The following is a 72,089-nucleotide window of genomic DNA, read 5'->3' as shown; positions in this document are numbered from 1 at the left end:
AAAAAAAACTAAGTAAAAATCTGAACTATCTTTTCTCAAAGTGACACTTTAGCAATTTATTTTCAAAAATTAAAGGAAGACTAAGATGACACTTTCACTTTTGAATGTAAAACTATTTTCGACACTTCAACTAATCGATAATTCAAATCAAATACAATGGCAAAAGTGTAATCGACTATCTAAAAGAAGAAGACTTTACGACACTCCTTTCTTGACTAAAACCGATAGTTGCGACACTTTCAAATCAAAAGACGACAATTTGATCAAGCTACTATTTGCAAAGGAGGACTGTAAATGATGAAAAATACATTAAAAACATTCAGAATTCCTTATCAATGGAGGCTGAATAATGCAAAGGAAGAAAATTTCAACAGTGATATACTGATCATAGACAACAAAACCACTGAATAGAGCTGAAAACAATGAAGAAAAAACCAAAATCTGGAGGTAGAAACAGTCTCACTCAATCATCACACCTGTAACACAGGGAAACAGGGATGCATCTCACCTGCAACACACGGGAGGTGCGATGCATCCATACTGCCAATGAGAGATAGTGCAATGGTACAGGGACAAGACTAAGCTTGGTTTTCACTTACAGTTTGTAGCTAAGTTCAGGGGTTTAGGCTGAGTTTATGATAGATAGTAAACACAAAGTATAGGGGTTGATCTAATGAGGTTGTTTGAGCTACCAGCAGAGCACTTAAGATGTTTGCAAGTCAGATGTTCAGTTCATAAACTAACCCGGAGATTGACTGAAGTAGCGTTGATCTACTTTGCAGTTACATAGCAAAAGCCAATTCGAAGGATAGCTGGCTTAACTTCAGGCTCCGTTTATAGTTTATAAAGAGAACAACAGTAACTAACAATCAAACTATTCGCTCCCCAGCGGAGTCGCCATTTTGTTATCGGGAAAGCCAGTTTCCATTCAAAGCTGCTAGTCCCACTAAGACAGGTAGCTATCTTAAAAACAAACAGACCAAAGTTACTTGTGTTTTCCTTTATGAGAGATAGATGAGAGAGGAGCAGAGAGTACCAACCTCAGTCTTTCGCTTGGCTCCTTGCTTGTTTCCTCTCTCCTTTGATAGAGCTTCGCCACTCCTTTCTCACTTATCCCACTTCAAAGAACACCTCTAGAGTCAAAGCAGCATAATACCATCAAAGCATAGAGATCTATAACCATAAACAATATAGGATCATATGTACATTAACCATATAAATGCATACACAAACACAAGATTCAGAAATATACAAGTATATGGAGGAAAACTCAAATAGCTTTATTGATAGAAGTAGTAGAAGAAAGGATTACAACCCAGCTATCTGATCTAGCGCCATCCTCCCAGCATGAAAGCCCTCTTCACTTCATGAAAAGCTAGATCACCCAACAATACAATGTTTCACAGAGAAACCAATAGCACTTCCTTACAAAATACAAAATTCTAGCCTCTAGATCTCTAGGATGAGGGCTCCATATATAGATATTTGCAGGTGGGTGAGTCAGCTTCTAGGATTTTGATTAATGTCATCTCACTGATAGTTCTTGGTTCCACTTGGAGATTTCATAATCTCTTACTCATCCTTGGGCGAATTCAGAGAGGGGACTGTCAAATGAGCAGTTTCTAGAAGATTCTCTGGGTTTCCACTTAGCAAACTACCTCTGCCATTTGTATGCTCTCGCTCATCTCACCCTACAGAAGGGCTTTTCAGTATGCATCGCACCTTTAGCATGGAGCAGCCTGTATAGTCGAGTTTTGACCAGTTCTGAGTAGTTTTTTAGGGAGAACTTTTGGGACATGATGTAATCAGTTGACCTTGTTCCTTTAGGGTATGAAACAACAATTTTAGGGGTTTAGAAGCCCTTGGTTTATGGACATATGTGATCGGGGTTGTAGTGCCCAAATATGTCTATAACACCAAGCCTCCAAATTATATATATCTATGAAGGAATTATATACCACGCGTGGTAAAACTAAAATATCATTTGAGATATTCTCACCCAACTGTTGTATATACCGTGACCATTGTCATATAATTCATTGTAAGGAAAAGCATCTTCCTTCATCTTGGTGCTCCGACTGCACCAAAATATTGATGTAATTTTTGAAGTCATCCAAGAAACTTCAGCCAGAAATATCCAGTATTTTGATATTTTTTTAATTGTCCAATGTATTAGTGTAAGAATGCTTGACATATAACTTCAAACTAAGTTTCGACTCCATGTCACCATATTTATGTTACGATTCTTTTGTGGTATTCTTATTTTTATTTCTTTAAACTTTTCTACAATTTTTAATTCATTGAAAATACATACATAACTACCCAAAAATCAGAATGTGATCGATAATTTTATAGCCAAATTCTGAACCTTTTGCCTTATTCTTAGATTTTAGGTTTTTGCTTAAACTTTCTACAGTTCTGAATTCATTGATGTATTTAAATTAAATATAAAACTACCAACAACCATAATCTGATTGAAAATTGTATAACCAAATTCTGAAAAAAAAAAAATATTTGACCTTTATAGAATAGCTTTTAAAGCATTTAAAATAACAAAAGCAATCATGAAAAAAAATTGGCACCTTTTTTCCAAGTCCGGCAAATGAACCTCTCTCGAACGAAGCAGATTTTTTACTTTTTTCTAGAGGATATGCTATGGGTTAAAAAATTGGTTTACATGTTGGAGCTCTCACAACTTCAATGCTATCCGAGTAGCTCACAACTTATATAAAATATTTGAAGCGTCTTAAAATAAAAATAATCTATTTATATTTTCTAATAGAATTATTTATATTTTTATAAAAGTTCATCGTAAAGGTGTTGGTAGGAAAAATGATGTAGCTGCCTATGTTAGAATATACCTGCTGCAAGACAATTGGCCTAACTCACAACTTAAATAACTTATTTTAAACATTTTATAATTGAAAACACTATATATGTTTTTTAATGGAAATATTTATAAAATTTCAATCATAAAATTTTTGGCGGAAAAAATGATATAGCTGCTTACAGTTTTATTAGTCCTTGCCATCTGGCAATGGCCAGGGACTATAGTAATCGAAATGGTAGTTATAAACATTACTTTCAACGATTCATTATAACAAATAAGATTAATAAGCAATGTTTTGGCAAGGAATAAGCAATGTTTTTAGGTTTAAATGTATTTTCAACATTGCAAATTTTAGCCATCTTATCTGGCCTCTTCTGGAAGCCAAAGGCTATAACCATATAATATGATCAGCCTTTTCCTTCACATTTCCTTAGCATTCTGAAATTAGGAAACTAATGCTAGAATTACCTAAAAACATTAAATGTTATGATTTAATGACTTGCAAGGGACTATATATTATTTCTAGCAAGGGTTTTTTTAACACGACCTCTATGCGACCATGTTAATAGTGCAACCACGTACTCCATATTTGCAAGGGATTGTATATTATTTCTAGCAAGGGTTTTTTTAACACAACCTCTATGCGACCATGTTAACAGTGCAACCACATACTCCATATTTGCATGTAATCTGACATCTGCCAATAGTCAAATTTGCATGTAATCTGACATACATTTGCATGTAATCTGACATCTGCGCAGTACTGCCCTCGTGTCTAGTCCTTGTCCTTCATTGGCACCTCCTACTTCTTTTGTTGGCTTCCTGGCTTTTGCTGTTGTTGGCAGGCTTTTATACTTCTTTTGTTGGCTGGCTGGATTTTAATGTTGTTGGTAGACTTTTATACTTCTTTTGTTCGCTAGCTAGCTTTTGCTGTTGCTGGCTTTTGCTACGCTTTACTGTTGTTGGCTTTTGTTGTGCTTTTGTTGGTTCGCTAGCTTTTGCTGTTGCTGGCTTTTGCTTTGCTTTGTTGTTGATGGCTTTTACTGTGGGATATTCATAGAGACAGGCAGGGGAATATGGGAGAGAAATTGAGATAAATTGAAATGTGGTTTTTGCTGTGGGATATTTGTAGAGACCAGCAGCAGAAGATGATGGGTGAGAAATTAAGATAAATTAAAAGGTTTACTTCTTTTGTTGGCTTTTATTGACACTGGGGAATAAAAAAACCAAAGATGGGCGCGAAATTGGGAGAAATTGAAAGGTTTACTTCTTTTGTTGGCTGGCTGGCTTTTGCTGTTGCTGGCTTTTAGTGTGGGATATTCATCAGCAGCCAAAGTTGGGCGAGAAATTGAGAGAAATTGAAAGGTTTGCTTCTTTTTCTGGCTTTTATTGTTGCTGGGGAACAACATAACTAATTTCATTTGGATATTTCAAGTCTCTGCTTGTGCGGTACATGATACGAGGTAGGGAAACGTGCAAGACAGGAAAACATATATGGGAAAGCAGGTATGCGAGAATGATAACTAACCAAAACCAGAGCTCATTAAGGTGCAACAAGGATTTTTTGTGTACCTTCACATTCATGTAAGGTTCTGAGGGCTTCGCCACGAGCCCTGCTCTTTACTTCCGAGGCTCTGCATCGTGCTCTACCCTTGTTCCGGTAAGCCCTTGTTCTGGTAAGTATAAATGTACGTGTGCTCCCCTTATTTCTGGAATGTGCCTCCCATTTGTTTGATAATGGAGGCTGCATCAATACATTCATAATGAGAATGTCAGAATTGCGTTTAACTCATGGGAATTATAAAATAGTGCCAAAGACTGCATAAATGTAAGTAATCTAATCATTTATTCTTAGAACAATAGCTTCAAAAATTATTTTGGTGACATTATCCTAAGCTCTACAATGCAATGCAACATCCTTACGATGGATTAGCAACACTACAGTCAGGTTTTCGAGTCTACCTGAGCATCCTTACAATGGATTTGCACTACTACAGTCCAGTTTTGGAGTTTACATGAGCGGTTGAAGCCTTTACAATGGAATTGTGACTCACAGTCAGGTTTTGGAGTTTACCAATTTTCTCAATAGCCAGCGCACAAAGTTTTTGCACTTCGTTGCCAGAGGAAAGGTCCCACCTCATCTTAAAGTTTTCTTGCTGCCCTGAGCACAATGTCTGCCTTGAGCACACTGAGCACAGTGTCTACCCTGAGCACAATGTCAGTAAAGACAGGTCCCAGAGACTTATGCCCAAGCCTCATTACCCTCTCTTAAAACCATCGGCCGACACCTTGCTTTCACCCTTTACTTACTGCCTCTTCACCCAACGGAGTCTAGCATAACATAGGCACTATCGCTGTGAACCTTTCACCCCTGCCTTCCATTTCTAAAAGCAAGCAAGCGAGCAAGCAGTCACTCAGCGTAAAAGCCATTGATCCCATCAATCTGTAGTAGCAAGCGCAGACCATCAATCCAAGCCACCGACCTAGAATATCTTTAAGGCTTGAAGGCCATGAAATTGAAATTGGTGCACCTGCAGTGGGTTGTTTGATTATCCTGATGTCTCCTGTATTGACATATTAGCAGACATATTATCATGATACGATGTTAAGTGGCATGGTTTAAGCCCTGCATGCTATGTTATGGAGGAGGTGAGGCATGTGGCGCTCATGGCAGGGCCCACATGGTCCATGGACGTCTTTTTATTTTTATTTTTTTAAGCACTTTACAGACCACCACTCACTTGTGAAACTATATATAGGTATTTTCTTTTAATTTTATGTAATGGAGGTACCTAGAGAAATTCTAGTGACAAAAATGAGGGAAAAACATTGTCTATTTGATTGCTACAGGGGCCATACTAGGCTCATGTGTAATGGTTGCACTAATCAAGTTATTTTCAAGGTCAGATTTGCATTTTGCCCAGATGGTTTAAAGGGAAATAATTTACTTTGTATTTATGTTCATATATAGTTTTCTTTAGAGTTTAACAACCCATTAATGTTCCCATAAATGTATTTTGATTTGAATTAAATTCATTCACCTTCATATAATTGACCCAGGAAAAGGGTTTACTCAAAGGCTTGCATGTCATACTTGTATTTTGAATGTTCATGGTGTATGCTTGTCTCAGTGCCATCTTACAACACACCTATGTTATAAGCTTAAAAAACCCAAAATAGAAGACATGAATGCTTTTGTTATTTATTATAGTTTTGTGTCAACTGGACATGTGAAAATTGCAACTTAAATAAAATGTTGAAATGTTGAAATTGTTTTCATGTAATCCTAAAAGATTAGAAAATAATCAAAGATTTGATTAATTTGGCACTTGAATACCATCAGATCTCACTTTATAGCTGCAGAAGTTCTCACATGAAATTCGTCTTCCATATCCTTAGTCTCACTCTAAGAAACTCAAAACAAAGTAGCAAATGCTAGAAAAGGAAGGATAAAATCATTGAATTCCACAGGCAAGATTCTAAACTATATGTCAATTTTACATTTGATTTAATATTGCATTAAAATTTTGTACATAGAATCATAAGTTGGACAATTCTGTTATGTTACGGATAGAACGCCGATACTTTCATCTACAGATCATTTTTGTAGGTGAGATTTTGGATTTATAAGCTTGAGCTTGCATCATCTCTGACAATCTGTAACTTGCTAACCCCCTTTTATTTTTTGAACCCTTTTGGAGTCTGCGGTCTGCACTATCAGAAAAAGGTCGTAGTGGTACCCAACAGTATCCTCAAGCAAGTGTGATGTTGTTAGGCAATCCAACTACACCATTAGTCAAGGTAAGAGTTGTAGCTTCTATGAAGGCAGGTGGGTTCTATAGATAATAGTTAATAAGCAACGCGTAGCGGCACGTGAGCATTAGTGGTCAGGTTCGAGATAGCTATTACGCTCCATGACAATAGTAGCACCATCTCTCGTATCTTCCACGTAAGATTCATCTCAAATCCTGAAATAAACGTGTGGACAAGTGGGCTTTCCATTTACAAGTGGAGATATTTGAGCTTTGTTGAGCATTCCATTTACAAGTGGAGTTATTCGAGCATACATGGTCAGACCCAGGAAGCTTATCATTGGCAACTGTAATTGTACTGAATAGTTGGTATCTATACTGGTATGGCTCTCGTATCTCTTTGTGAACATCGGCTCTCATATGAAGGTAGGCCAAGCTTTTCACCAGCTTTCCTAATAACAACCATACCGGGATAAAGAAATGCCTCGTGAACTGCCTTTCATTAAAGGAGCACATGCACACCCGCCTTTTGCCTATTCTCTATGATGAGATCTTCAAATCATATGGTTTATCGACATCTCGTCAAGCGTGTCATCTCCCTTTTGCTATTGCTTTTTGTCGGGAGATGATCTAGAAAAGTCCTTGTACAAAAAGAAAACTGTGTGTGGCTCTGCAGCTATACAAGTTGGTCTTTCTTTTAGCTGCCACTTAATGTTCCTCGCACTCCTCCCCCTTAAGGTAGGGACTATCTACCATGCATCCCTCCTTGTTATATATATAAAAATGTTCATTCGGTTGGATGTGTCATCACATTGTTTTTCCTTTTTGCTTTTAAATATGGGTTCAAGTTTTGTATAACATATTTACCATCTTTTTTTAATTTAAATTATAAGAGTAATTTATATATGAGTTAGTTATGTCCCCGATAAGGTGAGATTCTTGACATGAGTGAAGATTTGGATGTGTGCCATCGTCTAGAGGTGCCACCTCTAGTTAAATGTTGCGGCAAAAGTTTAGTGTAGAGGGGTTGTTCTTTTATAGTTGAGTGTGCAATTTTAAATAGGTTATGATGTTTAAAGAATGTTTAAGGTGTGGGGCTAATATAACTGGAAGTGAGCTTGTTTCTTGTTTTCCTTTAAATGTTTTAAATGGGTGAGCTTTATATTTATGTTTGGTTTTCTAGTGTAAGTGTGTATGTAATTTTATTGAGAAGTGGTTGTGGGAAGATATCAAGTGATTGAGGGATCAGTAAAGTGTTCAATGGTGGTTGAAACTAGTGGAAAAATGTAGATCTCCTCTCTCTGAATCTAAATAACTAAATTTTTTGCAGGTTGGATGGAGGATTGCTGACTCGGCAGTACATACGCTAACTAGGCAGGTTGACAGGACAAGCTGACTATGTTTTTCAAGCCAATGGCAGGCTGGCAAGTGGCCTCACCAGATTGGCTCGAATTGGCATGTTTTAATTGGTTGTGGATGGTTTTTGTTGGCCCAATAATTGGGTGCCACGTGGCCCAATCATAAGTTGCCACGTGACACCCTAGGGTTGTGTAAACTTTTGTTATGAACAGACTGGCTTCTAGGGGAATCAAACTCATGACCTTTGAGCAAACGTTGCAATGCCCTACCATTGTGTCATGGGTGTTTCTTAACCCCTAAAGCGACAAAATGTTATTTAAAGTTTTATTGGTGTTCATTTGTGGTACCGGCCCGTGCTCACCCCACTCCCACGAGGTTGCAGGGAGAAGGGAGCCAAGGGCTCGGGCCTAGCCCCTGTCAAATTTTCCAGAACCCTCATGTAACCACAACACGATAGAGGTTTGGAGCTTTCATACAGGGGGCTAGAGATTAAGCCAAGTTCCAATTCATATGGCGCAAAACAGAACTATGGACGTGATGTTAGATAGAGGGGTGCGTAAATCAGGGTCAACCCTAGCTTATGTGGCACCATAAAACCAACAATGCAAGGAACATGGGGCTTATGCTAATGGGGGCAGGTAGTTAGCCGAGCCCCCGATCTTATGACCCATGTCGCCCTATTTTTCCACGAGAAGGGGGTCATTGGGCATTTAAAGGAAGCAACAAATTGCACCCGAAACAATGCGAATCTCACCATCACTAAGCGAAAATGTCTCTTGGAAGTTATAGAAAAGGCAGAATTCATAGAACAATTAACAAGGATGTCGAGTTTGTAGAGAAATTAGCAACAAAACTTCTCTAGATCCTAACTTTCTCCATTTTTGGCCAAATTAAGCCTAGCAAGAGTGCAACTTAGGGTTTTTTATTGTTCTAGAGCCATTGGATACATTATTTTTACACTTTGATCAATGTAAATCCATGAAATCATAGATTTTAGTTCTTAGTGAAAGAGGCCCAACATTGAATGTTGGATCAAGAGATGTAGCCCAAGACGCGTGAACTCCTTTATCATTTTGTTGTCTTTCCTTGTTGTGTATGGTATATTCGTTTCTTTTTTTATGCTGCAAACTGAGTTAAAAAAAACATTAATTTATGTACTTTTTCAAATTGATCCATTGTCAAAAAGACATAAAAATTTACATGCAAATTTTCCATAAATCTTCAAGTTTGTAATAAAAATCAATTTCTTAACAAAGCTCAAGGTTATTTTGAAGTTTTGAATTTGTTTTCAAGTCTTTTCTGATGCTTACAAGGTTGAAGCTGAAAAGGGAGGAGTGCTTCTAGAACTAAAATCTCAAGTGGGTTCAAAGGAATCCACACATACCTCAAGCTTCATCGGTCATGGCACATGAAGAAGGTCATGAAGGGATGTCTGAAGATGAGAAAACTTTTAGAAAAGCTTTCTTCGAAATGTTTGAAGTCATGAAAGTTCTTTATGAGGAGAAGAACTCAAGGTTGCACGGAGAGAGCTCAAAACCTACAAAAGGAAATGGAGAAAATAGAGACAAACCTCCAAAAGGGAATGGACGGGATGGTGACAAGCCACCACCTTCACATCCATCCCCACCCTTTACAAACACATCCACATTCTCCAAAGGGACATGGTAAAACTTATTTGTTAAAGCTTGACGTAAAGTTTGAATTGCCTATGTACAATGGAGAGGTTAATGTTGAGAAATTAGATAATTGGGTTCGTTAGATTGAAGTGTATTGCATGATACAAAGAATCAAGGATGATGCAACCAAAATTCAGCATGCTTCTCTTAGGTTGGAAAGTGCAGCACTCATTTGGTGGGAGGCCAAAACTTAAGAGGACATTAAGAAAAGTGGTAAGGTACTTTCCTCTTGGAATGATTTTTTTATTGCACTAAGAAGAAAATTTTATCCATTAGCATACCTGAAAAAAATTATAATGGATTGGAAAAACTTTAGGCAAGCTAAGGGTCAAAGTGTGCAAAGTTATACACATGGATTTAGGAAAAGATCTTTGATTTTGGGTATAGATTTATCGTCACAAGACACTCTACTAAAATACATTGGAGGTTTACATAGTTATTTGAGACACACAATTCTCATGTTTAACCCTACAAATCTAGATGAAGTATGTGTATAGGAAACTCATTTAGAAGCAAGAGGGAACAGTGTTCCCCGAGAGGGAAGAAAAGAACCATTTAAGAGTGGAGACAAAGGAAAGGGGAAATTCAAAGGCAAAGCGAAGAAGAATGCTTTAGTCGAGGAGGAGGGAGAAAAACTCACATGTCAAAATTGTTCAAAAGAAGCTCATGATGAAGACCACTGTTGGAAACTTCATCCTGAGATGAGACCCAAAAAGTTTAACAACAAAGGGAAACAAAAGATTGTTTCAACTACACAACATGATTTAGGATCTGATTCCAAGGATGGAACAAAGATCCCAACCATGGGATTAAAAGGTAAGGACTGTATTGCAAGTACTAGTTCTTCTAGCAAGCCCATTTAAACTCAAAATGAAAAAGAAAGAATTGAGCTTTTCCATATTAGGGTCATAACAAAACATAACAATGTAGATACTCTGTTTGAGAGTGGATCCAAGGCTAATCTTATTTCATAGGCCATTGTCAAGAAACTAAATTTGGAAACCATTCATCATCCTAAACCTTATCCTTTGGGTTGGGTGTGTAACAATGCACAATTGCAAGTGACAAGAAAATGCATACTTCAATTTTCCATCACTGCAAATTTTATTGATGAGGTAGAACTTGTTGTAGTACAACTTGAAATATGTGGGATTTTTTTGGTAAGCCCATATATATATGATAGGAAAGTCATCTATCATCGCCATAAGAAGAAGTATTATTTGTTTAAAGATGATATTGAGTATATTTTTATAGCACAACACAAAAAGTTAAATTTGTCTATTGTGAATGCTAGACAAATGAAGAGGCTTGTTAACACTAGTAATAATTTTGTACTCTTGATGATCAAACCCAAAGATGATACTAAAACATGAAGCCTTCCAAGGATGTGATGAAAAACTTAAATCTAATTTGGTTGAGATTGTTAACACATATGACAAGATGTTTCAAGAACCTGAAGGATTGCCTCCTAAAAGAGGAATCCAACATGATATCCAATTGCAGCAGGATTTTCCTCTTCCAAACATTGGCATGTATAGGATGTCAATCATAGAGAATCAAAAAATCAAGAAACAAATCCAATAGTTGTTCGATAAAGAGGTCATCAAACCAAGCACATCGCAATGTAGATCTCTTATTGTTTTGGTACCAAACAAGGATGGTACATGGCGCATGTGTGTGGACTTTAGAGCCTTAAACAAAATTATGGTAAAGACCCACTATCCTCTTCCTTGAATTGATGATTTACTTGATCAATTAAAAGATATTGTTTATTTTACTAAGTTGGACATGAGAAGTGGCCATCATCAGATTACGATTGCTAAAGGAGACGTATGGAAGAAAACCTTCCAAACAAATCAAGGTTTGTTTGAATGGTTTTTTATTCCATTCAGGCTTTGTAATGGTCTTGCAACATTCATGAGAGTTATGAATGATGTTTTAAGAACGTTCCTTGCTGATTTTGTGATAGTTTATTTAGATGACATACTAATTTTCAGCAACACTCATGAAGCGAATGTCAAGCATGTTAGGAAAGTTCTATATGTCTTAAAGAAAGTTTTTTTTTTAAATATGTATAAATGTGAATCTGGAAAAACCTCCTTACTCTATTTTGGGCATATTTTTGGAGGGGGTGAATTGAAGATAGATCCCTCAAAGGTAGAAGTCATTTTGAATTGGCCTAAACCCAATAATGTAACAAAGGTTAGAAGCTTTTTGGGAGCAACCGAATATTGGAGAAATTTCAATTCTAACTTATCATCAATTACAACTCCATTATATACTTTGACAAGTGTGAAATAGGTTTTTCAGTGGGGAGGCAAGTAGCCAAAAGCCTTCAATGCACTGAAAGAGAGAATGAGTACAACACTAGTTCTTGCACTTCCTGATTTAAGGCATTCATTTGACATAAAAATCGATGCAAGTGCCTATGTTATGGATGCCATCTTGATGCAACATGGTAAGCCTATTTGTTACCATTCTGAAACTTTAACAGTGCAATACTTAACTATCCAACATATGAAAAAGAATTGTATGCTTTGGTCTAATGTGTGAAAAAATGGAGACATTATTTGATGGGAAAGGAAACTATCACTCACAGTGATTATCAAACATTGCAATACTTGCAATCACAAACCAGGTTATAATAAGCGAGACATTTTAGATAGATGTGTTTCTTGCAGAAATTCCACTTGGTGATAACTGGTATAAAAAAGGCATCTATAACAAAGTTGTTGATATGCTATTTAGAACAATTGTTAGTGCATCCATTATTCTTAAGAATAATTCTATCATGCATGAGTTCCATGTTGAACAATATGCTTTAGATGAATATTTTAAGGATTTATATGCAAATTTGCATCAAGGCAACCATGTAGAGGAATTAGATTACTATGTTCATGATAAATTGTTGTATCATCTTCACAAGTTATGCATTCCACAAGGTGAAAGAGTCGACATAATAAGGGAAGCACATACTTCTCTTATTGCTGGACATTTTGGTGTAGGCAAGATGGTGGCACAATTATAGAGGTATTGTTATTGGCCACATATGAATGAAAGTGTGTCACAATATGTAAGAGGATGATCTTTGTTTGGTACTAAGCCTAACAATAGAAAGTTAGGATTGTATACTCCACTTCCAGTTCCTTCCCTTCCTTGGGAAAGTGTTTCTATGGACTTTGTAGGAGGACTACCTATGTCTAGGAAAAATCATGATTATCTTTATGTTGTGGTCGATCATTGCAAAAAAATGTGTATGTTGATGCCTTGTAAGAAGGAGGTTACAACTGAACAGACTACACAAATGTTCTTTAAAAATGTATGGGTGCATTTTGGGTTTCCCACATCTTTTATTTTTGATCGAGATTCTCGATTTGTCAGGAAATTTCCATCAAGATTATGGGGACTCATTGACACCAAGTTGAAGAAGAGAATAACATTCTATCCACAAACCGATGGTCAGATAGAAGTGGTGAAAATGACTGTAGTACATCTTCTTCGTGGATATTGCAGTAGACATCCTAAGCTTTGGGATGAACATTTAAACTACATTCACCATTCTTACAATCGGGCCAACAATTCATCGACTCAAACATCTCCATTTGAGGCATGCTTGGGATTCTTACCCAAATCTCCTTTAGATTTTATCTTTGGGAAAGATGTTTCTATTGATGGACATTGTGACTTAGATAAGGCCAAGCGATTTATTGAAAAAAATTAATTGGTGCATCAGATGGTTCAAGAACTATTGGAAAAGAGTCAAGCCAAGTACAAGACAAGGCATGATAAGCATGGTATTGACCATATTTTTTAGGTTGGAGATGAATTTTGGATTTAAATTAGCAAGGAGAGGCTTCAATGAGAAGGTAAAAAACTTAAACCAATCATATATGGACCTTTTAAGATTTTAGAAAAGATTTGTAATAATGTCTTCTAGTTGGATTTGCCTCCATATATAGAATTTATGCAGTTGTTAATGTTGAGAACTTGAGATTATATGAGCATCCTTTGATTGAATATCAAGGAGAGAATGTCAAAATTCCTTTAATAGAAGATTTTCCTCATGAATATCTTGAAGAATTGTAGCAAGATACTATCCTTGATAGAAAAAACAAGAACTTCAAGAAGAGAGAACATGGGGTACCTTCATGTGGGGCTCAAAGGTACAAATCCAAGTAAATCCAAATGGATTGAGATTGGAAGGGTGAGGGAAATGTACCCTCATCTGTTTGTTGGCTAAAAATAGTCTTTTGGAGGTCCAAAAGCTTCCAGTGGGGAGGAATGATCCAGGATCAGTATATCTCATCTCCTTGAATCTAATGCAACTTGAATCACTCAAAACTGATATCGTGTTCAGATTATTTTCTTAAATAGATAAAAATTTTGCAGGTTAGATGCAGGACTGCTGACTGGGCAAGTTGACTAAACACGCTGACTATGTTTCTCAAGCTAATGGGAGGTTGCCAAGTGACCTCACTAGATTGCCTTGAATTTGCAGGTTCTCATTGGTTATGGATGGTTTTTGTTGGCCCAATGATTGGGTGCCACATGACCCAATCATAGACTACCACATGGCACCCTGGGGTTGTGTCAAATTTTCTTATGACTGAACTCGCCTCTAGGGGAATCGAACTCATGATTTATGCGCAAATTCTGTTGTACTATACCATTGTTCTGTGGGTGTTTCTTAACCACTATAGAGGAAAAATGTTATTTAAAGTTTGGTTGGTGTTCATTTGGGGGATGGGGTCGGCGCTAAGACCTAGCCCCCAATCAACCCATGCCCATGAGACCGTAAGAAGAAGGGATCTAAGGGCTCGGGCCTATCCCTGGCCCAAGGTTTTAGAACCCTCATGTAACCATAACACAATAGAGGTTTGGATATTTCGGACGTGGGGCTCGAGACTAAGCCATGTTCCAAGTCATATGGCAGAGACATAACTGTGGACGGGGTGTTAGACAGATGGGTGCATAAATCAAGGGCTAGCCCTAGGTTATGTGGCAGCATAAAACAAACAACGTGAGAAAAATAAGACTTATGGTGATGAGGGTGGGTAGTTAGTCCTAGGCCCCAGGCATATGGCCAATGTGGCCCTTTTTTTTCGCTCAAACAGGTCATTGGGTATTTAAAGGAAGTGACAAATTTCACCTGAAACATCGCGAATGTTGCCAGTGTTAGGTGACATTTTTTCTTAGCGGTTCGGGAAATGGTGGAGTGTTAGAATAGTTAGGAGGGAAGTACAGTTTGTAGAGAAATTAGCAACAAAACTTGTCTAGAGCATAACTTTCTCAGTTTTTAGCCAAATTGAGCCCAAAAAGAGCCCAACTTGGGGTTTTTACTATTTTCTTTCCATTGGAGACATTATTTTTACATTATGAGCATTTTAAATCTATTAAATCACATTTTTGAGCACTTAATAAAAAATGCCCAACATTGGAAGCTATACCAAAAGATGTAGCCCAAGAGGTGTGAACTAATTTATCATTTTGATGTCTTATGTTGTTGTGTATAGTATATTTGTCTCTTTTATTATGTTGCAAACTAAGTTAAAAGACCCATTAATTTATATACTTTTATAAATTGATCCATTGCCTAAAAGACATAAAATTTTACTTGCAAATTTTCCATAAATCTTCAGGTTTGTAATACAGGTCATCAAGGATGTCATTTATCATGGAATTGAATGGTGGTATGACGTCTATATTCTAATGTTGCTCCTTTTGTTTCCTATTTGATTGAGGTTTTCTACTCTATGCTCTGGTCTCTCCAGTATTGTGTAGTTGAGTGATTCCTTGATAATTTAAGTCTTGTTGCAAAGCCTTTAATGTTAGTTGAAGTTGTCGACACTATCTTGCAGTCTTGGTTCATTCTCTCAGTCTGTTATAGTTTGTTAGTGTTAGGATATTCCGACACATAGGATATAGTTAAGTTCAACTTGGTCTAGCATAGAGTTAGGTTAGAGTTAGGTAAAGTGTGTTTCTTTACCGTTGTACATTTTGTAACTTACAATCCGACGGTCACGATATGTAGTGATCCGACGGTTCACTCTCACCTCGGTATTACCGACACTTGATCCGTGGCTTGACACCCGATTGGTCCATGAGTTCTATTTAAAGCGCATGGAGGGTCATTGTTCGGGTAATCCGTGCATGAGAGAAGCTTATGTAAATTTTCATTCTTTGATTAATAAATTGTCTGTACCCACGTTGGGACAGGCCGTGGACTGTTTCCCTCCTTGCACTCTGAGGGTTTTAACCACGTCAAAAATACTGGTGTATTGATTTGAGATCTGGTTGTGAGCGGTGTCCTTTTGGTATTCTTTCTGAGGAACTTACCCTGTAAATTCCTACATGGTATCAGAGCTATTTGAGGGCCGCGTCCGTTGGTGATCCAAATCTGAAGCCGGTAGAACTGCATGCGGCTGTCGTTTCCTAGATCTGCTGTTTCTGACTGCTTTCGGGCCGAGAGGACTGCTCTGTTGCGTTCGGAGCATCTGTTTCAGTGAGGAACCCCTTTCGTTTCACGCGAAAAGGTTTCCGGTAGCCCTAGCTGCGTCATTTTTCAGATCGGGAGGTATACAGTGTTTTTTTTTGCAGTTTACTGTCATTTTCTCTCTGCTTATTTCGGTTTCGGTTTATTTAGCCTTTTTTTTCCCGGATCTATACCTTTCATTTCTGCGTATGCTCTTTGCCCTGCGACTCTGTGCGATCTGGGCAAATCAGAAACAGAAAGAAAGGATTTTTCTCATGCGTATGCTCTTTTCCCTGCACCTTAGTGTGATCTTGGAAAATCAGAAACATTGAGAAAAATATTTAGTTTTTCGGTTAAAAGCTAACTTTGAGATTTTTTTTAAAAAATTCTAGTTTTTTGGCTAAAGCTAACTTTGAGCCGTAAGGTTCGTTTTTCTTTGCATATTCGTGTTGGGTTTTGTGTTTTGTGTTTTGTAGGGGAAAAGAGCCTTCCCAAGGCAAGCACGCAAATCGAGGCCCCCCCCCCTCTCTCTCTCTCTCTCAAATATTTTGTATAGATCAATTGGTTCAAAGACTTTTTAAAAGAGTAGAGGTCTTGGGTTCAAGTCTCCATTTTGTGGGGGCGGATTTTTTCATTCCCGCACATTCGCGCACTTTGCCGGCAACGTCAACAATTTTTTTTCAAAAAGCCATAACTTCTTCATCCGGAAGCCTTTTTCAGAGCCGTTTTTTTTAAAACCGCCTATTTTTTTCGAGATCTATCCATTGGACCACTTACTTTCAGCATCTTCAGCTTCAGGTTTTTTTTCAAAAAATGGAAAGTCCATGCCAAGTCATTCTTGACAGCACTAACTACTTCCAATGGGTAGCCTACATGGGAGATTTACTTAGAAGTAAAGGTCTCTTCAGAATAGCCACAGACCAAGAGAAGAAACCCAAAGATGAAGACAAGGCCGAAAAATGGGAAAATAGACAAGATCAAGCACGTGGTTTGATAGGAATGTCTGTTTCTCCTGATCTTAGATTCCACATTGCAGAAATTGAAACTCCTCATGAAGCATTAGAAAAACTTGCTAAAGTTTTTGGGATTAAAAATGAAATTAGAGCCCATCAACTTGAGAATGAGTTGCTTACTTTGGATCCTAATAATTTTTCTTGCATTGAAGATTTCTTGTCCAAATTCAAGACCCTTAGATATCTCTTGGAAGGTGTTAAAGTTAAGAAAGAAGATGGTAACCTTATTTATTCCATCCTTACTAAGTTGGGACCAGCCTACTCTGTATTTGTTTCCACTTTCCATTCTACAAGGGAAGCTTTCATTTGTCAAGGCAAAGACTACAAACCCCCTTCCTTTGACTCCTTTTGTGATTCCTTAATAAGAGAACAAGAAAAACTCTTACACCTTGGTCTTCTTAATCTTGGAAACTCTTCCTCGAAAGCGTTAGCCGCCCAGCAGCAACCAAATTCAAAGAATCCTAAGAAGTCTTATCCTCAAAGGAATGGTCCTAAACCAACTCAGCCTCAAGATGAAAGATCATTTCAGCAAAATGACAAGACCAATAAAAACAAATGGAAGAAGACTGACAGACATTGTAACTTTTGTAATCGAGATGGCCACTTAGAATCTAAATGCTTTAAGAAGATGGAAGCCTTGGAAGCCGCAATGAAGAAACATAACATCCATCTGGAGCCTACTTCAACTTCAACTTCCGGAACGGCACTTTCTGCATGTCATCGTCAATCATCTCAGTCTGGTTATGCATTAAATGTATCTTCTTCTTCTTCTCATTCTCATGAGTGGCTCATTGATTCTGGAGCCTCTTGTCACATGGCCAAAAACCAAGCCATGTTTTCTTCTTTAAATGATTGTAACACCAAAAATATATATGTTGGTGATGATAGATCTCTTAATGTTGTAGGGACTGGAACTGTTCATCTAGACAATGGTCAGTTCAATGATGTATTATGTGTTCCAAACTTATCCTGCAACCTTCTATCTGTCTATCAGATAACTCATTCAGGTGAAGGTAAAATTGTTGAATTTTCACCTCATGATGTTGTAATCAAGGATCTAAAAGATCCTAAACAGATTCTAGCTACTGGTCTTGCTGATGATTCCAAAAGGTTGTATAAGTTTCACAACTTTGGGTCATCCCATCTTCCCTCAGTATTTGTTGCTCATAATGATGAAGTGAGCAAACTTTGGCATGAGCGGTTTGGTCACTTAAACTATCGCTCCCTTCAGCATCTATGTAAAGAAAATATGGTGACAGGTCTTCCTATGGTATCTTGCAAAGATGGTGTTTGTTCCGGATGTGTACTCGGAAAACATCATCGGGACAGTTTTGACAAACGTGCCTCTTGGCACGCCTCAGCCCCTTTACAGCTTGTGCACAGTGATTTATGTGGTCCTCTTCCTGTTGCTTCATTCTCTGGCTGCAAGTACTTCTTAACTTTCATTGATGATTTCTCTAGACGCACTTGGGTATACTTCTTAAAACTCAAGAGCGAAGTATTTAGCACTTTTTTGGCCTTCAAAGCATTTGTTGAAAAACAATCTGGACATCAAATTCTTAAGCTAAGAACTGATAATGGTGGAGAATATGTTAAAAACGCATTCATCAACTTTTGCACCGAAAATGGAATTCAAATGCAACATACTGTTCCATACACTCCACAACAAAATGGTGTAGCTGAAAGGAAAAATCGCACCTTAAAGGAAATGGCTAATTGTATGCTGCAATCTAAAGGACTCAGTCTTAGTTTTTGGGCCGAAGCAATTAATTGTGCAAATTATATAATCAATCGCACTCCTACTAAGGTTCTAGAGAATATCACTCCAGAAGAAGCTTGGAGTTCCATTAAACCAGATGTAAGTCACTTTCGTGTGTTTGGAAGTGAAGCATGGGCCCATATTCCAGATGAAAAGCATAAAGCTTTAGAACCTAAGAGTGAGAAATGTACTTTTGTTGGATATTCTGAAGATGTAAAAGGTTATAGACTTATTCCATTTAAGTCCAAAAATGTTATCATTAGAAGAGATGTAAAATTTGATGAAAATAAATCGGCCTGCGAGCCTAGTCCGGCGGATGTGCCACCTCTTCCTATCTCTTCTATCTTTGAAAACATTTCTTCTTCTGATGATGAAAGTGAGGATGATAATCCTCCCCCACCTTCTCAGGATCCTCAACTTCCAAGATGGGTCCGTGCTACTCGGGATGCAGCAGGTGATCTTGCCGGTGATCCTACAGATCAGCGACGTACACGTTCTCAGTTTGAAAGAGCCTCTTCTTTACTGGCTCAAGCTCCAGTAAATCATGATCCTGACACTTTTGCAGAAGCTTCAGGCCATCCACATTGGGAAGCAGCTATGAATGAAGAATATCATTCATTGATGACAAATGATACATGGGATCTTGTTCCTCTACCAAAGGGACGCAAACTTGTTAGATGCAAATGGGTTTACAGAACCAAGTATGGACCAGATGGGAAAGTTGATAAACATAAAGCTCGTCTAGTTGCTAAGGGCTTTTCACAGGTTGAAGGCATTGACTACACTGAAACCTTCTCTCCAGTTGCCAAAATGAACTCTATCCGCCTTGTTCTTTCCCTTGCTGCCTCTTTAAAATGGGAAGTCCATCAAATGGATGTTAAATCTGCCTTCTTGCATGGGGACTTGCAGGAAGAAATCTATATGGAACAACCCATTGGCTTCATACAAACAGACTCCAGCCTCGTTTGTCGACTTAAGAAATCCCTTTATGGCCTCAAACAAGCTCCTCGGGCTTGGTATGCCAAAATGGATAGCTTTCTTTTAGAATCTGGCTTTTCTAGGTGTCATTCTGACAATACTGTCTACACCAAGAAAGTGGGCAACTCTCTTATCATCCTTGTTCTTTATGTTGATGATCTTATTCTTACTGGTAGTGATCCCAACCTTATAAACCATGTGAAGTCTAGCCTTAAAAAGAAATTTGAAATGACAGACTTAGGACACTTACACTATTTTCTCGGTCTTCAAGTCTTGCAATCCCAAGAAGGTATTTTCCTTTCCCAGTCCAAGTATGCTTGTGATATTCTTCGTCATTTTCACATGGAAGACTGTAAGCCAGCCCCTTCTCCCTTTCAGTCTGGAGTCAAACTTTCAGTCTCTTGTACTTCTCCTGAAGTTGATGCTACCTTATACCGTCAACTTGTCGGAAAACTCTTGTATTTAACCCATACTCGTCCTGATCTTTCCTTTGCTGTTGGCCTTGTTGCTCGTTTTATGCAAAACCCCCGTGAAAGTCATTGGAAAGCAGCTAAAAGAATACTTCGTTATGTTCGAGGTACAGTACAGTTTGGGATTCATTACAGTGCCAAAGCAGCTCCTCTGTTAGTTGGTTTCACTGATTCTGATTGGGCTGGTGACCTTGATGATCGGAAGTCTACTGCCGGTTATGTCTTCACTCTTGGTTCAGGACCTATTACATGGGCTTGTAAGAAACAGGCTGCCATTTCTCTTTCGTCAGCAGAAGCAGAGTATCGTGGTGCCGTGGAAGCTAGTAAGGAAGCCTTGTGGCTTCGTCAGATCCTATCAGAATTTGGCTTTGAGCAGCAGCATCCAACCACACTTTGGTGTGATAATCAAAGTGCCATTCAGCTATGCAAAGATCCAGTCCAGCATCAGCGCAGCAAACACATTGAACTACACATGCACTTCATCAGAAAGCTCATTCATGACCATGTTCTTGAAGTGCAATATTGTCCAACGGATGATCAGGTTGCAGACATCTTCACAAAGGCTCTCACAGAGGCGAAGTTCACTAAACTTCGATATATGCTTGGAGTTCAGGAAGTTGTCACTAAGGGGGGATAGGCTCTAGTGCCTCCTTCCTTCTCCTATTGTGTCATATTTGTAAATCCTTCAATCCTATCCCAAGTTGTTCTTAAGGGGGGATGTTAGGATATTCCGACACATAGGATATAGTTAAGTTCAACTTGGTCTAGCATAGAGTTAGGTTAGAGTTAGGTAAAGTGTGTTTCTTTACCGTTGTACATTTTGTAACTTACAATCCGACGGTCACGATATGTAGTGATCCGACGGTTCACTCTCACCTCGGTATTACCGACACTTGATCCGTGGCTTGACACCCGATTGGTCCATGAGTTCTATTTAAAGCGCATGGAGGGTCATTGTTCGGGTAATCCGTGCATGAGAGAAGCTTATGTAAATTTTCATTCTTTGATTAATAAATTGTCTGTACCCACGTTGGGACAGGCCGTGGACTGTTTCCCTCCTTGCACTCTGAGGGTTTTAACCACGTCAAAAATACTGGTGTATTGATTTGAGATCTGGTTGTGAGCGGTGTCCTTTTGGTATTCTTTCTGAGGAACTTACCCTGTAAATTCCTACAGTTAGTCCTCTGGTCCTTTTGAGTTTTTACCACATTATGTCCTCTATTCACTTTATATTATGATGCTTGTTCTCTTGAGGTGGTTGCGATAGAAATTTTTCAGTTGGAATTTGGTTTTTAGCATTGGTTTGGTTTGAATTACCTGCTCTCTGTCTCGTTAGTAAAATGGTATCAAAGTACTGAAATTGTCTTGGTTGGTCTAGGTTTTGCAATGTTATCATTTTGTTCAAGGGACTCAGTCGTGTGCTTCACTTTTACTTTTACTACTCATTTCCCTCAATTTTTTCTTGTTAGTTGTTCTTTTGGTGATGACCTGTTAGTATTCAGTTTGGTTTGTCCAAGCGTTACATCTTTGACCTTTCCTAGTTTTAGAGGGAAGGGTTTCCATTTTTTAGGGTCCTAGTGTTTATTGAAAACTACTTCAATGCCTCCTTGCAAACAATGACCTCCAAGAAGGGTGGAGGAGGAAATCTTGGTAAGAAGAGGTACCATCCTTTGCATATGATTCCATGGCCACCCTCTCAGATGTAGTTCCTCTTGCAATTCAAAGAGAGATCTTATTGCTAGAAAGAAAAGAGGACATTGGTCACCTTTATCACTTAGAATCATAGGTATATGGTGATGATTTGAGATGGGTTCCAGACCTTGATAAATCTTGTAAAAACCGACTTTGTTGAAAAGTGTGCAACAAGAAATGGTAAATTTAGAATGTGCTAAAACTAGGACTCCTAAAAATAGCAATTTGGCTAGGGAGGTCATTGGCCACCTTGGGTGAGAGGTTAAACTACTAAAAAAATAGAAAGTTCTAAAAATAGCATTTATGGGTCCCTTCCTATTTTTAGCAGTCCCTGGTCTAACTATAGGAAGTAAAAAATGAATTTGGTCTTACAAACAGTTTAACATATTAATTAATTAATCTCCATGAGTTAATTAGATATGGAAAATTAAACTTGAAGTCTTTGTGAGATCATGCAATTATTTTCTCTCTTGATTTAGGAATTTATCCCTTGATTAAAGGAGATAAGGTTTAGTTCTATATTGAGAGGATCAGTTAAATTAGTTCTAACTAGCCAAGTCTAGTTAGATTATTTAACAAGTTGTTAAATTTTCTATATTCAGTTTGTTAATGCTTGCATGCATGTGACAACTAATAACTGAGTATTTCTCATGGATAACTGATGCATGTTAGTTCAGACAAAGACCCAGTTGAGATTAGATGAGGGACAGTGTATTATCAGATGCTAGGATATTTCTATTAAGTATTCTTCCATGAGGAAGAAATCTATTTTCTTCTATGACTATGTAGGTGGACCTGAGGTGACAGTAGGTATGATTAGGCCAATTTTCAGCCTACATAATGAGGCCTAGGTAGTCCATGATTATCATCTTCTGATTACAGAGAGAGCAAGATAGCTATTGAGCTGATTCTTTTTGTATGTTGTTGAGGATCTACACTTGATTGATAATACAGTGTTGGGGTTTTATGCTGGTGCTTTCCCTAGTGATATATCTTGTGTTATGTGTGATTATTTTTCTTGACCAGTTATAGGTGTTTATGCTTGATGATGCTCATGAAATCGATTTTGCTTCTGCTTAATGTTTTGTAGAACTAGATCAAGTATTATGCTTTAAGACATTACATATTTCAGTTTCATCTACAGGTGAAATTTCTACATGGTATCATAGCAGAGGTTAATCAAGCAAGGAAAAATATACAAGAAAGAGAAAGGAATTTGAAGTTTATTATTCGAGATATAGATATCTAGTTCTCATCACAGTTCAGATTTCATCCAGATGGCTTTCACTGCTTTGAGGCTTGAGTATGCCCTTAGTGGTAGCTCAAACTATATAGCTTGGAAGGATCACATGGAAGCAGTATTGGAAGATAATGGCATTAAGGACTACATTGATCAAGATGTCCCTAACCCTACTGATGCTACTCAGGTTGCGGATTGGAAGAAGAATGTGGCTACAGCTAGGAGAATCATCCTAGAGGGAGTTCGAGATCATATAGTATCGAGCCTCCATGGGAAGGAGACTCTGTTTGCAATGTGGAAAACATTGAAAGGTTTATATCAGAATAGCAGTGATTAGAGGAAGCTGGCACTGAAAGACAAGCTTCAAAATATCAAGTGTGAGAAGGGTGATACGATCACTACATTCATGAATAAGCTCACCAACTATAGAGATGAGCTTGCAAGCATAGGGATCACTACCATTGATGATGATATGGTGAGTCTAGCACTTCTTGGCCTTCCTAAGAGCTGGCGTAGTTACCAGGACTCGGTCAATGGAAGGAACAAACTGCTAGATTGGGAATGACTATGGTCGGATTTGCTGCAGGAGGAGACCAGACAGAACACTAGAGATGGAGCTTCTTCATCAAAGCATGATGAGGAAGAGAACTTGGCTTTAACATATAAAGATAAGAAGGGGAAAGGGAAGTCATCCCACTCCAAGTCTTCTCAAGGAGGGAAGAAGTTTGACAAGTCAAAAGTGAGATGATTTCATTGTCATGAGTTGGGTCACTATGCTACTAGTTGCCCAAAGAAGAAGTCCAAGAAGGGTTCCTCCAAGGAATCTGATGGTGATGCATTAGCTTCACAATTTGAGAAGGATTTCTCACTTATTTCATGCATGGTTTCATCCAACATGGGATATGTTTGGTACTTTTACAGTGGAGCTTCTTTGCACATGTTAGATGAAAAGACTATTTTCAGCACTTTAGAGGAGAAGGATCTCCAGATAGGGATCGAGATGGGCGATGACGGAAAGTATCGTGTCTCAGGTGAAGGTACGGTTGTGTTTCAGAGGGAGCATGCTTCTCCCCTCGCCCTTTCTAATGTTATATATGTACCAGGGCTGGAAAAGAATCTTGTGTCTATTGCTATGCTTGAGGATAAAGGCTATGATGTAGTCTTTAGTTTGGGAAAGGTTTTCCTAAGGCATATCAGCACTAGACAGACCAAACAGATAGGGATTCAAGTTAAGAATCTTTATAAGTTACAGGTAGAAGATTGTTCTGCTTTATTTACCAAAGCAGAGGTGATGCATGGCGAAGATATTGGTGAGTTATGCCATAAGAGACTGGGCCACTTGCATCATGGGGCCTTGAAGATCATGCAGTAGATTTCTACTGGATTATCCAAGTGCAAGCTGGAGCAAACGAGCACATGCAAAGGTTGTACTTTGGGTAAGTATGAAAAATCTTCCTTTCATGATCAGGATGGTAGAGCAGGAGTAGTTTTGGAGTGAGCTCATTTAGATGTATGTGGACCCTTCTCTACAACCTCCACCATGAAGCAAAGGTACTTTGTTATTTTTATAGATGATTTTTCTCGTAGATGTTGGATCTACTTCATGCAAAAGAAGGATCAAACCTTCTTGAAGTTTTGTAAGTTCAAAGCTTTGGCAGAGAAAGAATCAGGGAAGAAAGTAAAGGCCTTGTGGAGTGATAACAGTGGAGAGTATGTTTCCCAGTAGTTTAAGGACTTCTGTGCTTCATAAGGAATTAAACGGGAACTCACCGCACCTCATAACCCACAACCGAATGGGGTGGCTAAAAGGAATAATAGATCTATTGTGGGCCCAGCTCGATCAATGTTGCATGACTAAGGCCTACCACTTCATCTATGGGCTAAGGCATGCAACACAACAGTATATCTTCAGAACAAAAGTCCTCATCGTATTTTGGGGATGAAGATACCTATGGAGGATTTTTTTGGGAAGAGATCAGATGTGGGTCACTTCCACATATTTGGATCACCAGTCTTCTGTCAGGTGACCAAAGATTCTCGGAGGAAGCTAGACCCAACAGTTGAGATGGAAATACTTGTGGGGTACACGGATACACCTCACAACTATCGTGTGTTTCTGCCTACCAGTCAGAGGACCATAGTGCGCAGGGATCTCAATTTCAATGAGCAGCGAGCCCTGCAAGTGTCACTTGAGAGGGAGCTCAAGTTGCATGGTGATGATGAGGAACTATTAGTTCCCAAGGAGGAGGAGCCTCCTGATGATGCGGATCAGCCGCATGTAGAGATTCCAGCAGTGGAGATCACCATTGCTGGAGAGTCTTCCAGAGATGGGTGGAAATTCTCACGGGAGATGACAAATTAATGCAAGATGTGAAAGAGAATGTGGGGCAGCCATCCTCTCAACGCAGACATAGGAGATCTCCCGAGAGATGTTAGGGTTCAAGAGAAACAAATATAGCAATCAAGAAACACACATTGAAACCATGTACACCATGATTTTCTGGAAAACCCCAAATGGGGAAAAACCAACCAACAATAGATCTATTATTTTCCTTGGCTAAAACATTTCCAATCCAGCCAACAACATGAGCTTTCACCGCTCAACCATGGCTACTTACAATGGAGAACACACAAGCCTTTTAAAGGCTTCAACTACACGTAATACCATGATTCACCAATACTAGGTGCCCAAAACCACAACTGTTAACCATAACTGTTGACATAACCTCAACTCCACCATAGGGTCAAGTTTATCTAACAATCTCCCCTTTAAACTTGACTTTGGGTTTTCCTTGGCCAAATCTAGCCAAATTTGCCAAGTGAGACAGCGACCACTCACCTCCAGGCCCTACCCAGTCAATGTTAGGGTATTTGATAATCTCACAAGCTATCCTAGTTCAGCATACTTCATCATACCACCACATGCATCCCCATATCACCCAAGTGGACATTCAGACTTTACCAGTGATTTATTGGGGTACGCATGCCTTACCAGGTCTTACAATCATATACCCATTTACATGAAAATTTTCATTTTATTTTTATTTTGTTGCTATCTTGACCCACACACAACTTGAACTGCTGCAAGTTTAACCATGCATTTCACCCTGTAAGACTCCTATCCCACTATTTAACCCTTCTCTTGTAACTGAATTTTTATTTAAAATTTCTGTTACTATTTCAGAATAGAAATTTTTCTTTAACCATAAAAGCCCTTCAACAAATTTCTCTAAAAAAAAAAAAGAATTACCCAACTTTCTTGATTTTTTAAATTTCCAAAAAATATTCCCAGGGCTTGCATTTTCTTCTTGCTCCTCATTGAACGAGGCCTTGGCAAAGCCTTCAGACTTCATTTTCTTCTTGCTCCTCATCGAACCATCACTCAACAAACATTATTGGTTTGTGCAATGAGCTATTGCTTCAACTAGTGCCATCACTTCGTGGATAGTAACATTTCGAATAGCTATCCAAGGCTCTTGCCAACCAGAGCTCTGATACCACTTGTTAGGGTTCAAGAGAAACAAATATAAAAATCAAGAAACCCACATTCAAACCATGTACACCATGATTTTCTCGAAAACCCCAATTGGGGAAAAAACCAACCAACAATAGATCTATTATTTTCCTTGGCTAAAACACAGCCAAGCCGGCCAACAACTTGAGCTTTCACTGCTCAACCATGGCGACTTACAATGGAGAATACACAAGCCTTTTAAAGGCTTCAACTACATGTAATACCATGAGCTCAATACCATGATATGAGCGGAAATTCTCATGGGAAACTGACAGATTAATGCAGGATGCGAGAGAGAATGTGGGGTAGCAATCCTCTCAACGCAGACAGAGGAGATCTCCCGAGAGATACACTGGCTACATGGCCCTAGTTGGGGAATGTGTAGCGACCGAGCCTTCTTCTTTTGAGGAGGAAGTGTAGCAGCCAGTTTGGGTTGATGCAATGGTAGAGGAGTATGATTCTATCATGCGAAACAGTGTGTGGGATGTTGTTCCTAGACCGGGGGACAAGTCTGTTATAGACATTTTTGTGCCTTACAACTATAAGCATGAAATGTCCATAATCTAAGGGATCCAGAGTCCCTAAACATGTTTTTCCTACCCCTAGAGGAACAAGGCTAACAAACCACAGCAATTCACAGAAGTTCTCCACCAGAAATTGCTCAAAAACAAGTCAATTCAGGATCAATTCAGAGGCTCCACTAGCTGTCTGCGCTGAAATGCAGAGATTACACTGGCTAGGTGCACTGCAACGCGGGTAGAATCACTACCAGGGTGCGCTGAGCAGGAAGTGACAAATGGAAAGTTCATTCAACGAGGTGGAAAGACCCTGGAAGCTTCCAGAATCTTCTCCAATGAAAATTGCCTCAATGAATTCGACTAGTGATGAGTAAGAGGCTATTAGTCTCCAAGTGGAAGCAAGAACTGACAGAGGGAGAGGGCGCTAGTTAGATCTCAAGCTGACTCATCCTCTCTCCAAACATCTATATATGGATCTCTCCTCCATGAGATCCAGGAGGTTGGAATTTTGTTATTGCAAAGAATTGTTGTTGGTTTGAGATTGGAATCATTGGGTACTTAATGCTTTGAAGGGAGGTGAAGATAGGAATTTCATTTGTTGGGAAGGAGATGCTGGATTGGAGCCCTCTTGATTGTATCTCCTCCTGAACCTTGTTATTCATCAATAAAGCTATCTTGGTTTCTCCTATATACTGATGTATCTTTGATGTATGATTGCATTAGTATGTTTAGTTTATTTCTAATCCTGAACTAGTTATGAATATGAATCTATGTCTTTGTGTAGTGTTGTCTTCTTGTGACCTTGCAGGGACCTGTTGAAGCTGGGCGAGCGAGAAGGCAAGTAGTTGGGAACTCTCAAAGAGAAGAGAAACCAGATCGAGAGACAAACAGAAGACACCGGTTAGTCCATCCATCTCTCTTCATTCTTAATTCATAAAGGAAGAATACTAGAATAGCTATTTCTGTTTGTTGCTAAGGCACTGTCACACCTTAGGTGGATAGGATCGTCCTGCATAGGCATTTTTCCCCACAACAAATTGGCGACTCCGCTGGGGAGATCTGTTTAGTCATTTTATTTGTGTCTCTATCATTGTTTGTTTCATAGACTCAACAGCAACAATCGAACTGCATCTGCTATTCTCAGATGCAAAGTAGACAGCTGCTGCTTTGATCCAATCACTGGATTTGTCTATGATCTGAACAATGGACTCACAAATGATTTGATGATCCTTTGTGATAGATCTTAGTCCTCCCTCAAAGCATCCCTTTGATTGTACCTTGCTTGTTGCTTTTATTTGGCCTGAAACCGTAGATTAATCAGCAAACTGTGACCCAAAACCCAGTGAGGAACTCTCGTTTCTCCTTCAGCGCAGACTCTGTGAAGAGGTTCTGCATTTCAACGCAGGTCCCGTGAAGGCTACCTGCGCTGAAAGTCAAAACCTTTGTGTTGAGGGTGCGTTGATCCAGTTAGGCCTTGTGCAGCTGGGGTTCTCTGCTCTGTTTTGCCTTGTTTTGATCTCTGATTTTTGCAGCCTGTAACCAGCATAGGTACTTGTCTGATAACTCCTTTTCTCTTCTTAAATTCCACCTCCTTTTGTACAAAAAGACTGTGAGTGTTTTTATGTGTTTGTGGCGTCATTTACAGTTTTCATTTGCAAGAGTGAAATAATCATCCTGTAGCCCTTGATTCAGATCTGTTGATTGTGATCTTAGGAGAGAGTTCATTAGCTGTTTATAGTTTATTATACATTTACTTTTGCTTTTGGTTTGAGTTTGTCTCTTTTAAGTGTCGAAACAAGTGTTCATTTCGAAAGTCGTAAAGTGTTGTATTCTCTTCTACCCTTTCTGATTTCGAAAAAGTAAACTTGTTTGTATTTGTCATTTAAAAGCAAATTCAAAGTTGTACAAAAAGCTTTCCTTTTAGGCATCAATATTAAGAAAGCAGAAAACAAACACCTGCATTGTGCATTTGCATCTTGATAGTTTGCATGCTTGATTTAGGAAAAGTGCATTAGATTGTGCTGATTGCTCTTTGAGAAAAGATGGTGTCTTTCTTTTCCCTTTGTAGCTAGGATTTTCATTGTTGAAAAGATATAAAAGCTTGCTTATCATCTTTAGACTGCATTTAGGAATTGTATCATACATCTCGTGGTGATCCAGAAAGGAAAACTTCTAAAAAGATCAACCTAAAATAAATTGAATAAACTTAACAACGCCTTGCAACATAACGCACAACATAGAGGTCTAGGATAGAGACGTGTTCCGGCGTCGTAAAACCTGGTCACTGGTCGCCTCACTGATGGTTGGGTGATTCCTCATGAGGGACGATTAGTACCAGTACAGATTGTGCTCCCACGTACCGTCGCGTATATATTGGGAGACCCCTATAGGAATATAACCTTTATCCATAGGAAGCCGTGTTGGCTGCCCTACTGGTCGCAATGCACTGAACACAGCATTCAGGAAGATCGACCGCCCGTACCTTAAAAAGTATTCTGCGGTTTTGCGAAAAGTTTGGCACACCCTCTGCCTAGAACTCCAGAGCAGTTTCTTTTGGCCTTTTTCAAACTCTATAACAGAAAAAGTCCATCCGAGCATTTGTCACTTCGGGCTCGTTAAAACATCGAAGGAGACTAGAGTCATCTTTAGCTTTTTCTCGACTCTTTAAAAGTGAAAAAGCAAGTTGTGTCTAAGCATCGTTAAAAATTTATTTTAAATAGAACAGTCACCCTCTATTCCTGTGTTGATCTTTAGGTTGAGAAAATGGAGCCCACCAACTATGGGATTCCCCTTGGTGGAAATCCTAGTCCCTTCTCCTCTTGGGGAGATGTTGGTGCGCCCCATATGACCACATTGTCACTTCCAGGACTGACAATTGGCCTGCCGGTCTGGCTCTTCTCAACCAATGTCGTTCAGAACACCACTATTCCTGAATAGTCGAATCAACAATTAGACGAGTCTAGAATTTCCCACCAACCTTATACTTCCTATAATTCTTCCTCTCTTCCTTCCTCTTCGCGTAACGGAACTGGTAAGACCAAAAACCAAGTTTCTAAGGAGAAGAAGGAAAAGAAGAAGAAAGAGAAAAAGAAGAAGGAGCCAAAGGCAAATAAGGGAAAACAAGTGTCGTCTGATGAAAGTCCACACACAACACTGACCAGGCCTAGATCGCCATGTGTCATCTGCAAGGGAGACCACTTTCACCGAGATTGTCCCTGCATCCCTCGGATACTAAGGGACTGGTCTCCCCGTTTTCACAATCCGGTGTCGTCAACCTATGATAACCATGTTGAAAGTACACCGTCAACTAGAGAAAGTGAAGTTCCAGGACAGAAAGGGAAGACTAGACCTCCCTGTAGACTGTGCGAAGGCGATCATTCCCTCCACCATTGTCCCTTCTTAGACGAGGCCAAAAGAGTCTTGGAAGATCGTCCGGTTTCACCGTTACGGCTTCCTCCTGGATATCAAAGACTCTTGCCAAGTCCTTTGTTAGTTGAGAATCCAGCTGGCCAGCTCAAGTGGTCAGCTGAAGCGTCTATCATTGAGGATAAACCGACTGAATCCATACCAGACGAAATTCAAAAGGTCGAGGCGGCAGTTGACCCGGTCTTGCCCTCAGAGGATTTATCTTAGAATGATACAGTCACTGAAAAGGATAAGGATGACACCATCCAGATTCTTTTCATCAACACAGACTCCGACGAACACGGGGGCAATGCACCCATTCCTTTATCGCAGGAAGGAAGTTCGTCAGAGCGATATCCGGCCGTCTATTCGGTCCCACCACCAAGCAACCTGGTTGTGTCCTTCGACTGGAACCAACTAGGCAGACCCCGGTTACCAGCCAGTATACCGTTCAGAATTATCGTTCAAATATACAGAATGGTAATGGTTGGTACCATCATTGATGAGGGGGCATCTGTGAGTATCCTTTCCTCTATTGCTTGGAAAGCGCTTGGTTCGCCAGTGCTTTTGCCTGAAATGAGAAATCTATCAGGCTTCGATAAAGGAACCAGTCGACCTTTAGGGATCCTCCCCAATGTTCCTATCACATTGCCGAGTTTTGGCCCTCCAGATCGAGCACTTGTTTTTTTCAGCTCGTTAAAACTATCAAAAACTCATCCCTTCTGTATTGTTTTATACTTTTTCGGACTTAAGGGATTAGATGACGAAAAAGGACTTTCGGAGTTGACTTTACGTACCTTTTCAGACTCTCTAAAAATGAAAAGGACCGAGTTATCTTTGTCGTTAGACTCGTTAAAAGCATTAAATAGCGACAAACTTGTCTTTAGACGAGAACGAGCTTCACTATCGCTAGGCTCGTTAAAACATAGCGATGGGCTTGCCCGAAGGGCAAGTTATAGAACAAGCATATGTTATCCTCCTCAAGCTTGACAAAAATAAAGAGGTACTGGTCAGCAATGATTGGGGGAAATTGGGAGAAACTCAAGAAAACTTTGATGGTAGCAAGTCGCTCTTGGACATGACACTTTTCCTCCGTACCACAATCGGGTTGGGTTGTTTCATTCACCGGTCACATCACCATGGTCTCACCATACCATCCATATTTGGGGTAATGATACCGATCCATCACATAAGTGTCGCCATATGTTCAAGAGAAGTCGTTAAGAGAAGTCAACCGTGTCCCATCCACTGTCGTACATTATCCTCCATCCTTTCATGACCGCCACCCTGAATCATATGTCATCAGATCATTTTCACCTCCATCAAAATCATTAGCTCCGTTCCATGTCATTGATGTGGGATTCATTAAGGCCCTCCGTTGACGGATCGCTTCTTGTCGACATCAGCTCATAATCCAAGAAGTTGATCTAGGAACACCCCCTTGAGTACTTTGAAGCTTGCATGCCTCAATGGCAAGTTTCTCACTTACGGCGACAGGTATACATCAATGACCTTCGACCGAAAGATTTGGCGTGGTGTTCGACGCCAAGTCCTTTATTCACACCACGTGAATTGTACTGCAGTACCTTGAGGGTCATTATCATTATCGGTGATTCCTCTCGCGCTTGTTAACGGTTTACCTCATTGACCGGTAATCAAGCGATGTCTTTCCATGTTCGACTTCAGAACATTTCTCACATGGATCGACTTGTACTTAGAGTGAAGATCGAATGAGTTTGAAGACCCCGGATCTAGTTTCATCCATCCGGGTTGCGATATATATTCAGGAAATATAAAGACATTGACATGTACATCATTGCAGCAGATAATCATCCTACCCAAAGGATGATAATTTCATCAAAATTATTAGTCTACCATCAGACGATTGTCTGTTCTATGTACAGAAAAATGAATTTATAAAGCTGAGCATGGGAATGCCCGCCTCAGCTAAATCATGAAAGCAGTATGAAAAATAATGTATTGTATTGTATCTTATTACAGGTCTCCTCCCAACATTGGATGAACTTCAGATCCTCCTAATAAAGCATTTCACCCGATAAATGGCCTCATACTTTAGGGGGCAACTGTTATAGACATTTTTGTGTCTTACAGCTATAAGCATGAAATGTCCATAATCTAAGGGATCCAAAGTCCCTAAACATGTTGTTCCTACCCCTAGAGGAACAAGACTAACAAACCACAGCAATTCACAGAAGTTCTCCACCAGAAACTGCTCAAAAACAAGTCAATTCAGGATCAATTCAGAGGCTCCACTAGCTGTCTGCGCTGAAATGCAGAGATTACACTGGCTAGGTGCACTGCAACGCAGGTAGAAGCACTACCAGGGTGCGCTGAGCGGGAAGTGACAAATGGCAAGTTCATTCAACGAGGTGGAAAGACCCTGGAAGCTTCCAGAATCTTCTCCAATGACACTTGCCTCAATGAATTTGACTAGTGATGAGTAAGAGGCTCTTAGTCTCCAAGTGGAAGCAAGAAATGATAGAGGGAGAGGGCACTAGTCAGATCTCAAGCTGACTCATCCTCTCTCCAAACATCTATATATGGATCTCTCCTCCATGAGATCCAGGAGGCTGGAATTTTGTTATTGCAAAGAATTGCTGTTGGTTTGAGATTGGAATCATTGGGTACTTAATGCTTTGAAGGGAGGTGAAGATAGGAATTTCATTTGCTGGGAAGGAGATGCTGGATTGGAGCCCTCTTGGTTGTATCTCCTCCTGAACCTTGTTATTCATCAATAAAGATATCTCGGTTTCTCCTATATATTGATGTATCTTTGATGTATGATTGCATTAGTATGTTTAGTTTATTTCTAATCCTGAACTAGTTATGAATATGAATCTATGTCTTTGTGTAGTGTTCTCTTCTTGTGACCTTGCAGGGACCTGTTGAAGCTGGGCGAGCGAGAAGGCAAGTAGCTGGGAACTCTCAAAGAGAAGAGAAACCGGATCGAGGGACAAACGGAAGACACGAGTTAGTCCATCCATCTCTCTTCATTCTTAATTCATAAAGGAAGAATACTAGAATAGTTGTTTCTGTTTGTTGCTAAGGTACTGTCACACCTTAGGTGGATAGGATCGTCCTGCATAGGCATTTTTCCCTACAACAAAGTCAATGGTTACTTCCTGGTGGCTTTACAAGGTAAAGCACGTAGCTGATGGTAGTATTGAGAAACACAAGGTAAGGTTTCTTTCCCATCGTTTCTCACAGGTTGAGGGGATTGACTATGATGAGACCTTTGCTCCTGTTGCAAGTTACTCATCGATTAGCTCGGTTCTAGCACTATCAACTCAGATGGGTTGGAAAATCCATTAGATGGATGTGAAGATAGAATTCCTCAATGGGGAGATTGAGGAAGAGGTATACATAGAGCAGCCAGAGGGATTTGAGAACTTCGATCGTGAGTCACATGTGTTTCAGGTCAAGCGAGCATTGTATGGGCTGAAGCAAGCACCCCGTCCTTGGTATACCAGGATTGACAGCTATTTCACCGGGTTGGGCTTCACCAAGAGTGAAGCGGATGCGAACCTCTACCACATCATTGTAGAAGGTACGCTATTGATTATTGTACTTTATGTCAATGATCTGATTTTGACAGGTGATCATCAGTTGATCAAGGCTTGCAAGGAGGACTTTGCAAGAGAGTTTGAGATGAAGGACATGGGCCTCATGCACTACTTTCTAGGCATGGAGGTGTGGCAAAGAAATGGGGAATTATTTGTGTCTCAAAGCAAGTATGCCAATGAGATACTCAGGTGCTTCCACATGGAGATGTGCAAGCCCATGGAGACTAATCTAGCAGGAAACTAGAGGAAGAAGGATGCTACTTCAGGTGAGGTAGTAGCTGCTACTATTTACAGGCAGCTTGTGGGTTCACTCATGCATTTGGTGAACACATGACCGAGTTTGTGCTTTGCGGTGAACCAGCTGAGTCAAGCTATGGTTCAGCCAACCAAGTTATTTTGGAAGGTGATAAAGCATGTGCTGAGATATCTCAGAGGCACTACATGGTATGGATTATGGTACAGGTGGACAGAGGGAGTGAAGCTCCAAGGCTTCACGAATGTAGATTAGGCAGGTAGTCCATCAGACACGAAGAGCACTTCAAGAGGAATCTTCAACCTTGGGTCAGCTACGGTTTCTTGGTATAGCAGGAAACAAAGATCAGTTGCAATTAGCATAGCAGAGGCAGAGTACATGGTAGCTAGTCAGGCTGCATGTGAGGCCATCTGGATGTAGAAGATTCTAGTGGGATTGTTTGGTCAAATGATGGATCCTATGGTGATATATTGTGATAATCAAAGTTGCATTAAAATCTCTGAGAATCCAGTGTTTCATGACAAGTCCAAGCATATAGATATCCGCTATCATCATCTACGAGAATGTGTGGTCAAGAGGATCATGATGTTGCAGTAAATTTCAACTAAGGAACAAGATGCAGATATTTTGACAAAGGCATTGTCAAAAGGCAAGTTTGAGTTCCACAGAGATAGGATTGGGGTTGCTAAAAATCCCTTTCTTGTGAGAGGGAGTGTTGAAAAGTGTGCAACAAGAAATGCTAAATTTAGAATGTGCTAAAAGTAGTACTCCTAAAAATAGCATGTCTAAAAATAGCAGTTTGGCTAGGGAGGTCATTGGCCACCTTGGGTGAGAGGTGAAACTATTAAAAATAGAAAGTTCTAAAAATATAATTTTTGGGTCCCTTCCTATTTTTAGCAGTCCCTTGTCTAACTATAGGAAGTAAAAAATGAATTTGTTCTTACCAGCAGTTTAAAATATTAATTAATTAATCTCCATGAGTTAATTAGTTATGGAAAATTAAACTTGAAGCCTTCGTGAGATCATCCAATTATTTTCTCCCTTGATTTAGGAATTTATCGCTTGATTAAAGGAGATAAGGTTTAGTTCTATATTAAGAGGATCAATTGACTTAGTTCTAACTAGTCAAGTCCAGTTAGATTATTTAACAAGTTGTTAAATTTTCTATATTCAGTTTGTTAACCCTTGCATGCATGTGACAACTGATAAATGAGTATTCTCTCATGGATAACTGATGCATGTCAGTTCAGACAAAGTCCCAGTTGGGATCAGATGAGGGACAATGTACTATTAGATGCTAGGATATTTCTAGTAAGTATTCCTTCCATGAGGAAGAAATCTATTTTCTTCTATGACCACGTAGGTGGACCTGAGGTGATAGCAGGTATGATTAGGCCAATTTTCAGCCTATGTGATGAGGCCTAGGTAGTCCAGGATTATCATCTTCTAATTATAGAGAGAGTAGGATAGCTATTGAGCTGATTCTTTTTGTATGTTGTTGAGGATCTACACTTGATTGATAATACAGTGTTGGGGTTTTATGCTGGTGCTTTCCCTAGTGATATATCTTGTGTTATGTTTGATTATTTCTCTTGATTAGTTATATGTGTTTATGCTTGACGATGCTCATGAAATTGATTTTGCTTCTGCTTAATGTTTTGTACAACTAGATCAAGTATTATGGTTTACGACACTGCATATATCAGTTTGATCTACAGGTGAAATTTTTACAGACTTCACTTTCTCAATTTTGTAGCCTCACACCATCTACTGTACTACACCTTGTATTTCAATATCAGAAAGATGAGACCTATAATCTATTTTTTTCCTTTAATATATTAAAATAATTCTTCGTAACCTATAGTATTGCATTGATAGTTTGGATTCCCTTTTGGCTCATGTTGAGGGATTTCTACTTAATCATTTATCTTCTCGGGACCTTACAAATCCTCTAGTTGATCATGATGCCACTTCCATTATCCTTTCTTTTGATCATAGCTAAGGTTATTGCAATTAATAGATTTTGCTGTAATTTTTGGTTTCAAAGGTTCCTGTCTACATAGAACATGTTTGTTCACTTCTCTTGGAGGTGGTGGACTCCTAGTGATGTTTTCGATATTATTCCTACTTAGAATTTTGATGGCGGTTCAAGCATAAGCTCTCATGAGACTTAGGTTTTGGAGCTACATGTGCATTCTTTATCTTCTTTCATTCCATGTGCACATCAAACTTATATTTTGGAAATTGCAACATGTTTCACTATATGTTTTCAACTTAGCTTGCAAAGAAAAGGACAGGTATATTTTCCTTTGAGTATGTGGCTACTCTTTATTTGTTGGGTGGAAAGCACATTTTATGTAGTTTTAGATTTTGGATCAGTTTGTTAATCTTTCCCCTACCAACTGTTGCAATTATATGGGCTTTTTTTACTCGGATTTTCATGGTTGTAATTCCTGAAGAGAAGTTAATCATTGTTTATGCTCAATATTTTTCTGCATTCATCTCAATTGATGAAGGGTATAAAACCTTGTTGGAACTCTTTAGTTGTTGTTTGATAATGGGTCTCTATCATTGTTGTACTGGTGATTTTAGTGTATATTGTTGGACACCTAATCCTCTATGGGTTAGTGTGGAAGCCGAATAGACTAAGGAAGTCCAAGAGACCTTGGGATGTGGAACCCAACGGTCACACAATGTACTATAGATGTATATCATTTGTTAATAATAAATGTACTCTCCTGTTTATCTTTCGTATTATGTTGTTGCCATGTGTGTGTTTAACATGGTATTAGAGCGGGCGATCTCCTGCCCTGTTCAAATTTGAGCCATTGTTTTGTGGCCTTTGTAGATCTGAGCACTTCTCCTTATCAGTTTTTTTCCTTTCAAAATTGCTTCACTGAATCTTCGATTCTTCTTTGCTCTGGATGCTCCTTTACCTAAAAATTTGGTTGTTCTATCTCCTGAGCTACCCAATGGCACAACTGTGCAGTAGTTGTCATATTCCATAACTCCTCCTACATGAGATCATTTGCTATCCAAGCCGTTTCCTCACGCTATGCCTACTTTAATGCTCTGAAATCTGTGCCTACTCCCTGGCTCCAATGGATTCTAGAAATGCTCTCTGCCATTACAGAAGTGTAGCTTTGCCATTCTGGATGCTCTCTGACACACTGCTTTGTTGCTGGCATCAGTCGTGGTATTCATTCCATTCTCAGTCTCAGTGTTGCGCTCGGTTCCATATTCCACCTGCTCAATTCCGTTACAGTTGAACAGGTCAGGAATAGATACAATCTCTTCCCAATCTACGCTTTGCAATTTCAGGCCACTCTTTTCCAAGCTCTAGAAAGACAAATAATCTTTCCAGACCCATTATGAGCCTGAGCAACTAGATTTTGGTAAGGTGGAATAAGAATCATTGGAAGAATTATTGCTTGGATCTTTCTCGACTTCTCAAATCCCATCTCTGAGTACAGACCTCTGATTAGTTCAGGTGAAAGGTTCAACTCCTCAAACATCTTTCCTAAAGTATAAGGAGTGTCACTAGTAGTGATCGCTCTGATATTCGAGTCTTCTGAATTGACTGCGTGTACGGGCCCTTCCTTTTTGAAAACAACTTCAGCTCTCTCCAACATTCGATTCCTGTATTTGGGTTACAATTCCTATATGGAGTGTTGAGTCCATGCGTACAACCTGGTCTCTGTTGAAGTATGATGGTCTTTGTGTGTTGAATGATTCAAAGTCAGGCTTGCCGATATCTTGACGGAGAGCTTCAGCGATCAGATTCTGGTTTTCTTCCATAAGCTCTAAGATTTGCTTGAGTTGAGAAATTCTCCACTCGTGGCTTCTCGTGCGGCTGGAAGAAAATGCCACCCATAGTTCTCCAACGATGGAATCTGCGTTAAATTCCATCTCTGACACACGAATTTGTCAAGGAGGAAAGATCTGTGATCTTTGATAGTATTTATGAAGCTTAGTTGCAGCTAACAGGGCGCGATTCGGGATTGGGTGTTCTGGTGTTTCAGTGAATAATTGGTACAACTGCGACCTCCAACCTTCGCATTCTCAACATTGACCTTTACGCAGTGAACAACCTGGTTTTCCCACATGTATAGCTGGATGGATGATTGCATATAATTTTGTTTTCTTCAACCGGTTCACACTCTGGTCCCTTGTTTTCTTCAAATGGTTCAAAAGACTTGCCAAGAAGAGTTATGACAATGTATGGAAGGTGGAGTGTTATAACAACCTCCGGGGTGGTTGAACCCTTGGCATCCAGCTTCGGATAAACAATCCACTGTATTTCTCTAGCAGCTATTCTGGCTTTGCCTATGTAATCAAATTGAAGAAGTTGTTGCCTCTGATCATCTTCTTTATTCATCATTGCAATCTTGTTGTCGAATTAAGGCTTAAGAATTCACAAAGGATACAAAATCGGAGAACAATCCACAAAAAATCAGTCTATGTCGATCGGAATACCTGTTATCGTATTACTCTGAGCGCCCAGTCATACTGTCAATTTGGCATTCAAAATTCCATTCTTCAGATAATTATTCCCACGTACTTCAAATAATTATTTTATTAATTTTGATACTTGCATTTCTATAATTCGGAAGGAAGATAATCAACAAGGGTATTGCCTTTTCAATAGCCATTTCCTTGGTCATATCATTTTTGTGCTTATCGACTTTCCTTGGGTCTCAAACAATTGGAGGGCTGAGTAACAAGAGTAATTGGCAGTGATATTGTTTGGAGTCTTTATTGTCTTTATTGATATTGTTTTGAGATCCTCGCAGAGCAGAGCTAGAATTCTTTTAAAGGTTTTGAAAGCTCTACAAGGAGCATATTTAGACAAAGATATTTGTTGGACAAGAAAGTCATTTCGCAAAAGGGAGTAAAATTTTGCTAAGAAAAATGGTTCCAATTGGTGAAATATTAGAGTTACTGGACAATCTAATACTCTCTACTATGGATAATACAGTCAAAATCAGCAAGGATTTTCTCACCGATATTCATAGTTGTTTACAAGATGTACATGAAAAGATTGATTTTTTGTAGCTTGAATCTCAACTACAGCAGGAATAATTACAGCAGTGGAGTCATCATTCTGAACCTGTTTCTGTTCAGAAGATTGAAACAGACTCCCATAAACAGCAAGACAATAATCTTACAATTGATTAAGATTCAGTGCCCAATAAAGCAGCAAAATTGCATGCAAAAGCAGAAATTCAATCTACATTTCTCAAGCTCATCATCAAACCTTGGGAACAGCTTTCCCACAACAGGCATAGAACTGGTCTTGGATATGACAAGGATGTTTCCTTTCATATTCCAAATTACTCAAAGCCCATCCAGTTTTAGAGTGTTGGATTCCTTCATGATAGTTCACCTTTAGCTGTTCCAGATTTTGCTCCTCCTCCTCAGCAACAACAATTGATTGAGAAATGTTAACACTGTGACTGAGTTCGCCATCTGAAATATCACTGTTTTGATCTTCATCCATGTAAGCACTATCATAAAACGAGTCATTCTTCAAACAAATTCTTCAGAAACAAACGTCCTGCAAGAACAAAGATTCATCTTGGATGGATCGCTTCTTGGAAATAAGCATCAACAACCAAGAAGATATTCCAATCACATGTCAGAACTTGTTTTAGAGTATTGAATAGTCTTGTAGTTGAGTTTTCTATGTCATCTCACCTTGTATCTGACAGGGGGGGAAATGATGGTCATCTACAAGCTTCAAAGTCACATGAAGCAAGCCTGAACCACAACTTGCCACACCAATTTCAGAGCTGTAGCCAGAGACAAAGATGCCCCTGAGCATGCCTTCAGTTGGTAATGCCTCTTCAAATAATTTGGGACACTTCGTCTAGCAGAAGACTTCAGCTTCTTACCAGTTTCGAAAGAGTTCGAGGAATAGAATTGGGGACACTTCCTCTAGCAGAAGACTTCACTTTCTTGCCAGTTTCAGAAGAGTTCCAGGAATTGCATTAAGCATTCCAGAGTTGGTGGTAATCCTTAAACAATCACAGGTTGAGACCTCCCTTTTCAGGTTGAGATTCTCCCTTTTATGTGCGGTGAGACCTCCCTTTCATGGTTGAAGGTTTCCCTCTTCAAAACAATAGGAGCACTTCCTCTAGCAAAAGTCTTCAGATTCATGCCAAAATTTGAAGAGTTCTAGGAGTTGCAATAAGCATTCCAATGTTGGTGGTCCTCCTTAAACCACTACCTTTTATACCAACATTTCAGAGAGCACATTCAACCTAGTGCTGCCATGCATTTTTACACATTTTGTATTACATCTCTCTTCTTGGGCTCATACATAACCCTTCAGATTAAGGGGGGAGATATTGGACACCTAATAATCTATGGGTTAGTGTGGAATCCGAATAGAATGTTATGAAACCAACTCACAAAAAGATAGAAAAGATAGATCAATGCCTTAGAATTCAGCCTCTTCGAGGGGGCAACCTCCTTTACATTACATAAATGAACAATTCTTGGATGATAGAAATGAAAAGACCACCTTTCTATATATAGGAGTCTAAGGGGTGATAATATAATCAGATCCGACATAACAATAATAATGTAAGGGCACAATAATAACAATAGTGGGTGGCACAATAGTAACAATATGGGCACTACATTGGTACATCAATATAATAAGGGGGTTGTAATAATAACAATAAGGGGTTACACTAGTAATATAGGGGCCTAACATGCCCCTCTCCTTCAAAAAGTGTTGTCCTCAGCGCTTGAGTAGTTCGTGATGCTTCTATATAAAATTCTTGTCCTCCCATGTGGAATCTTCAGCGGGTAAGTTCTTCCACTTGATGAGATACTCTGAAATTGATTGATTTCGTAGTTGTCGGGTTCTTGTTTCTGTGACTACTCCAAGTTCCAATATGATTTTTCCTTCCTCTTCAATTTCTAGCAATATTGTTTGAGTTGGGATCTTTTGCAACTTTTGAATAAGTGGCCATACTTCTTCATCCTTCTTCCATTCATCCTTTGCTTCGTTTATCCAATCTAGTTGGATAATAGAAATAGCACAAAACAATGCTTCCACATCCTCATCCTTTCTTGAGAGTGCATCTGCAACAAAATTTTGCTTCCATTTTATATAGATGATGTCAAAGTCATAACCCAACGTATTTGTGATACATTTTTTCTATTCTTCTAAAGATAATAGTTGTTCTAAAAATTATTTAAGACTATCATGATCCATTTTTACCTTGAAGTGTCTTCCCATTCGATAAGGTTGCCATTTTTTAAGTGCATGTAGTATTGCAAACATTTCCTTCTCATAAATAGCTTGCTTGAGATGTAGCAGTAAAAATACCCAATCACCTACATCAAAACATTTTTCACTACGATGTTGATCTACCTGTTGTTTCATTCGATTTTGCACCAAAGTGGCACTATCCTTTAAAAGTTGGAAAAATTGTAGTTGATGCTTAATGTGATATTTCACTGCTTGAACCATTTTCTTCTTGATATGTCCTTCTATCTTTAGAGTTTGAGGAGTGGTAATTTCTTCCAATCCTTTACAAGATATGGTCAGATTCATTTCTTCATGCTCGATGTGATCATTCACTTCTTGAACATTTTTCTTCTTGATCTGTCCTACTATCTTGATAGTTTGAGGAGTGGTAATTCTAACCAATGGATTACAACATATGGTTGGATTCATTTATTCTTTCTCGATGTGATCTTTCACTTCTTGCACCTTTTTCTTCTTGATATGTCCTTCTATCTGGAGAGTTTTAGGAGTGGTAATTCTTGCCAATGCTTTACAAGATATGGTATGATTCATTTCTTCTTTCTCTGGGGTTGGGTCCTGGTGTGTATCCTCTTCTTTTGATGTTTCTTGATCCTTTTCTTCCTCCTCTTCATACTCTATGTAAAATATTTTCTTCTTAGCACACTTATTACCTTTAGTGCATTTGCTATCACAATTGTAACAAAGCCCTTTTTCTCTTTTTTCTTCCAATTGTTGTGGTGTAACCCTTGTAGGTTGTAGAAGGCCAGGAAAAACAACACTTCCATCTTTATAGTTGTGAGGGGTAGACTTCCTTATTGCCATAATTTTACTTTCCACTATGTCACAAAACCCTTTTACTCTTTCCAATTGTTGTGGTGTTGCTTTAAAGAAAGTGTTTCTCTTTGTATCCTCATAATGTGCTATCATTTCCTCGATGAGAATTGACCACGTAACAATTTGTTTACGAGAACAAAGCCACTTATACCATAAAAATTGATCTGGTTCTAAATTTGAAGATGCAGTACATACCTTTTGTAACAGTGGTGTACACCATGTAGATCAAAATATTGCTCCATCTAAAGTATCCAATTTATCGGATCCTTGCCATCAAACTTCCTCATATCGCCTTTTCTTGATTTTAGGAGCTCGATCTTGAAATGACTATAACTTTGTAATTTTGGTTCATCTAGTTTTGAAATTGTGACCTATAGTAGCCCTCTGTGTCCTCTTTCCAATGCCACCAGTCTGATCGAATTTGTGTTCCCAAGGAATAGTTATGCACAATCTCCCAAGATGACCTGATTATAGACCTTTCTAGAAGAGCGAACTTGTATGAAGTGCCACGTGTCACTGTTTCGGCCTTTGGCACTGAAAAATATATACAAGAAACTACAGTCCATCCGCTTTCTGTACCTTCTTACAAAATTTCAATCTGATGCTCATAGAGAAAGTTATGACAATTTTCCCCAGGTCACCTGTTTGGAATGTAATTCAGGAGTCTGCAAAAAGACCAACTTCCTCAGATCCTATATTCGCAAATATAGCGAAAAAAGCTCTGAAATTCAGACTCAAGGTTCAATGCGACTTCGTCTCAAATGGGTTTTTTTTCACTTTTGAAACGTCACAGAAAAAAAGTTATAGTGAAAATGCCATGATGACCTATTTGGAGCTGTGAAACCCTAGAATCCAAAGCTCTGATACCAAATGTTATGAAACCAGCTCACAAAAAGATAGAAAAGATAGATCAACGCCTTAGAATTCAGCCTCTTTGAGGGGACAACCTCCTTTACATTACATAAATGAACAATTCTTGGATGATACAAATGAAAAGACCTCCTTTCTATATATAGGAGTCTAAGGGGTCATAATATAATCAGAGCCGACATAACAATAATAATGTAAGGGCACAATAATAAAAATAGTGGGCTTCTATAGGGCACAATAGTAACAATATGGGCACTACATAGGTATATCAATATAATAAGGGGGTTGTACTAATAACAATAAGGGATTACGCTAGTAGTATAGGGGCCTAACATAGACTAAGGAAGTCGAAGAGACCTTGGGATGTGGAACCCAACTGTCACACAATGCACTATAAATGTATATCGTTTGTTAATAATAAATGTACTCTCATGTTTATCTTTCACATTATGTTGTTGCCATGTGTGTGTTTAACATATATGAACTATTGTTTTATTGGGGATGTGGGTTCCTACAAATAACATAACTTTGATGTCTATATTGATAATGTAAATCTCTCATTTTTCTATAATGAAAATTCTTTTTATTCAAAAAAAAGAGAGATATGTGAGTTAGTTATATATATAAACATTTAACAAGATTGTTAACTATAGAGATCCAATCCCCCATTATTATGGAGATTTTCTATGTAGAAATAGGGTTTGTTATAGTACCACAGGCCAATACCATGACTTACTAATTAATACCACATGCCTACATGGAGGATTCACATGGAATTTGTTTTTAATTAATCAATTTCATTAAAAGGGAAAAACAACATTACTACTTTGGAGATAGATCTCAACCTTTGATCTATGATGACATTTATGAATATTATACCGTATTCCATTGAGGTTAAATCCCTACCATCCAACCAAATTTTTTACGTGGAGCTTAAATCCTTACCATCGACCTTATAAATTTATTAGGTGAATGGTAGGGATTTAACCTCCATGGAATATATTAGAATATTTGTAGTAGTACTGACAAATCAATGGTTGATATTTATCTCCAAAATAATAATGTTAAAATATACATATATGGATGCTTTCTCAAGGTAGAGAAACTATTTCGATCTTATAATAAACTAGTTATAAAAATATCACAACCTCACATGAACATAGGAATCTAGTTAATAGAAAATATTTATTAAGCTAGCTAGATCTAGCAACCTCCTAAAGACTCGGTTAAATTATAGAATACTTTATGAAGGTTAAATCTCTAATACTCATCGACTAAATTTATTAGGTGGATGGTAGGTATTTAATCTCTACAAAATATGCTAGAATATTCTTATTAGTAGTCACAGATCAAATGTTGAGATTTATCTCTAAAGTAGTAATGCATTTTCAATTAATATTTCATAAGCACACTTGAATTAATCAAATAATTTTATAATATAAACACATGAATATTTTTTCGAGATAGAGAAACTATCTCTCACATAATCAACCAGTTTAGATGACCTCACATGAATATAAGAATCTAGTTATGGGAAATATCTGTCAACATAACTAGATCTAACAACCTCCTAGAGACTCAAAACAAACTTGTTTACATAAAAATCATCACACCTAGCACAAGTATGATTTATAAATCTAACACAACCCCTTAACAAGTACATGTATTAACCTTGATAAGCAAAGTCTCTTTTTGGTCAAATTGGAATTAACATTCATTTCAAAAAATGATTGGCATCCATATAAAGAAACAAACATCCACTAAAGTGCATGCGTAACTAGCCGCTACAAGCATCAATCTACTAGGATGCCTTGTGTGTACATGATTCATTCAATTTTCCTTCAATATACATGTATATATACCTATATCTTTAATTCCCCCTACATTACTATCATAATCACCTTGGGTTTTCTCATCTCACATGCAACCATGCTTTAGGTTTTGTCTTCTCAACATCAACCATGCTCTAGATTTTGTTGGCTTACCCTCAACCATATTTTTGGTTTTCTTGCATTACCATCAAGAATTTTGTTGATGCTTTTGCATCACATTTATAAGGAACTATACCACTCTATAAGAATCCTTGTATAGATACCTCCATTATAAATTTTGTATTTTCAAAACAACTCCCTATGGGGATTTGTATGAAAAGGTGCACCTAAGTTGATTAATTATACATCATGACCTACATGTGCACTGAAGAATCCAAGAAGACTTCCTTCCTCTAAGGAGGTCTTCCTTCTGTCGAGGAACCATCATAATATCCCTTCCAAACTTTTGGAACTACAATTCTTCTTTTCATACCTTTGTCTACGTCATTTCTAAAATATTTTCAAGAATTTTCTTGGAGGTTTATATCTATCTCTAGATTTAGATATCCCATTTAAGAAAATATTCTTATTTTATTCTAAGAATTTCCCCTTATAGATATCACATATGTGCTCTAACTATCCATGTTTTTATACCTCATTTCCTCTTATATGAACAATGAGACCACATCATCGAAAATTAAGGTGTGTGAGTTACTCCCTCTAGCTACAATTAGACTATCACAATATTTTAGTAAACAGGATCATAAATTTATGTAGTGATCTTAATTAGAAATATTAATAGTAAAACCATATAAATTAAATGGTTGGTAAACACCAATAGGAATCAATCGATAGTATGCATCAAAACACTTCCCACACTTTACCATCGATATTCTTAATCTTTAAATAGACTTTGTTACAATACCATGGACTAATACTATGGCTTATCAATACCACATACCCTAAAAAATATAATTCACTTCATATGGCACTAGTTCATATCAAATTTATTTAATCAATCAATTTAGTTAAAATGGAAAAATGGCATAACTACCTCGGAAATAAATATAAACCTTTGATTTTTTATACTAATATTCTATGGAGGTTAAATCCCTACCATCCACCTAATAACCATTGGTAATTAAATTAAAAACCTAGAAGCACTATTCTAAAATAGACACAGTAACCAATGTAAATGTTAACAAAATATAGCTTCTTCAACATGAAATGTTTCCCTCTTAGATTAATGCAAATCCTATAACTTATCCCATAATTCCTTTGTTATAGCTTCTCCTCAAATATTCATTAATAATAAATTTGAGAGACACAACCAAATTGTGTTGTTTTTCTTCTCATCAAAATTTGTTAATTCTTCTATTGACATTCCTAGATTTGAGAAATGATATAATATGTATGCAAAAAATTGACAATGGAGTTCACTAATATGGTCTATGTATCTATATCCACTTCAATTAATGATTTGATCAAGTAAAAAAAAGACAAGTACACCATTTCACCTTTACATCAAATAATGGCCTTCAATCTACAAACAAACGTCTTCTTCTGTTACTAAATGGAGATATATTTTTGTACTCTCGCAAACAAGGGGCTTCTCATTTAAACATGAAATTGACTTAGATGAAGGAATCAAACAAAAGTAGGATCCATCATACAAACAAACTATAAATTTGGTTTACATATATTAAATTAATTCATGGTCAAAATTAGACAAACAAAAGTGCTTATGTGTGTATATGCCAAGATGTGGTTCAATCCCTCAAACTCTTGCCTAACCTTTCTTCAACGTACATCCACAATCAAGAGTTTATGTTAAGATGTATCTTATGAAATCATTTTAAAGGGGGAGGAGGGAAAAATCCATTGCTTATGGTACTCTTAGCTTCCCCAATATCCTCTTGAAACAACCTACATAAAAACAACACAATAATATTTTCTTAACCTCCAATGATCATACAACTTTATTAATATGTAGATATCCTTTTCTAATTGCAAGGTATAATTTCCACTCACTTTCCTACACTTCTAATTTCTTCAATCATCTTCCCCTTTCTAACATCACTTTTTCATACCCACATTTTTGTAATAGTGAATTAAGATTATAAATTCTAGGATGACCAACCTAGGTACTTTTTCAATATTTTTAATCGATTTAATATTCATCATAATTAAACATATTAAACCTAAAGAGGATAGTGGCCAACATGGACCCTAATTCCTGGAAGGGAAACTTGGTTGGGTGGAATGTTTTGAGGGGGATTGGAAAACCTCTCTATCTAAATAACCAATTAGATCTTCATAATTAATTCTTGGATTTGTTTTCATTATTACATTCATCTACCACTAAATCTCTCCTAACAACGAAACCTATATGAGGCTTATGAAATTATTCAAGGCATGTGTCAAAAGGAAACATCACTATGAATAAAAATATGACAATATTACAGTCATGTTGTATGCAATACTACAATTCATTGCAAATCTTACACTTGTTACAATATTGTTAAAGTAAGTGTATTAATATCATCTTGTCTATTCCTATTTGTTAATATGTCTATGGATTAAACATAGTGCTCTTCTAAATCTTAGTGTACATTAACTCCCACATACTTGACTATAATTCCCTATGAAAGTGAGAGTGTTGATTAGATACAACGGATGTGGAAGGCAAAAAGGAACCCAAACATTTCAAAAGAAAAAAATTGTACTCCCTTTATATAAGCTAATTTCTTACAAGGAACTAAAGAACATACTTTTCTAAATCTATCAATAATATTATATATCTAATTGTGGTCTTTCTTTGACATATGTAAACCTCCTACAAAATCTATTGACACACTTTAGCATGGATGAGAAGGTATTGGAAGTGACATATAGAAACCTAATTTTTTGTTATTTGGTTTGCTAACAACACACATCACACATCCTTTTTCATATTTTGACATAGTTTCATACATTCAATCCTAATAACAATAGTTTTTTTATTATAGGTTTTAACCCTATCCATAAATTACTTGCGAATGAATTCTTAAAACAAAAGAATATATAATGGCGAGAACATAAAACAAATAAACATATAGATTTTCCCTTGGATCCCAAAACCAATACTACCAAATTGATTTTTCATTATATTCCTTTCAATGTTACAGTACATATATATATATACATGTCAAAGCATTCATAAACCCCACTCCACTAACCCTAGATTATAACATAACCCTAGCTCCCTTGACTGGATCTAGAAAATACGATGGGAAAAAAACCATCATTGCCAAAATGATGTGCAAAACCCAATGCAAAAAACCATGGGTAGGTCTGCCCCATCATTTGTCGGTTTACATAAATATAAAATTCTCGAGATGCTTCCCCAGACCCCATCAAAGGGGGATACCGCCCCTTTACGAACCCCCTGATATGGGGGGTTTCCGCCCCCCCTGCTACACCCAACACAATGTAGCACATGTGGTTGGTTGTGGAAAGAATATAACGCATACCCAATAGTTATTAGGATATTTTTTTACCTACACAAAAGTTATAAAAAATGAGAGAAGTCTGTGCTTCTTTGATTATACCCACTCTTTCATATTTTGGAATACACAATATACCAAGATGGTATGGAAATATTTCATGTATATGATAATCCAGCTCTTCAATTTTTATTAACATGGATTAGTTTTTAATAAATGACCTTAAACTTAATCATTTTTTCAATTTAACATCGACGAGGTAATGAACTATGGTATAAATAAATGGTTGAATTAATAGAAGGTGTAGGTAATAATCAACAACTTTCTTTTGTATATGTATCACATGCCTTATGATGAAGTGAAATTAATGCAAAAGTTCCATCCAAAAGAAATTTCATTACTAAAATAGGTTAGTTTGTCATTGAAGATACTGCAAAGGTTGATGATATGTATAGATGATTGTCTCTTCTTGTTATCAGGAAATCTAGTGTCCACTCGGAGCTGCTAGTCCCACTAAGACGGGTAGCTATCTTAGAAACAAACAAACTAAAACTACTTTCGCTTTCCTTTATGAGAAGTAGATAAGAGGGGAACAAAGGATACCAACCTCAGTATTGCACTTGGTTCCTTGCTTGGTTCCTCTCCCTTCTGACAGATCTTTGTCGCTTCCTTCCTTGCTTCAGAGAGCACCTGTGGATTCAAAGCATCATAACACTATCAAAGTACAGAGATCTACAATCATAAACAACATAGGACCAGATATATATTGACCACACAAATGCATATATCATCAAAGATACAAGAATGTGGAGGAAAACTTGAATAGCTTTATTAATAGAAAGAATAGCAAAGAGGATTACAACCCATTGATCTGACCCAGCATCATCCTCCCAGCATGAAAGCCCTTCTTCACCTCATGAAAAGCTTAAATCACCCAACACTATGATATTCCACCAAGAAATCAACAACACTTCCTTACAAAATACAATATTCCAGCCTCTGGATCTCTGTGATGAGGGATCTATATATAGATGTTTGCAGGGGTGTGAGTCAGCTTCTGGGATTTTGATTAGTGTCCTCTCTCTGATAGTTCTTGGTTCCACTTGGAGATATATGATCTCTTAATCATCCTTGGGCAAATTCAGAGACGCAAGTGTCACAGGAGAAGTTTTTGGAAGATTCCATGATCATCCACCTTGCAAAATATCTCTGCCATTTGTCTACTCTCGCCCATCACAGAAGGGCTTTCTAGTATGCATCACACCCTTTGCACTAAGCGGGTGAGATGCATCGCACCCTTAGCACTGAGCAGTCTATATGGTCCAGTTTTGACCAGTTCTGAGCAGTTTTCCATGGAGAACTTCTAGGAGATCATGTAATTAGCTAACCTTGTTCCTTTAGGGTGTGAAACAACACTTTTAGGGACATAGAAGCCCTTGGTTTGTGGACATGTATGATTGGGGTTGCAGTGCCCAAAAATGTCTATAACAGTTGCCCCCTAAAGCATGAGGTCGTTAATCTTTTGATGTCAGGTGAAATGCTTTATCATGAGGATCTGAGGTTTTTCGAGCTGGAAGGTGACCTGCAATAAGATACAATACAATACATTATCTTCATAATATTTTCATGATCTAGCTAAGGCCGGCATTCCCATGCTCAGATTTATAAATTCATTTTCATGTACTTAGGACAGACAACCGTCTGTATAGAAAAGTAATGATTCTGATAGAGCCATCATCCTTTGATTTGGATGATTATCTGTTCAGAAATTATGTACATTTGATGTCTTTATTTTGCTAAATATATCGCAACCCGGATGGATGAAACTAAATCCAGGGTCTTCAAACTCATTCAATCTTCGCCCGGAGTACAAGTCGATCCATGTGAAAGATGTTCTGGAGTCGAACATGGAAAGACATCGTCTGATTACCAGCCGATGATGTAAGCTGTTAATAGGTGCGAGAGGAGTCACCGATAATGATGATGACCCTCAAGGTACGACAGTACAATTCACGTGGTGTGAAAAAGGGACTTGGCATCAAACACCACGTAAAATCTTTCGGTCAAAGGCCATTGATGTAAACCTGTCGCCGGAAGTGAGAAACTTGCCATTGAGGCATGCAAGCTTCAAAGTACTGAAAGCGTTGTCCCTAGGTCGACTTCTTGGATAATGAGCTGATGTCGACAAGAAGTGACCAGTCGTAGGAGGGCCTTAATGAATCCCACATCTATGACACGGAATGGAGCAAATGATTTTGTGGAGGTGAAAATTATCTAATGATACAAGGTTCAGGGTGGCAGTCATGAAAGAATGGAGCGTGAATGTATTGCAGCGGATGAGACACAAGTGAATTCTCTGAGCGACTTCTCTTGAACATACCGGTGACACCGAAATGTATTGGTAGCATTAACCCCAAAGATGGATGGTGTGATGGACCAATGGTAATATGACCGGTGAACAGAATAACCCAACCCGACTTAGACATGGAGTGAAAAATGTCATGTTCAAGAGCGACTTGCTACCAATAAAGTTTCTTCAAGTTTTCTTCCCAATTTTTCCCCAATCATTGCTGACCAGTACCTCTTTATTTTTATCAAGCTTGAGGAGGATAACATATGCTTTTTCTATAATTCGCCCTTTGGGCGAACCTGTCGCTATGTTTTAATGAGCCTAGCGACAGTGAAACTCGTTCTTGTCTACATGGACAAGTTTGTCGCTATTGATTTTAACGAGTTTAACGAAAATGATAACTCAGTCCTTTTTCAATTTTAGAGAGTCTAAAAAGGGATGGAAAGGAAACTCTAATAATCCTTTTTTGTCATATAATCCCTTAAGCCCGAAAAGGTATAAAATAATAAGAAAGGGATGAATTTTCAATAGTTTTAACGAGCTGAACAAAACAAGCGCTCGATCTTTTTGTGTAATAATCCCTCAGGTCCAAAAAGATTAAAATCTAGTGGAGGGATAGCACTTCCGATGGATTTAGCGAGCTGGAGAGGCCAATTTCTTGGCAATCTTTTCATATTTTATGAGTCAGAAGAAAAGAGCTTAAAGGAGACTCATTTTTTGAGGAACGAGTGATAATTTCGGGTAGCAGCTGATTCTAGGTAAGGTTTGTAATTTTCCAATCACGGCAGTGTCACAAGGATGGCTAACAGAATCACTCTTTGCAGCTATTCCTCAAAAGGGTAAAAAATCAAATGGAGGCGTATGATCAGCTAAAACAGAGTGGAGGTGATGATGAGAACATGACCAAGGCTCAAAAGCTGATGATCATGCATTCACAATGGTTATTTACCAGAGATGGGTTCATTTTTCAATGAGCTTAAACTTTGGGGGGAACATTTTCTCATTGCTTAGGTTTAATTTTTAATGAGCTTGAACTTCACATAAAAACTACTCGTGCCAGTCATATAATAATGACATCTCATCGATAGATTCCATTTTTATGGAGCTTGCACCTTTCAAAGCTTTGCTCCGTATCCTTTCATTATGCAAGCTAGTAATGACCAATCCTACGAGTTTAAAGGGTTTGAGAATATACAAACTAAGAAAATAAATGGTCATTCTTCACTTGCATGCAAAAAGGTTTCCATGCCCCCGGGTATAGTGAAGTAGAGTTTCCAGGTTACCCTTCAATTTGCAGACAAAACATTTGTTCAATTAGGAAAGGCCTACCTTCTAACGGAGGTATCTTATTCCAATGTAATACCCTCTTCCTATATGGACGGGTGTCAGACCAGTCACATATCCTCTGCGGAAACCTACTCTATACCAAGAGTTTTCGTGCCGAAGTAGACCAGGGTGCATGCCCCCTGGGTTTTAGTCCTGACCCCTGAATTACTCGCGTTCTTTAGGTGGACAGACAGGAGATTGATGAGACATTTCTTGCGTAAAAAGACCATTTAGGGATGCCATTTGACTATTAGCTATGTGTGATCCAAAGAACGAAAGCCGGTCTATGAGCTGGACCACTCGGCCTTCATGCAGAAAACACATTACTCGAAAGAGTGAGGAGACAATCGCTCCCATGCTATAAATATAGTCGCGCCCAAAGAGCAGATTATAATCTAAAGGGCCTTGGACTACCATTACATTCATATAAACGGTTTTCCTTCTCAAAGTTATAGGCACATTTGGAAGGATCCCTAACGGTCGACTGGTTCCTTTGTCAAAGCCCGTCAAATTTCTCATCTCAGGCATAAGTGATGGCAAACCAAGCGCTTTCCAAGCAGTTGAGGAAACGATACTCATAGAAGCCCCTTCATCTATGATGGTACCGACCATGACCATTGTGTAAGCTTGTACAATGATTCGGAATGGTACATTAGACGATAGACGGGGTCTGCCCAGTAGATTCCAATCGAAGGAAACGACTAGGTTGCTCGGAGGTGGGACCAAAGAGAAAGTCAGATATGACTCTGACGAACTTCCTTCCTGCGGTAAAGGAACGGGTATATTGCCCCCATGTTCATCGGAGTCTGTGTTTATGAAAATAATTTGAACAATGTCGCTCTCATTTTCTTCGGTGACTGTATCATCTAAAGATGGACCTTCTGAACGCAAGACTAGGTCGACTGCCACCTCGACCTTTTGACTTTCGTCTGTTGTGGATTCAGAGGGTTTATCTTCAATGATAGATGCTTCGACCGACCACAAAGTTGTGTCAGTCGGATTTTCAACTAGTGATGGACTCGACAAGAGTTTCTTGTATCTAGGAGGAAGCCGTAGTGGTGAAGCAGGACGATTATCCAAGACTCTTTTAGCTTCGTCAAGGAAGGGACAACGGTGGATGACATGATCGCCTTCACACAGTTTACAAGAAAATTTACATTTTCTTTTCTATCCAGAGACTTCGCTTTCACTAGTTGACGGTGTACTTTCAACATGATTGTCAGAGGTTGATGACACCAAATTGTGCAAACGAGGAGAGCAGTCCCTTAGGATCCGAGGGATGCAAGGACAATATTGATGATAGTGGTCTCCTTTACAAATGACACATGGAGATTTAGGCTTGGATGGTGCAGTGTGTGGATTTTCGCTAGACGATGCACGGTTGCTCATTTTTGCCTTTGGCTCCTTCTTCTTCTTCTCCTTCTCCTTCCCTTTCTTCTTCTTCTCAGTTACTTGGTTTTTAGCTTTACCGGTTTCACCAAGTGAAGAGGAAGGAGGGGAGGGAGAAACAAGAGAAGTGGAAGGTTGAGGGGTAACTCTAATATCATCTAGTTGCTAACTTGATTGTTCAGGAATCGCGGTGCTTTGAACAACAGAGGTCGAGAAGAGCCATATTGGCAAACCTATTGTCAATCCTGGAAGTGACAATGTGGCCATATGAGGTGCACCAACATCTCCCCAAGAGGAGAAAGGACTAGGATTTCCTCCAAGGTGAAGTCCTTGGTTGGTGGAATCCATTTTTCTCAACCTAAGACCAACGTGGGAATAGTGATATTATTCCAATTAAAATAAATTTTAGACGCTTTAACACAACTTACTTTTTCAATTTTTAAGAGTCGAGAAAAAGCAAAAGATGAGTCTAGTCGCCTTCGATTTTTAATGAGCCTGAAGTGACAAATGCTCAGATGGACCTTTTCCTTTAAGGAATCTGAAAAGGAATGAAAGAGACTACTCTGGAAATCTAGACAGAGGGATTACCAAACCAATCGCAAAACTACAGAATACTTTTTACGGTACGGCAGTCAATCTTCCCGAATGTTGTGTTCAGTGCATTGCGATCGATAGGGCAACAGACACAGCTTCCTAAGGATAAAGGATATAGCCTATTGTGGTCTCCCAATATATACTCGACGGTACGTGGGAGCACAAGTCCATACTGGCACTTGTTGTCTCAAAGAGGAGGAATCACCCAACCTACAATGAAAGCGATAGTTACCAGGCTTTACAACGTCGGAATACATCTCTAGCCTAGACTTCTAAATGTTGTGCATTAGGTTCCAAAGCATTTTTATGTTCATTGAATTTATTTTACAACTAATCTTTCTTAAGAAATTTTCCTTTCAGGTTCACCGCGTGATGTAGATATACAATTCCTAAAATGCAATCTAAGACGTTAAACAATCGTTTAATCTTCTTTTTACAATGAAAATCCTAGCTACTAAGGAAAGATTCTTTCAACATAGAGCAGAGAGCACACACTAGATGCACTGTCCTAATTCAAACCAACAAGTAGTCTAAATGCAAATGCACATGCATGTATTTGTTTTTCACTTTCTTAATGTGTGAATGACATAAAGGATGCTGAGTACAAATCTGAATTATCTTTTCAAAGCGACAGTACTAACAAATTTCTCTTCAAAAACGAAAGGAAGATAATGACGACACTTTGCAATTTTGAATTGAAAACTACTTTCGACACTTGAAAAACCACTAATTCAAATCACATACAAGAGTAATAGTATAATTGATCATCAAGAATAATAGGATCCTCTTCTTTGACTGAAAACGACACTTGCGACACTTCCAAATCAAAAGACGACAGTTCGATTATGCTACTTCTTTGTAAAAGAGAACTGTAAATGACTTACAATACATAAAAACATTCACAATTCTTTGCACTACGAAGGTGGAATAATGGAAAGGAAGGGAGTTTCCACAGTCGTATACTGATCACAGACAGCAAAACTCCTGAATAAAGCTGAAGAGAGTGAAGAAAAACCAAAATCTGAAGGCAAAATTAGCCTTTTCTGATCATCGCACCTCTAACACAGGGAAACAGGGGTGCATCTCACCTACTACACACGGGAGGTGTGATGTATCCAGATTTCGTTGAAGAGAGGGTGCGATGATACCGGGACAAGACTTTAACTTGGTTCTTGGTCACAGTTTGCAGCTCAGTTCAGGGATTTAGGCCGAGCAAATGATAGTCAGTAAATAGAAATCATAGGGGTTGATCTAATGAGGTTACTATAGCCACCACCAGGGTAATTAGGATGTTTGCAAATTGATTGTTCAATTTATAAACAAAACCCAGAGATAGACTAAAGAAGCATTGATCTACTTTTCACTCGCAGAGAAAATACAGTTCGAAGGCTAGCTGGCTTAACTTCAGGCTCCGTCTGTAGTCTACAAAAAAAACAAATATAGACAAGCAAACAAGCTATTCACTCCCTAGTGGAGTCGCCATTTTGTTATCGGTAAATCTAGTGTCCACTCAGAGCTGCTAGTCCCACTAAGACAGGTAGCTATCTTAGAAACAAACAAACTAAAACTACTTTCGCTTTCGTTTATGATAAGTAGATAAGAGGGGAACAAAGGATACCAACCTCAGTCTTGCGCTTAGTTCCTTGCTTGGTTCCACTCCCTTCTGATAGATCTTTTCCGCTTCCTTCCTTGCTTCATAGAGCACCTATGGAGTCAAAGCAGCATAACACTAGCGAAGTACAGAGATCTACAATCATAAACAACATAGGACCAGATATATATTGACCACACAAATGCATATATCATCAAACATACAAGAATGTGGAGGAAAAATCAAATAGCTTTATTAATAGAAAGAATAGGAAAGAGGATTACAACCCATTGATCTGACCCAACGTCATCCTCCCAACATGAAAGCCCTTCTTCACCTCATGAAAAGCTTAGATCACCCAACACTATGATATTCCACCAAGAAATCAATAGCACTTCCTTACAAAATACAAGATTCCAGCCTCTGGATCTCTGTGATGAGGGATCCATATATAGATGTTTGCAGGGGTGTGAGTTAGCTGTTGGGATTTTGATTAGTGTCCTCTCTTTGATATTTCTTGGTTCCACTTGGAGATACATGATCTCTTACTCATCCCTGGGCGAATTCAGAGAGGCAAGTGTCACAAGAGAAGTTTCTGGAAGATTCCATGATCATCCACCTTGCAAACTGTCTCTGCCATTTGTCTACTCTCGCCCATCGCACCCTACAGAAGGGCTTTCCAGTATGCATCACACTTTTTGCACTGAGCAGGTGAGATGCATCGCACCCTTAGCACTGAGCAGTCTGTATGGTCCAGTTTTGACCAGTTCTGAGCAGTTTTCCATGGAGAACTTCTGGGAGATGATGTAATCAGCTGACCTTGTTCCTTTAGGGTATGAAACAACACTTTTAGGGACTTAGAAGCCCTTGGTTTATGGACATGTATGATTGGGGTTGCAGTGCCCAAAAATGTCTATAACACTTCTCCAATCAAATAGAATTTTGCACTTCTTCACACTCCAAACCAAAGAATACAATTTTTTTATGAGTAGGATAGTTTCTCACACACCAATGAAGGTCTTATTATGGTAACAAATTGGTTTCCTCTTCTAAATTATCATTTCTCCCATGGAATTATCACATTCATTGATTTCAATCTCAAATGTGTAGGTTTTAACCACAGACAGAAATTACTTGCATATGAATTCTAAAAAAAATAGAAAATAAACAATGGCAAGCACACAACACATAAAACAAATATACATAGAGATTTTCCCCTAGATTCAAAAATGGGACTACCACATTGATTTTTCATTATGTTCCTTTCCATGTTACAATAAATATATATACATGTTGAAACGTCCATAAACCCCAATCCATTAACCCTAGATTAGAACATAATCGTAGTTCCCTTGACCGGATCTACAAAATACCATGGACCAAAAACCATCGCACCCAAAACCATGTGTGAAAACCATGTAAAAAACCATAGGTAGGTTCACCCACCTAATATAGGTAGGCTAGTCATGGAAAGAATATAACACAACCCAACAAAATGGTTGCAGTAAATCACCTATACATGTTTTCCTAAATTCACTTTTTGATATCTTCAGGCACAATTTAGCCCTTCCCAAAACATCTATGAATTTCCTAACAAGATTCACCTTATCTTTCTAACTATTTTTGAAAATAAATATATCAAATAAGTAGATTGTTGGAAAAGTATCTATGAATGGCCAGTAAATACATCATTCATAACTAGTATGAAAGTATAGAAGGCATTACAAAGCCTAAACAGCATAATGTTCCACTCGAATTAGCCTTGTGTGGCTACGAAGTAATTTTCCAACTATTGAATTCAAAAAGATTTACTTCATGATAACCACTTCTTATGTATAACTTAGTGAAATAAGGTGTACTTTTCATTTGATCCAAAGAAACATTAGTATGAGGTAGAGGGTAGTGATTGTTCATTATAATTTTCTTCAATTACTAGAATTCCACACATTATCCATGTGTGATATTTCCTTGGAACTAGCATAATGGGTAATCCACTTGAAATAGTACCTGGTTAAATAACTCCTTTATTTAGCAACTCCTCAACTTTATTTTTCATTCCTTCATTCTCAAATAATAATAATGTATATATGTCAATTTTAGATTGAGCCACATCTTGTTGCAATTAAATATCATGTTTTTTCTCCATTATTTGAGGCAATCCTTATAATTCCCAAAATAATACCACTAGTTGAGAATCCATATTGGCCACCAACAAATGGATACCATGCCTAGAATACTTGACATAGTACTTTTTCTGATAGAGCCCATCATGGGGCTTTGAAAGAGTGTTCTCATCATAGTGAATGAGTAGATATGTCCCCTTCTTTAATACATGTTTAACAATATATAGACTGAGCTAAATTGGTTCTAACTTTCTTGCATTAAGTTGATCATGATTTTTGTTGTAGACTAGTACCAAACTACCTTCAGAAAAGATATGAGGTTGAACAAACATGTCATATGAATTTTTGGTGTGTTTTTTATGTGCCTCATTAGCTAAGAGAGCATCATGATGTTGTTCATTGAGCCAAGCCAAATAAATGAGTTGTTCTTCCTAGGCTAAAGTGTTAGAGAGAATTTCGATGGAAAGCTTCAAAGAGGGAATATTACATTCAATGAGTAAAACCTCTTCCACACAATATACCAGTTAGAAAGGAGTGAACCTTCAAGAGGTCTTGACCAAGGTTTGACAAGTCCAAAGGTTTGAAATGAGAATTAGGTTCCAATTATTTTTTTAGTTTGCAATTATACATTAGATTATAGTTTTCGAGATATGATTGATGATCTTTCCTTAATCACCAACTTAATGGTAGTACATAGAGGAGTCCTCATGGTGGAACCACAACTTGGCCACAAATTAAGTCATTATATGGTTGTGAAAGTGAGATGCTTGATCAGTCACAATGTCATTGCGATCACCGAACTTAGCAATGATGTGGCCAAAAAATAATAAAGCCACAATGACACCATCTTTTGAGTAGGTAGGCATAGCCTCATCCAATTTAGTGAAGTAATCTACAACCACAGTGAAGTAATCTATAGCCCAATGGCAAGTCCACCCGAAAAAAAATCGGTCATTAGAACTTAAAAAGAGCCAACCTTTACACAAATTCTCCATCAATTCTATGGGTATATCTCCTTCTCCTAATTTCTCCTATAATAAAATGATGTCAGGAGAATTTAAATAAACTAATATCCTAAGAACCATATTTTTGGAGGGGTTGGCTAAACCCCTATAGTTGAATCATTATGTGACCATTGGTTAACTCATATGAGGTTCGTCACTACCTTAAGTTCCTCAATGATGGTTTTTTTCCTTCCATCTTCCACATATAGTTGAGCTTTAATGTGAGTTTTAGCGAGGTAAGATTCTCTGCCACTACCTCTACCCTAAATAAGTGTAGATTCCCTGGGTTCTACGTATATTTATCCCTAGAATTTTATTTAGGTCGAGCGTGTAGGTGGTACTGGCCAGTTAATTTAGAGGAAATATATCTTTTTCCTTCTCTAATGGATACAACAATTAGAAAGGTGACAACAAGAGTAGGTGGATAGTGGAAAACAGGTAGAGATGGTTTGGGGAAGGTAGGAGAAAGGGATAAAGAAATGTCACAACCAATGGAGTTGTCCCACATTTTAATCAAGTAAAAAAAGCACTAACTAAAGTGGATAAATTGTGTTGAACCTAACAATTTAGTGACTATTGGAAGTGGTCCCCCTTTATATCAATTTTAATTATTTTTACTGGAATATCAAATAACCATGCACACTCACAACATTAGCTTAACTGAATATGAAAGCAGCAATAAACTCAAAATATAATAACCATGAGAAACATCAACAGAAGCATGCACACATAAGAACACATGTATTTCAAGTTGAAACCATTTCAGGAGAAAAACACTATGTTGTTGTTGCACTTCTCAATTCTTATATTAATATGTTGAACAATATTTTACATGGACTAGTTTACAACCATAAGCTAGAAGACTTGGCTTCCTTCACAATATCCAGAAACATATAAGTTCGGAAATTTGTTTCTTTCACATATCTATGAACTACCATCTATTGAAGGACAACACAATCAACGATCCTCGCCTAACTCCCATTGGACTATCCAACTCCTATTGGATGGAGAATTTTTGTCCTTGTACTTAGTATGCCAAATGACTGTCTACTTTGAAGCCTCCATGTCTTCACTTCCTCCACACGAACAACATTTTTCAAATTTGGTTCTCAATCTTCTCAACATGAGAGACCCATCAGCGCCATCGTTCTACACATAAAATATGAATCAAAAAATTTCCTCGAAGGAGGGAAATTCTTCTCTTCTTCTTACACCAAAACTTTACTCTCTAACACACCAAAAGATTCTAATTCTCTACCATCTGCAACACGTAACTTATGATTTTTCTTATCAATTATATCTTTGATTTCTGCATGCAACACTTGGATAAAAAACTACAAAACTATGTGAGTAGTTGCTACAATCTCTACTCACTCTCAATTCCCTCTCAATGGCATACTCTCACAGTCTCAATGGAACAAAACCAACCAACCAACAACACTAATTTTTTTTTTCAGATAAGTAAAATCCAAAATATCCTAAAAAATTCACCAAGTTAATACCATGGTTATGCCAATACATAGGACACCTGTACCATGGTAATATCCAAACCAATACCATGGGAAAATACCTTGGTTATGTTAATACCAAGGACACTTGTACCAGGGTAATCTCCAAACCAATACCAGAGGAAAATACCTTGGTTATGTCAATACGAAGGACACATGTACTGTGGTAATCTCCAAACCAATACGAGAGGAAAATACCATGGTTATGTCAATACCAAGGAATCTTGTACCATGGTATTCTCCAAATCAATACCATGGTTATTTCAATACCAAGACTATATGCACCAAGGTAATATCATGTGCCACCCTATTCCACACACACATACTAATACCATGGTAATTCCAATACCATGAATACTTATACCATGGTAATAGTTTACTCATTCCCAATCAAATACTATGGTAAACCATTTAGTTTCCATACCAAATACCATGGGAACCATCTGTGGTAACACTGTATAACCAAACAATCATATGCATAACCAATTCATAGCCAAACACGTCACCACCATCCACCTCTATGCAACAACATGATCACAACAACATGATCATGATGACCATGACATCCTTTGCTCACACTCTGTATGCAACACGTGCAAATCATAGATCCATCCACACATCTCCATGCTAGTAGACATGCCAAAACGAATGCAACACATCATCCAAGTACAAGCCACCTATAGCCAAACATAAAAGCCAACTCTCCTGCAACCCATGCTATGAAGCTAACATCAGTGCTAACCACGAATACATCTACAACATTGTAACACACATTAATGCCAACAATATCCCCCTTTGTCATTGATGGAAACCCTAGCTGAACCAACCATCTGAAACTATCCTCTCAACATTGATCTTCATCCTCACATTTTCCCACTTTGACATCAATGGAAAAGAGCTAAACATGCCAAGAACAAATGTTATATGATCCTCTCCATGCAGTGGGATCCATCAACAAAACCAGAACCTTCACTCAAAAACCACATGCAGGTGATGAACAATGGGATACATGACTCAAAGATGAGAATAGAAAAAACACTCCCACACATAACAAAAAAATATGTGCAATAAACTCCCCCTGTACATAATCTATGCCTGACCAACAACACACTAGAGAAGTATACATATCCTTTTAGCAGCAACAATAAAATATCTCACTCCCAAGGCAACCTGACAATAAGCGACAGTAAAAATAGTTGAAAAAAATGCTCTCTCCCCTAAAGAAACAACAACATAATCCATGTTTTAATAGTAGCAGCAGTTCAAATCACCACCACATAGAAGCAACAACATAATTTGACCAACTAGCAGCAACAACTCTGCTCCACTCTATGTTGAAAATGGCAACAAGAAATGCTAAAAGTAGAAGTGATAAAAATAGCACTGTTATAAATAGTAGTTCGAGTACCAGTGTTGGACATAGCAGCAAGGAATGAAATATGGAAGTGCTATAAATAGCAATACTTAAAATATCATTTCGGGATAGATTCCTATTTTAGTTAGTCCCTGAACTAAAATAGTGAAGTAAAATTCAAATTTGATCTTAGCAGTTGTTTGTAAATTAATTAATTAATTCATCTTGAGTTAATTAGTTAAGGAAAAATAAACATGAAGTCTATGTGGGGACATGCAATAGTTTCTCTATTAATTGAGGATTTATCCATCAATCAAAGAGATAAGGATGAGTTGTAATATTGAGTTGTAATTAGTTGGCTTAGTTAACTGATTCAAGTCTAGTTAGATTAATTGAAAAAGTTTGTTGAATTAATTGTGAGTTCAGCTAGTTAATGCATGCATACATGTAGCTGTTGCACTTCAGATAACTGAATATTCTCTCATAAATAACTCATGCATGTCAGTTCTGTCAGATACCTAGTTGATATCATAGGAGGGACAACGTACTATCAATTGGATGAATTTTTCCTATAAAGGAAACTCAACCATGAAAAAGGATTTACCTCCTTTAGGTTTGTGCAGTTATTTCTAAGCCAAGTGAGCACTGTGAGGTGGGAATTCACACAAGTGGAAGCACTAGACCCCGGGAAGAACTACGCAAGGAAATAAGAGGCTTGGAGGGTAGAGGAGAAGGTTGTGAGAGCCTTTGACTATCTATGAGTAGTATTGTTTGATTACAGAGAGAGTAGGATACCTTGGGAGCTGATTCTTTTTGTAACTTGAACAAGATTTCCACTTGTATAATAATACAGAGATTGGGGTTTTAGGCTGAGGCTTTCCCTGGGTTATTTCTTCTGTGCTATGTGTGATTGATTTCTCATTCTCAGTTATATGTGTTCTCTTGATCTTTCTCAGTTCGATTAATCTTCCACAAAGTGTTGTAGAAGTAGATCTTGTATTGTGTTTTAGGATATTGCATAATCTATTGATCTATAGTGGGAATTTCTACATGGTATTAAAAAAAAGGTGATCAGGCGAAGAACATTATACAAGAAGGAGAAGTTCGAAGTTTGTGGTTCTTGAATATAGAAATCGAGTTCTTATCACATCTCAATTTCACCAATGGCATTCAGTGGTTTAGGACTTGAGTATGTCGTTGATGGCAGCTCAAATTATATAGACTGGAAGGATCGCATGGAGGTAGTATTAGAGGATAATGGTCTAAAGGACTTCATTGATCAAGAAGTCCCCAAGCCGACTAATGCTACTCAACTGGCGGAATGGAAGAAATGTGTGGCTAGAGCAAGGAGAATCCTCCTGGAGGGAGTTCGAGACCACATTGTCTCGAGCCTCCGTAGGAAGGAGACACCATTTTCGATGTGGAGAACATTGAAGGATCTATATCAAAATAGCAGGGAGCAGAGGAAGATGGCACTGAAAGACAAGCTTCGGAAAATCAAGTGTGAAAAGGGCAACACGATCTCTACATATCTGAACAAGCTCACCACCTACAGGGATGAGCTTGGAAGTGTAGGGATCATGACTACTGATGATGATATGGTGAGTCTTGCACTCCCCGGTCTTCCTAAGAGCTGGTATAGCTACCAAGACTCAATTAATGGAAGAGAAAAACTGCCAGATCGGGAATGACTATGGTCGGATCTGATGTAGGAGGAAATAAGAAGAAGAACCAGAGATGGATCCTCATCGAAGCAAGATGATGATGAAAATCTAGCCATAGCGAGTAAGGCAAAGAAAGGGAAGGAGAAGGATTCTCATCCCAAATCCAGTTCTTTCCAGGGTGGGAAGAAGTTTGACAAATCAAAAGTGTGATTCTTTCATTTTCATGAAGTGGGTCATTTTGCTACAAATTGTCCACTGAGGAAATTCAAGAAGAGATCCATGGAAGGATCAGAAGGTGAGGCACTGGCCTCACAGTTCGAGTTGGATTTCACACTTTTCTCATGCATGGTTTCATCCATGGTGGGAAGTGGTTGGTTTCTTGAAAATGGAGCTTCTTTCCACATGACTAACGAAAAAAGTTTGTTCAGTACCTTGGAGGAGAAAGATCTCTAGATACTCATAGTGATGGGTAATGATGAAAATTATAGTGTGTCAAGTGTAGGCACGGTTTTTTTTTAGAGGGAGCATGGAGCTCACATTACCTTGCAAGATGTCAAGTATGTATCAGCACTAAAGAAAAACTTGGTGTCGATCACCATGCTGGAAGACAAGGGCTATGATGTAGTCTTCAGTAAGGGAAAGGTTTTCCTTCGACACATCACCAAGGGACAGGTGAAGCAGATTGGTTCACGAGTTAAGAACCTGTATGCTCTTGAGGTTCAAGATGCATGCAAAGCCTTTAGGAGCAAGGCAACTAATGAAGAATTGGTGGTTGAGAGGGAGAGTACATTACCTCTTAGCATGCAGCCACAGGAGAAGTCTAAGACAATTGTGGAGGAGCCATGGTTGGTGAAGCAGATTCAGGAGGTTGTGGAGCAGCCACAACTGGGGAACTTGAGAGGAGAAAGAGTGGAGGAATCCAAGCCACGTGGGCAGAGGGATCACATGCAGCCATCCCTCCAGGTTGGAGGTGGGGCAATGTGGAGTGATAGTCCGAAGAAGGATGGAATAGGGGCAGGATCATTGATTTACCCAAACTTTTTGATTAGTCCTTGCTACAGGAGCCCCACTGAGGAGTAGCAAGACTGGATGAGTGGGTAGAGATAGATGCAGATGGAGCGGAAGAGAGAGCTATAGTGCAGGAATCCCAAGACAGTGCAGAGCTAGTAGGCTGCAACAATGCGAGAGGCACATGAGTGTTGCACCAGTGAAGGATGCCACAGAGAGGTGTGCAACAGTGCGAGAAGCATGGAGTGTTGCAGGATCTCAGAGGTCAGAGACGAAGAACTTGTCAGTGGCAGAGGGAGCTTCATCATCAAAGTATGTTTCTAGCCCAACAAAGAGGTCAGTTGGGAGTTTTTTTGTTTCTAGAGTTGCTGGACAAACCACACTTGGGAGAAGTGTTGCATGCATAACATTCCAAAGGTTCAGGATCGGGTTCAAGTTGAATGCCTTTCTTGTTGAGAGGGAGTGTTGAAAATGGCAACAAGAAATGCTAAAAATAGAAGTGCTAAAAATAGCACTACTATAAATAGCAGTTCGGGTACCAGTGTTGGACATAGCAGCAAGGAATGAAAAATGGAAGTGCTATAAATGCCATTGCTAAAAATAGCAGTTTGGGATAGATTAGTATTTTAGTTAGTCCTTGAACTAAAATAGTGAAGTAAAATTTGAATTTGATCTTAGCAGTTGTTTGTAAATTAATTAATTAATTCATCTTGATTTAATTAGTTAAGGAAAAATAAACGTGAAGTATATGTGGGGACATGCAACAGTTTCTCCATTAATTTATGAATTTATCCACCAGTTAAAGAGATAAGGATGAGTTGTAATATTGAGTTGTAATTAGTTGGCTTAGTTAAACGAGTCAAGTCCAGTTAGATTAATTCAAATAACTTGCTGAATTAATTGTGATTTCAGTTAGTTAATGCATGCATGCATGTAACTGCTATGCTTCAGATAATTGAATATTCTTTCATAAATAAATCATGCATGTCGGTTCTGTTAGAGACCCACTTGAAATTGGAGGAGGGACAGTGTACTATCAGTTGGATGAATTTTTCCTATAAAGAAACTCATCCATGTAGAAGGATTTATCTCCTTCAGGTTTGTACAGTTATTTCTAAGCCAAGTGAGGTGAGCAGTGAGAGGTGTGAATTCACACAAGTGGAAGCAATGGACCCTAGGAAAAATTGCGCAAGGAAATAGGAGGCTTGGAGGGCAGAGGAGAAGGTTGTGAGAGCCTTTGACTATCTATCAGTAGTATTGTTTGATTGCAGAGAGAGAAGGAAAGCTTGAGAGCTGATTCTTTTTGTAACTTGAACAAGATTTCCACTTGTATGATAATACAGAGATTGGGGTTTTAGGCTGAGGCTTTCCCTGGGTTATTTATTCTGTGTTATGTGTGATTGATTTCTCATTCTCAGCTATATGTGTTGTCTTGATCTTGCTCAATTTGATTAAGCTTCCACAAAGTGTTGTAGAAGTAGATATTGTATTGTGTTTTAGTATATTTCATAATCTGTTGATCTATAGTCGGAATTTCTGCAATCTATAGCATAAAAAACATATATCCAACCAAATCTAAAGAAATAGAAAAAAATACATCCTCTCTAAAATGTACTATCCAGAAAGAGGAAAACCCGTACATCAGCAGAAACAATGACTATCTAGAAGCAACATCTCTCACTCCTATCTCAAAGAGCATCTCTAACATCCCCTTAGGAAAACATGATGACGGGGTCACAATCACATGACCAACCATACTCTACTGAATGCAAACATCTCCACGGTTGGTTGGGTGTGTGTGTGTATATATATATATATATATATATATATATATATATATATATATATATATATATATATATATATATATATATATATATATATATCGCTACCAATGCCTCCTTGCCATATGGAAGAGGCTACGCCAAATGAGCCAATGACTATGACCAAAAGATATGAAATCGAGTACAGGGATTCATAGACTCATTACATGACTATAAAATATGATACATGATTGCACAATGACATCAAGAAGCCTATACATATGGTTGAACCATGATTCACATGACTCTCCCTCAATGCATGCATGACTCCATAGATCTATCAATGTATAATAGACCAATCAAGATAGGTGAATGACAATACATGACTCTTACAATCTCACAAAAGTGTTCTCTCGTCTATGTATACCCCAATATAATGATAGAACATGAGTACATGGCATCCATGAGAAACAATGTATGCTCCATATAACAACATTAACGGAAATAAACTACATGGCATATGCATCAAATACTAGCCCAACCTGAGCAACAATATAAATTCCATATGTAGCAGCAACAAATAGGAGTACCATAGATATAACATGGTATTTCATTTCTAATCTAAAAATCTCAACCTCCCACTAGAAACATGTGTGTAACAACAACCATAATATTTGTAGCAACAACATAATAATCACCACCATGCTCAACATACACATAACCATCTAAAAGAAATAACATGGAAACAACAACAACCATCATATGGAGCATGGATTTTTGCAATATAAACCGAACTGGCAGCAACAACAAGCATGATGATGTAAAAACAACAACAATATCACATCAACAACCATACTCATAAATATATCCATCTTGATCATCTTCTAGTTTTTCTGCATATAAGCTGCAAACCTCTAATGCATGAATGCTAGAAGCTATAACCATACACCATCATTGTACTACTCTCCATGGCACCAACACATGCATAGCATCATCAACCCAAAATGAATAATACAAACCAACTACATGTCAACTCATATACGCAACACATAATCCATGCACAACTAAGTTTCAAACTCCTGCAACAACCTCATGTGAGATAAGCACATAGTATGGAACATAGAGTCACAATCCTACAAGAATCCATGATGCCATAAAAAACCATCGAACTATTGGAAGCATATAAAGTGATCCCCTCTAACATTTTCTATCACATTTTATTAAACTTCCATCCTTCATATGTTTGTGCTCAAGCTCACATCATAAGTCGTCTATCATAATCTGATCACAATAGCCTTGGAAAACACAACATTAGTAATGTTGTATCTTGGAAGACAACCTTTGGCTGAGGAGAGGTGAGTGCCTGTTGAAGCCCCGAAAATCGGGTCAAAAACAAGGAGGATACCCACTCGGTCTGGACCTTGGTTGGCAGCTCCTTATCCGTTTGGTATAGCGGGTCCGACTGGGGATAAAGGGACCAGTTTCCCAATCTAGGGGTGTGCGTGTGCAGAATTGGATGTTGCTGATCTAAGAATACTTAAAGCTAATCTAATTCAAACTTTTAAACTAACTCTATGCTATTGTAATCTAATGAAAACAACACATCTAATCTATGCTAACCCGGGGTGTATTTCCTCTATTATGTGATCTAAAGGGATTTCGAATAATAACTGGTAATAAAGATCATTCAGCTATTATAAGAACAGAAATCAATTAAGATGAACCATTTTACATAAAAATTTAGGCAAAATAGTTGTGAACAGTATATCGCATAATAAGTTATTCATACATCAAACATAAATAAATGGCTCCACCGTACAAAAGTGCCAAATGGTAACTCAAACATTCATGCAATAACATATAAACAACTAAAACTGTATATTACTTTAAGAATATAAGCAGAAATGGTCAAGAGATAAAAGTACCATTTATCATTGGTCCTACTCATAAGCTTCAAGCAACAATGATCTATCTCTCTTTGTTCTAATATCTACCAAGAGTACAGAAGTGCAACATCAGTGGAAGACATCAAATACAAACATTAATAAACCTTGATCCATTCATTCACCAAAACCTCCTCTGAGGGTGCAAAAGTGCATGTTTTGAGGATGAGTTTTTGACAAATTTCTGGACCCTTCTCTAAATGCATGAGAAGGGTTTAAATACTGCTAACTAAATAACTTAATTACATAAATTTAGGATACGGTTTAAATGACCGCCCTTTTTCTAAACAAACTTATTTCTAAAAAACTGAATCTAATTCCTAACTATTTCTGCATTTGCTCCTTAATGTTGCGAGCATTCAACATTTGCCTGGGAAGAGTCGGCTGGTTGCCTTCTGCTTTTGTTTGAGTTACGCAAACAGAAATGGAAAGCGCTGGCACCATTTTTTAGTAAACTAGAAGATATTTTTGGGAATCTTCCTCTGACTGGGTGGATTTACTGAGTGTATACTTGGTAATAACCCAGATTTCCTTCAAATTGCTTCTGCTTTTGCTATCTCGGTTTCCGGACTCGTGGATGACTAAGTAAGTTAGGGACTTCGCTTTCTGAACATTTTTCTTAGCGATGCGCGATTAGTGCTAGGCGCTAATCGCGCATCGAAAACTGCCTCTGTTCTTTGATCCGGGCCTTTCTGGTGCGTTTTCCGCCTTTAGCGCCTTTTCCTTTACTGGGTATAAGCTTCAGATTTTTTGCAAACATGCTGCTTTTGTGAGCTTTTGACCCTGAGTGTCGAATCACCTATTGATATCAGCATCTGTTCAGTAATACTCTGAAATCTACGTTTCCGTTGCATGCGGTATCCGTTTATGAGGGCATCTCTTCTCTGTTCTCCGAGCATTGACGCTTTCCCTTTTTCCTTAGATGTTTCCTGTTTTTCATTCCTGCAGTTCACGCAAAGGAAAAGAGTAATGATAATGAATATTGCCATGAAAGCTCTAAGCTCTACGAATGTATAAAATAATGCCACTCATCATGACTTGACTCTTCGAAAAACACAAAACTGTCCTTCATTAACACTTTGGCGTACGATCATTAATTTCCTTTAAGGTGCGCACCCAATTTTGGTTTACGGACAGCTTTTCTTGAATGTTGAGTCGAGGAAAAATTTGCGATGGGTGATTTCTGTGACTTGCATCACAGCATCGCAGATCGCATTATCGAGATGTGTCATCGTAGAGTTTTTCTGATCAGATTATCACAGATCGCAGAATCGCGTTTACCGCAGATCGCATATCGTTATGTGTTGTTCATGCAATGTTGTGATATGCGATGTCGCATATCGGCCATCGGGGATTTCTTAAGATTTTCATTCATGGGCGCTTCTTAATGTATGCGATGCGATGGATTTCGCGTCGCTTTTTCCGCAGTTTTTATTATGCTCATAAAGAAATGTTTTATCTCTTCCATGCGATGCGATATAATTTTAAGGAGTATAATACATGAGTTTTTATTAAATTTTTTGAATTTTTTACTAAGGGTCCCCACTTGCTTAGTGTTATTGCTAATACTAAACAAAGAGGGGGGTTGTTGGTGGCCACAACAGTGCCCAAGACATTTATTTAAAACCATGATTAAATAGGGTGATTGTCCAATTGTTTGAAAACCCAAAAAATTACAATTATAAAGACAATATATCTTAATCTTCTATGGGAAAAATAATTATTCAAAGTGACCTCCTGATGATGAATACAATTTTAATGAAAAATCAATGAGAAAGGATAGTGGAAATTCTTCAACACAAGCTGCTTAAAGCATAAACGTTTTTTTCAACTTTACAAGAAACATGAAATTAACATGGAATGACATATATAAAGTAGGAACACATAATCAAGGTACCTTTAACTTTAACTCACATGAATCTGAGTTTGCAGAACTCTACAATTAAAGGCCGACAACTTCATTACTCTTTTCTATGAAGAAAAACATAAAATGAAAATAATAGAAAACTCATTTTTTACTCAACAGGTGTCTGGAATCATTTCAAACTCTTTATTCAAATCAACATGAAGATTGAGAATACAAGTATTTTTTTCTTCTGAGGTCCAAAACTTGGAACCATCACTTCTCTTTCTGAGTTCATTTTATATAAAATTTCAAAAAGCCAGTTAAGGAACTGTCAACTGCCAAAAATGCTAACTTACTAAACTACTTTGGAATTAACAAATCTTTCGAACATTACATTTTGAAAAGAGAAAAATTAAATACATCATTTTGAAAATATCTAAAATGAAAATTGTTGCATGACAAGTGGCACTACTTCATTTCGTAATCTGAGACTTCGAAGTAGATGAAGGTCTAGCTTCTACAATTGATGTTGTCGGTGACATCCATTCCCTACATTTTTTCCAAATGTTTTTATCTAAACTGGAACTCTTGACAAACCTAGTGTGTGTCATTCTGAAGTTGGTGATTCTATTGTATGTTAGTTTTTCCACAAAAGAAAGTCCTCATTAACCATAAAAGCTAGAAACTCCTATGTAAGTAATTAACAATTGTTTCTCCCTTCTACATTGCTTTTCTTTCATGAGTTGAACCAAATTTTCTTTTAGCCTTCACCAAAAAAGTTTCATAAGTCTCCTAGGGTAATGGATTTCCCTGTTGGTCCCAACATGAAGGAAAACATGCTCTTCTTCTGTTATCAAAATCAATATTGAATTTCATTACATCTTGTTTTTCCTCTTTCAATTTTACCTCTGTTGTCTTCCTATAGAGGTTATTCACAATCATTTTATTAATCTCTAAGACATACTAAGTCATGTATTCAACTCCTAATTCCCTTAACTGCTATGAAGATATCAAGTTAAGGAAATCAATCATTTTCTTTGCAAATTGAGCTCGCTGCTATAATTTTTTCTTATTATCAGTGACGACATTTTCCCAGGCTCTAATAATGATGTTCTCTTCCTCTACTATAGACAATGATTCCCATATGTTCCTCACGGTATGGATGATATCGTTCCACAGAATTTATCTAGCTTGAATAAGGGACATATTTCCCTTCACTTTCTCCTTCAGCTCTTTAATTTCTTGAGAAGGAACTCGAAAATCATTCCTATACTTCTCAACATTCTCCCCGGACATTGCTAAGTATCTTTTAGTCGATTTCATAAGCTTTAAGGCACTTTCATAATCCCTTTGAATTTTTGTCATCTCATTCTTAGAAATTTGCAGCTCAGTCATGACTCTATTTAACTTATTAGCTGGGTCTTCAAAATATTCTTATACTAAAATAGTACAAAAATGAGAATCAATTTTCTGTTGCAAAACAAAATTCATTTCCTTCATCCTAGTGATTTCGTCATTCCTCTTTATAAGTTCATTAGTCAATGCTTCTTTTTATTTTTCCACTTTTGATACCTCTAAATCCATTGGATGCTCTATGGAGGGCATCTTCAATTTCTTCCTCAGTACCTGGATTTCTATCTCAGCTCCCTACAACAACTTTTGAACAACACTTCTATCCTCTGGGTTGACCCCAATTTTAACAATCAATTTATTTAACTCTTAATTTTGAGTGGTTAAAGCTCTTGAATTTTCTTTTTCTAATTTTAATTGATTAACCACTTTCTCTAATAAAGCCTCAACTCTACTAGTAGCCAAGGAAGTCTTTTTCAAATAAATGTCAAATAGTT

The sequence above is a fragment of the Pinus tabuliformis genome, chromosome 1_1, assembly GCF_031772625.1.
Source record: "Pinus tabuliformis cultivar Carrire ecotype Pingquan chromosome 1_1, CPIR1, whole genome shotgun sequence".
In the NCBI taxonomy this organism is placed as follows: domain Eukaryota; kingdom Viridiplantae; phylum Streptophyta; class Pinopsida; order Pinales; family Pinaceae; genus Pinus; species Pinus tabuliformis.
Note: the sequence above shows the minus strand (reverse complement) of the source record.